Source organism: Argiope bruennichi, chromosome 10 (assembly GCF_947563725.1).
Source record: "Argiope bruennichi chromosome 10, qqArgBrue1.1, whole genome shotgun sequence".
NCBI lineage: Eukaryota > Metazoa > Arthropoda > Arachnida > Araneae > Araneidae > Argiope > Argiope bruennichi.
Genome location: NC_079160.1, coordinates 110,941,821 through 111,013,909, shown reverse-complemented (window position 1 = coordinate 111,013,909; position 72,089 = coordinate 110,941,821). Strand labels below are relative to the sequence as shown.

At 29.9% G+C, this 72,089-nt stretch overlaps 1 protein-coding gene across 1 annotated transcript; it reads right to left on the bottom strand.

The window, feature by feature from the left end:
- Nucleotides 1-19,753: 19,753 nt before the first annotated feature.
- On the bottom strand, nucleotides 19,754-62,226 carry LOC129989110 (sushi, von Willebrand factor type A, EGF and pentraxin domain-containing protein 1-like). The gene is made up of 10 exons (XM_056097435.1): nucleotides 62,066-62,226; nucleotides 46,415-46,585; nucleotides 41,935-42,114; nucleotides 34,057-34,146; nucleotides 30,950-31,078; nucleotides 27,229-27,399; nucleotides 25,426-25,623; nucleotides 22,209-22,241; nucleotides 21,964-22,042; nucleotides 19,754-20,238 (listed from the first exon to the last, which is right to left on the bottom strand). The coding sequence occupies exons 1-10, from the start codon at nucleotides 62,160-62,162 to the stop codon at nucleotides 19,920-19,922; spliced, it is 1,467 nt and encodes a 488-aa protein (XP_055953410.1). The 5' UTR covers nucleotides 62,163-62,226; the 3' UTR covers nucleotides 19,754-19,919.
- Between the last annotated feature and the right edge of the window lie 9,863 nt (nucleotides 62,227-72,089).

Sequence of the window (72,089 nt, the reverse complement as noted above, 5' to 3'; positions counted from 1 at the left end):
TCTTGTTTAAATTAATTATTGTACTGTTGACTTTAGTGATGAAATTTTATAGATCACCCCCCCCCCCCCTCAATATTCTATTAATCATATCTAGAAAAATGTTCTTAGCAGACCAAATTATAAACCAAATTATAAACAAAATCAGTGAGAGTGGTTTTCCCAAAATTTTCTCGCATGCTTTCTAATAAAGAAGCCATTCCAATGAACGACTTGCATGGCATTGGCGTACAATAGTTACAAAATAATAATCTTTGGAACTAATTTAGCATTTTTAATAAATTTATCATGTGTTACTTAGTAGGGTTTATACAAAAACCGACTTTTTGAAAAACCGGTTTTCAAATTCGATATTTCCAAAAAAACCGGTTTTAGCCGGTTTTTGAATATTTGTCAGAAAAAAAAAAATTGAATAGGGAAAAATAAAATATTTTTCCCTATAATATTTTTTTTATTTTAATTTATATAAAATAACAAAAAACGAAATCAATATCAAAGTCAAAATATAAAAAACAAAATTAAAGAATTACATATACATATTACTTACAAAAAATAACGAAAACTCAAACAAAAATTTCAAATAATAGTTATATTACTTTCACAAATTTTAATTTCTCCTAAGAAAATAGCATTTTTAAAAACATAAAATATCCACTGAACGGTGGCTCAAGTCTCGTTCTTATTTTGGGCACAATATTGCTTGAAACTGAAAATACTCGTTCACTAGTTACTGAGTTTGGCATCAAATTACAAATCTAAATTTTTTTGTTCTTTTATTCGTTTGTTCAAATAATAAAAATTCAGCTTTCATTGTCTTTGGATTTGTAAGTTTTTCTTCAGGATCTTCAAGAAATTAAACAATTATGTTATTTCAGTCGATTATTTTATGAACTGCTTTCAAATGATTATGTAGATTGCTCGTTGATGATCCTTTTCAGCTCAACATTTTATTACGATGATTTCAGATTGCCTTGTTTAACCCGAACTTTTTGAAACTATCCCAAATTTCCGATTTACTCATTTTTATCTAAAAATGAAATTAAAGTTATTGAATACATATTTTTGAAGTTTATTTTACAATTTTATTATTTTAACTATTAAAATTAATGCAATTTAAAATAATCTAATCTACACATTTTCTAAGAATTTTGGAAAAAAAAAACACTTCTTAATCTAATTCCGATGCTTGCTAAAGACATAATTTATGTTAAAACGTTGCGAAAGAAAATATGGAATATTTTAACACCCTGTGTTTTATTTAAAATTCCATTAAACAGAAGTCAAAACTTCTTATTTTACACTAATTTTTGATAGAAGAAATTTATATAATAAAATTTAAATTTTAAAATGTAAAATAGAAAATATAAACATGAAAATTAAACATACTTAATACTTACGTTATTTTTACCAAATATAACAACTTTATATTTTTGCTTCCTGTTTTCATCTTCACAATATTAAGCAAACCTGTCGTGACTCGAGACGGATCGGATTCTGAGGCTACATTTTCACAGTTCCATTTCATTAAGGGGTGAGACGCGGTACGATGAGCACATTTGACTTTGTTTTTCTCGCATTAGATACTTTTTTAGTTCTATTTTTTTCCCGTGTATGTGAGTGTTATGTCATTTCTGACAGCATTTTATTTTAACTGAATATTTCGTATTGATATGGCTAGTTCAAGTGGTGTCAAAAAGCTTTCAGGAGTGGTACGAAGAAAATTTTATATGATATCATTAAATACTGTGATCAAGAAGCAAAAAACGGGGAATTATTTATTCCTTTCACACTTTCTTCGAAACGAGTCAGTCAAATTGCTGACGTTTCTATTAGCACCGACTTCATACCGATAGACAAAACATCCGACAAGAAGCAAGAGATGAAATTTATCAAACTTTTGTTTCACCTAGAAAAAAAAGTGAAAAGGGATGCTCATGAAAAACATAAATTGACGAATTCGATGAGCAAATGTGCAGTGCACAAGCACTGACCAACGCAACTTGCAACGCTGAAAAAATGTGTTTGCTGCCCGTTGCATAGCAAATCAAATAAGTTCAAAATTAACTTTTACATGATAATATGAATTCTTAAAACCGGTTTTCTTAATTTAAGAACCGGTTTTCGAATGTGACAATTTTACTTTAAAAAAACCGGTTTTTTAAAACCGGGTTTGAGAACCGTCAAACCCTAATCCTTAGGGAGTGTCTTGGCTGTTTATCCCTGACATGCGATCAAAAGTATACAGAAGTCGAATTTGGGCTTTATAAGTGTTCTACCAATCCGTCTGAAACAAAAGTCGGACAAAACCTACATTTAAAGTCCTAAAATCAAGTTCGATATTCGATATATTTAAATCACTGCGTCTTCGAGTTATCGAGTTTGCATATTTCTGAAAGTACACACTTACAGACGGTCAACCTCTAGTTGGAATTGTACCAAACTTTGGTAGGCTATACTAAAGATGTTAAATCTGTGTACAGAATGTTATATATTTATTTCTCTCTGTTTTGTAGTTATCGCTCTAACTTATATTCGAACAACCGGACAGACAGACTTCCTCAAAATAGATTTCATAAAAATTTGATAGAAATCTACAAATATAGTTTTAAGCCTGTAACCAGATTTCATCTGTCTAGCTCAAAGCGTTTATGAGTTATCTTTGTCACGGCCATAATAGACATTTTCCAAAAATGGAAAACGGGAGGGGTCTAAAACGCGAAGCCTTGTCAAAATCTCGAGTTCGAATTCTCTGCCGATTACTGTACTTTCTCTGTACTTCATATATGAGAAAATAAAATTTTCTTTTTTTGAAATCAAAACTAACAGTTATGAAATTTAGCTTGAACTATTTGAGATCAATGAAAAATGGCCTTGAAGATTCACCGTTATTTGATTAAGTATAATTTTTCAGGCTTATATTTGCTGATACAAACGACTTGAAATATAACCTTTTACTTCATTCTTACGATTTAAAACATATTCTTATCTCTAATTGTTTAGAAATTAGCTTCTGGGCCATGATAAAATCGGAAACCTGTAAAGGTCCCATCTGCAGTGCAATCGGATATCAAATATGATTTTAAAATAATATTCTCTTACTAGACTTCATGGCTCAAAGTATAATAAACATATATAATAAAATAGTAAGGTAATTGTTACAGCATTCATTTCATAAAATAACCATGAAGACAAACATAAGATTTAAGTATTAGGATAGCAGGAGAGAGAATTTATCCTCATTAACCCGATGGATCGAAATTTATTTTAGCTTCCAGTTACATACCATATCCTATTTGGGCGTATTTATTACTTACTATTAATACATGTAGTAATGTACAAGACATTTGAAATACTTAAGAGTATTTAAGAAAATTTGTCGTCGCCAGTTTGTCTTAAAAACAAATTTGAGCATTATAAATATTATATATATTTTTATTTTTTTCTGGTTGGTAAGGCTTTGGATTCGCATCCCTTGGGTTGCGAGTTCGAACCCGCCAACCGAAGACTCCCCGTGTGTATGGTGTATGGCGCACGTATAAATCCGGCGTGGTCACAAATTTCTCTAATAAGTAAGTAAGTGGAGTAATAAGAGTGGAGTGGAGTAATAAGAGTGGGGGTTTTGGTTGAGAGGTGACAGTTCTCTGATTCAGGTCTAAATTACATTCTGTGAATGAAATGCATGGTTGAAAAAAGGGTTGTGACGTGTGAGTAGCTAAGTCGTACTCTTGGCCCTAGTTGCCGCTAAAAAACAAGAGACGCTCATTCGGCTTAAATCGCTGACAGATAACTGTTAACGGGCTTGGAAAGTGCCATAAGTCGTAACACATTTTTTTTTATTTCTCAGCATGAGTTAAAAACCTGTTTATGAAGAGTTAAAAGGAACTTTGAGAGAATTGCGTCTCAAATACAAACCTGAATCTGTAAAAAAAAATATTTATAGATGATTGATGACCTCACAGGTTAATTATTAATTGTTATTTCCGAACAAAGGACCTTTACACGAATGGAAGGAAAATGCATTCAAACCTATTCACTAAGATTCAATAAATATTTTTATATATGAAATAATGGAAGGAAAAAAACACAGCAAAGACACAGCGTCACTTATTAGTGACGTATCTTTAATCACTGTTACGATTTCGCAAATTTTTATTTTATATGAAAGCTTATGACACTCAAATAAGTCCTCAATGGTCTTCTAACCTTCAAACTCCTCTTCAAATCTTCAGAGAAATTTCAAATGGACTACTTTAATATAAATTTTTTATGGGAAAGAAACCATTGCAAAATATTCCAGCTCAAAACGTGATGCACATTCCGGAAATTTTGATTTCATTTCAAAGCTCATGATGGTACATCATGAGTGATCACTGGCTTCTGTTTGCTCTCTACTTTTGAGCGATACTACAAAATAAAAACTTTATACAGCTCTCAGTCTCAACAACTGAACCGATTTCGCCAATTGTATCTCACCTATTATTTTAATTACATTGTTTACATAGTTCGCAAACCAGAGTGCTATGCGTTTTTTGTGCAAGTGTATTTTTAAATAATACATTTTTTTTATTGTAATAAGGTGACATGATCAAACTGGTTATTAATATTGGTAGATTGAAATGACCAAATTAATGTTATTAATATCGTGTCTGAACAGCTGGTAGTCAAAGGTGGCTAGTATATATAAATATAAATCAGTAGGAGTATTTTCCAGAAACTTTCTCGCATACTCTTTAATAAACTGTCATGTCAGGAAACGCCTTACATGGCATTGGCGTACAATAGTTACGAAATATTTATTTTTGGCATGAATTTAGCCTTTTTATTAAATCTACTGTGTCATCCTCGGCGAGTTATTTGGAAACTAATTTTTGGCATACGGTTAATAGTATCCGAAAAGAGGATTTGTGCTTTAAACATCTGTTTCTGAACAACTGAAAAATTTTTTTTACACAAAACTGCACTTTAATCGCCAAATCCCATACTAAATTTGATATATATAAGTCAATGCATTTTAGAATAATCACGTTTATTTATTTCTGAAAGTACAGACCCCGTTGTTGGATTTGGCTCATAATTTGGCAAGTGTCTATACTATGGATGTTAAATTTGCGCACCGAATTCTATCTACCCAGCTCCCTTCGTTTTGTAGTTATAGTGTAAACTTGTATTCGAACAGCCGGACAGACGGACTTTCACTGAATAGATTTCACTGAAAATTTGATAGAAACGTGCAAATTTGACATAAAGACCGAATACCAAATTTTTTCCGTCTAGCTCAAAACGTGTTTAAGTTATCTTTCTCACAGAAGACAGAGATTTAAAAAAAATGTATTTACCGAACTTAAGAAGATCCAAAATGTGGAGATTCGTCAAAATATAGACGTTCAAAAATTTCGATGATTACTATATTCTCTCTATTCTAAGTATACGAGAGAGTAAAAAGGATTAATTATAAATATTTTTAATATTAAAGATCAAAGAGCGTTTCTATTTCTTTTGATAATAGAGTAATACAGAGAGAAAGTAATGCAGTTACCTAATAATTTGACTTTTATATTTTTAAAAATCTCCGCATTCAAAAACTGTTTCTGGCATACAGGTACATTCTATTGCAAAAACAGCTGAAATATTTTATATTGTCTCAACATAAAATGAAAAGATGGTTGATAAATTTTAGACTAAATACATCCAAGGAAGTCACAATTTTTCATGTGCTTGTGAAACGTTGATTCAAAAACGGGAAGAGCTTGGCAGGTTAAATTTAGCATACGATCTTATGATTGGAATCGCAGGTCTGCAGCCAATTATTTTGTATTAAATTCTCCAAAGATTTTGATGTCTCTATATTTGTATATTTGGAGATGGAATAATCAAAAACAAAACCTTTGAAAAATATTGCTCTTGTTATCTGATTATTAGCATGCAATAATTTCATGCTCGATCGGTAAGACAATCAATACCCTATCCCTATGCCGCATCTTAGCATAGGGGTAGCGTGTCTTTCCTATGATCTGGGCGTCCTGGGTTAGAGTCCCGGTTCGGGCATGGTTGTTTCTCCTCTGTTCTATCTGCGAGTTGTGTGAATATGCCCTCCTGTAAAAAGGGGTTGTGCAAGCGAATGAGTGATGCGTAAGTGGCATAGTCATACCCTTTGCCCTAGTTGGAGCTACTAAAACAAGAGGCGCATCCCCAATCTTCGTAACGGCTGGCTTGTTTAAATGCTGTAAGAATCATATAAATGTTATCCATTATGCTTTGAAGATAGAAACAAATATATTACCAGCGGGAGTAGTCTTCCCCAAACTTTCTCGTAACTTTCTCTTTTTCCATATTCTATAATAAACTTGTCATGTCAGGAACGCCTTGCACGGCAGTAGTGTACGATCGTTACGAAATATTATTTTGGAAGGAGTTTGGTATTTTTACTCCATCTATCGTGCAATTCTTGGCAAGAGTTTTAGCGATTTATACCCAGCATGCAGTTAATAGTTTAGAAAATCGAATTTGTGCTTTAGACACGTTTTTCTCAATTTATTGAAACAAAGATTTCACAAAAATTTGAACTTGTAGTCTCAAAATCCCATACCCAATATAATATACTTAAGTCACTGAGTTTTAGAATTGTGGAATTTACACGTTTCTGAAATGACAGACTGACAGACGGTTAATCCTTTGTTGCTTTTGGCACAATATTTGACAGGTGTCTAAAGTAGAGATATTAAATCTATCATACCGAATCTTATCTATCTGGTTCTCTTCGTTTTGAAGTTATCGAATTGACTTATATTCGAACAGACGGACAGACGAATTTCCCCTGAACAGATTTGACTCAAAATTCGATAGAAATCTGCAAATTTGGTGTAATGACTGTATATCAAATTTCGACGGTCGAGTTTTGAGTTATCTTTGTCAAGACAGACGGACAGGTGGACATTTCCCAAAAATATGTTTTTAAAACTCAGGAAAGTCTGAAAGATGGAATCTTTATCTTTATACATATTATCTATCTATCTTTATTCTTATCTATCTATCTTTATCTTTATATACATTACGGATACGAGAAGTCAAAAATCTTGTAAATATACAAGAAAAGCAAATTGAAGAGACCAATGCTAGTTTAATATCTGAATAACTGATAATAACAACCATCACTCAATTTAATACCTGATTTTAATGGATCGTTGGGCCTGGATAGCCTGGTTGGTAGATCGTCGGATTCGCGTCCCTTAGGTTGCGAGTTGGAACCCCACCGGCTGAAGATTCCCGGAACATTCACCGTGCATGATGGCTGACGCACGTATAAACCTGTCGTGGTCACAAAGTCCTCCGTGTCGAGAGTAATACCACTGGGGGTACTGGATCAGGGGTGATCGTTCTCTGATTCAGGTCTAAATTACGATCTGTGGATGAGTGAACGAAATGCGTAAATGAAGTGCGCCCCGTAAAAAGGGTTATGACGTGTATGTAGCCGAGTCGTTCTCTTGACCTTAGATGGCGCTGCTATAAAAAAGGAACGCCCTCCTTCCGGCTTAAGATCGTTGTCTTTGTAACCGCGGGACTGTCCATGGCAAGTGCCATAAGAAACAACAATAATATGGATCGATAGAACTTCTTAACTTATGAACAAACATAATTTTCACCTTTCTGTAAAATGATACTTAGCTTTTGTGTTTAAAATATTAAAACTATTCATCAAAAAGGAACAAGCGATGCTTTTCACCAAAAAACATATGTGACTTGATTTCTATAGTGAAAACGTAATTTCTGATTCTTGTATATATATATATATATATAAAAAATTCATATTATTATTTTTCGTATACAAAGTTTAGCGGATATATTATAATAGTCAAAAGATTCGAACTCGAGACATTGACGAATTTCCACATTGGAAATCTCGCCGAGTTCGAAAAACTTATTTTTGTTATTATACCTATCTGTCAAACAGTCAGTCCTTCTGTGAACATAAATCAAAAACGCTTTGAGTGAGATGTTTAAAATTTGATACATAGAATTAATCTGTAGGTTTTCATCAATTTTGAATGAAATCCATTCGAAGGAAATATGTCTGTCTGGTTATACGATTACAAGCGAACTTGATTACTCAAAAATTCAAAGAGCTAAGTAGATAAAATTTAGTGATCAGATGTAGCATTTAAAATATACCTTTATAAAGTTTTAAAACGAAATTTAACAAAGGGTTGACCATTTGTTGATCAATACTTTCGCATATATGCTAAAGCAATAATAAATTAATTAATTAAAAAGAAAAAAAAGAAATCTCTTATCGCAAACTCCAAGTTATCATGTGAGAACAGTATTTTTTTAAGTCACGTGGAATCAATCGGACAGAAAAATTTTATATTCCCAAAGGACTGAAATTTCATAATTTTAACTAACTAAATTTCATAATTTTAATCTAAACTAACATTTAGAAAAGCGATGGTTTTTTGACCATCTTAAAATCAATCGAGTTGTAATTTCTTTTCACTATCAGATTACGCATGCATCGATATTTAGAAAAGTAATGGTTTTTTCCTTCATCTCAAAATCGTCCGAGCTAAAAAACTTTTTTGAAAGCAAGAAAAATAATCTATCTATATATGTACGCTGTTTCGAGTTTGTTCCCATTTTCCTCTCTCTGCTTCTTCGGACATTATTTTCTTACGATCCTGGCCTCTATTGACCAAACGGGAGATTCGGGTACATGGATACATTTTCGCAGAGATGTAACTTTTTGTTGGTGATAAGTTGCCAAATGTGACAACCTTCTTTATCATTTTTAAATAGCCCTAAAGGCGAAGCACTGATGCCTCAAAAACGATAAATCGCCAATTTTTGGCTCATGAATTTTGAGACTTCAAAAACCCTAATTAAAAAAAACATCATGTTCTCACATGAAAATAAATGGAAGGCAGTAAATCAAAGAAATTCTATATTTTATCTTGTGACTACAACTGTTGCTTCGTAACAAATTTTGGTTTAATTCGGTCGACAAAAAAGGCGTCCAAAATAAATATACGTGCAATAAAACCAGTAAAAATATTTAATTCGTAATAAAAATCTAAACTTCAAAACTAAAGTTCTATAATGCCATTCAAGTCATTTGCCGACTTATCCTATATTCATAATTTTTTTTTGTGAGGAGAAAGACATAAGACATTAATTGGAGAGTATACGATAAAATTTCAGAGGGACCATTGTCACTGATTTTAACAATATCATTACGAAAAATAGGAATCAAAATTCAATTTCGAAATATATATGATTGAAAGTCAAAAAAGAAGTTTCCAGAAATGAATTTCGATGGAGAAATAGCTATGTGCCTGAACTAAGATTGTATTTCTAAAAGAAGGAAACAGTCGAGGAAAGCGTGTTAAACCGAACAACAAAGAAAAGAAAACAAGCTTAGAGTTCTGAAAACGTGTGAAATTTCTTCCTGACAAAGAATAGCCGAAATAATGCATTTCTTATAAAAGGATGGTCGAAATCGAGAAGCGTGGAATCCGTGGAAGGAATACTTCGAATAAATGGATATAAAGAGTTTTCCAGGGAAATACCTTGAAAAAAAAATCGAAAATATAGAAGTTTTCTGGAAAAGCAATTTTGAAGCGAAATGTGCGATGGGAGCATCTTAATTTGATAGTTGGAACAGAAAATGAAAGCATAAAATGAGGCTAAAGTGAGGTAATATATAAAAATTAATGATATCATAGAGATAGATGTAAAATACAGGGTGATTCAAAAAGAAGTATGCAGTTTCAGTGAGTTTTGTAAGATTTCATATGCTTTCTGTCACAGAATTATGTGGGGTTATTTTAAGGGGATAGTGAACTCTATTAGACACTTCAGGAATTATTTAGTCAGGATTAAGAAATTTTTTATAAATACGTATTAAAATATAAATGCGTCAAATTTCTTAAAACACATTTTAAAACAAAATATATTATTTTTAAAAAATTCAAGAAATATATAATTTTTAAAAAATTCAAGAAATATATAATTTTTAAAAAATTCAAGAAATATATAATTTTTAAAAATTTCAAAATATTTCAGATGACTTAATTTTTAAATTTTTTCTAATTATCCAATCTAAATTTATTTGTAACAAAACTAAATATTATTTTGTAATTTCGATTAAATGCTAATTTTTTATATATATTTTTATGCACACTTACTGAATTTTCATACGAATTTTTTGTTTTACTGAAATAGAACTGACTTTTAACTACCCCCCCCCCCCCTAAAAAAAACAACAACAACCCCACCCTCGACGTATGAAATGCATGCCCCGTTTTCTTTTAATGTTTGACCGAAATCTTTATTATCAATTTCATTTAATTTCTATAAAAATTAAGACACCTGGAACAGTTCAAAGATGTTCAAATCTAATTACAATATCCTTTAAAAAATTCATTAAGATGTACTTTTTTTCCTCTTAGCCCTTCAAACATTTATTTTATAGAATAATACATTTTATAACACTATTTAGTTGAATATAAACATATATTTTGGTGATGAAACGATAAAAATAAAATTTGCACGTTTTAGTTCATTTTTGCTTATTTGAAAGTTTATTTTAGTTCATTTGTCCACTTCTCCTTAAGTTTTGTTAGAGACAGTCGCAGATGTTCTATGTGTGACTCCTTAGCAGGCGCCGTACACGTTCTTTCAGGACACTGCACAGAACACTTTAACTTAGAAGAATCTCTCACGTGTTGCATTGTGAATTTGTGATTCTCTCTTCTTCAAAAGGGAACATTGTGCTTGTGTCCCATCCTAGTGACATGAAATGTTGCTTCATCCATGAAAACTAAGTGATCGGCAAAATCATCCTTTTCAAAACGAAGCTGCATATCGGCACAAAATTTAAAGGGCTTCTGTTTGTCAAAGTCTTTCAGATTTTGCAACACCTGCACTTCGTATGGAATAATTTTCAGCTTCTTTCTCAAAATTCTCAAGAAGGTGGGCTCAGAAATCTACGCTGCGCTTCACGACTCACCCTCTGCGTTGATTTTTCCGGTCTTCGTTGAATGATGACTTCTTGAAATACGGTCAGTTGTTAAGGACTTAGATAATGGCAAAAGCAGCCCTTAGGAATTACCTTAGAGGAATCTCGCATGTGTTGTAATGTGAATTTGTGATTCTGTCTTCCTCAAAAGGGAACACTTTTTTTTTGTATCTACCCATTGATATGAAATATTGCTTCATCCATGAAAACTGAGTAATCGGCAAAATCATCATTTTCAAAACGAAGCTGCATATCGTCACAAAATGCAAAGCGTTTTTGTTTGTTCAAGTTATTCAGATTTTGTAACACCTTCACTTCGTATGGAATCATTTTCAACTTTTTTCTTAAAATTCTCAAGACGGTGGCTGAGAAATTTGCACTTCACGACTCATCCTCTCCGTTGATATTTCCGGCTTCATTGAATGACTTCTTGCGATACAGTCAATCGTTCAGGACTTATACCTTTGTACGAACAGCCCATAGTTTTAACTTTTTTATTGCCATTGATAGATAGATTTTCTAATTGGAATTTTTTTTTTCTGAATTGTGATTGAAAATGCCAATGCACGACAATTGCGGATTCCGTTTTGGCAAATTAAAGAACGCAAAAAGTCTTCTTCACTGCAGACTCCGTCATTTCGACTGACTAGTCACTTGACATACGTTCTACCGACATGCTATGTGACTTCTGTCAAGCTTTAAGATTACATTCACTTTAAGATTCGCTAAGGTGGTTCGTGTCTTTTACTGTTTTGCAGCATTTGGAAAGTGTATACTTCTTTATAAATCACCCTGTATTTTAAAGTACAATAGAAGAATGGTTTTCATTTCTTTAAAAAGTACATTAAATGTTTATTATTATAATTGCCTTCAAAGATATGTCAACCAATTGAGATCATTGCTTAAAACTAGACATTTAATTTATTACAATAATTAATGTGACGCTTTTATTGTAAAAGCGAGTAATTAATAGAACAATATTTGCACAAAAAATTAAAATTTATAAAATAAAACCAAAGCTGTTATTTATTCATATATGAAGTGTAAATAAAAGAGATTATTTTAAAATATTTGATCTTGAATTTTTTTCACGAATTTCAAAGTTTCAGATTTCTTTTAAGCCGAAAAACTGTTTCTTAAAATGTCTGTTTATCTGTGAATTTGATGATTCGCAAAAATTCTTTAATCTATCTAGGTGAAATTTGGTATGAAATCTTTATACGCCAAATCTATAATTAATTTTTTTATCAACATTTGAACGAAATTCATTCGGTGGAATTATTCTAATTGTCTGACCAAGTGCAAAGTTACAAGATAATTACAGAACTAAATAAGCTAGCAATTAAAATACCGTCAACAGTTTATCATATAAAGTATAGATATCACAAGTTTTAATCAAATCCGTCAACAGTTTATCATATAAAGTATAGATATCACAACAAGTTTTAATCAAATCCGTCAACAGTTTATCCTATAAAGTATTGATTTCACAACAAGTTTTAATCAAAGGCTGTCTTTCTTTCTGTACATTCTTGTGGTCAGATTTTATTGGGAGTAACACGGCCTTTCGGGAGACTATATGTGCGGGGACGATCGTACGAGGAACGATTTTCTCTTAAGAGTGCTGATAACACTGTAACTTGGTGATGCCGAGTGCAGTTTGACAGTGCTGTTGCTGATTTGTAGGTTGCTCATGAGTTATTGATTTCTGTAAGTGTTTTCCTTTGTGTAAACTTCGGCTGTGCGTTTTTGTTACCTCTGCCTCGTGATTTATAGTGAAATAAATGTCATGTTCTACTAACAATCTTTTTGGATTTCTTGCATCATATACCCATACCCATACATCGTATATGGTTTTTATTATAATATTTAGGTCGCATGAATGGGATCCTAAAATTTTTAAAAAGCAAAAAAGCTTGACAGAAGAAACGGGGCATCTGGTTTTATCACAGGAATTGGAGATATGTTGTAAAATTTTGTCTAAACTGGTAAAAGAAAAGTCTTTTTTCTCAACCAGTTCATGTATGTATGAATGAAAGCAAAAATACAAAATTAAAACAAACTAATTTATGAGACTTTGTAGCATTTATTTGGGGATTTGATAATTTTCACCAAGGAACACACACACGCAAGCACGCAAACACAACCACACACACGCATGCACATGCACACATACTCACTCATCGATTTTTAATTGCTTCCGAATATGTGAATTTTAAAATATTTTTTCTGCTCTCTTTTATTTCTGCTTTTTCCTAAATTATCTACGTCGAGAGGATCGTCGATACTTGCATAAACTTTTAAACTAGCCCTAAAACAATCCATTTAATTTCATGTTTCGTACAAAAAAAGCATATCTTTCTTTTGTATCAGGAACCGAAACCTTTGTAAAATCCTTTTGCCATTTAAATTTTACTTCTTTACTTTTTAACCAGTTTCTTACAACTCAGTGAATTTCCTGAAGATTATTTTTAATGACTCCAAAATTATTTTTGTTGGGGAAACTCTCCTTTTAATAATAATAAGAAGAAAGGGTTTTGCATTTTCTTAATCATGGAAAATTCTAAACTATATTTAAATTCTTCATAACAATGATGAAGAGATGCAAGTGTGTTTCGTATCAAAAGGAATTTCTTAATTTCAGTTGTCCTAAATTTGATTGCTGTTTTTGATATGAATATTGCATAACATTGTTTTATGTGTTAGACCTAATACCACGAAAAGAAGAATTAAAATAGGATATTCTATCCAAATTGAATATGATGCTAAACGTGAAAAGCAAAGAATTGTGAAAGAACACTAGAAAGTCGAAGAAAGAACAGTTTCATGCATTTTCTTACATAGATGTTTATTATATTAGGAATAGCATAATTATTAATGTTTTGTTGTTATATTGTATAAGTAGATGAAATTCAAGATGGTTTCATTCACATAGAAACGTTAGACAAGATATTTACAAAGAAATTTAATGTTGTAATTTGGGAAAGGGAAGATGCAGGAAATTAGACACAGTAGGAGAGATACAGGAAAAGTACAGGGGATTAGATTCTTATACTTAAAATTTTTTCAAAACATTAAATTCCAAAAGTTAGAAGGGATATTGAGTCTTTTCATATATTTACACTATATATATGATTTTAGTTTAGTTTCGTGGCATAGTGAAAATCTTTTCTATAAGGTCAAAAAATGTTGTTTTCTCACTCAGGAGGAGCTTCAAACGTGCTCAATCATCTAAATTTCCTTCAGTAATTTCTTTTTAAATATTTATTATACAAGAAAGTTAAAGTGCGTGTCTTTCTTGGAAGCTCGCAAAGAGAGTCAAAGAGAAACCAACAGGAATGGTGTCTCCATATCTAAATAATGTGGCTACTGGCCCTCTCTGGAAAAAACTATAGATCTTAAGCAAGGCCATGAACGTCGAGAGTGTTCTGATTTTTATTTTCACAGTCTCTCAAATGAGTGTTTTGTGATTTCGTTATATATTGAAGAAAACCGAATATACAATTTGAACACTATTTATCCCACTGAGAAAAACCAAAATCTGACAAAAAACTACAATCGTAGTCATAAATTCAAATAAAAAATTTCATTTATCTAAGTCCCTCTCTTTTTGAGCTTCCGCGTTTAAAAGCATGCGAAAGTACCGACCGACATATGTACAACTCCTTAAAGGAGGAATTAAAAGATTATATGTAGAGTGTTCTGCATTTAATATGGATCTGCTCTTTAAATATTGAGCTTGTGTATCAAATTTTTTCTCTCTGCCTCCAGGTTGATGTATTGTAGTTATCGTTTTCACTTGTACTCGAACAGCGGGGCAGATATACTTCCTATAAATGTATATTGTTCAAAATTAGATAAAAGTATAGAAAATTTAGTGTCTAGACTACATGCCAAATTTCATATGTCTATCTCCAAGCAATTTTGAACTATCGTGTTCACAGAAAGAAGAACAAAGCTACAGACAAACAGACATAATTCCAAAAATTTGTTATACGGAATGGAGGTCCTCGGAAAAGTAAAGTTTCGTCCAAATTTAAAGATTGAATTGTTGAAGATTACAATATTTGCTGTCTACAAAACTTCGTCTATAAGAAAGTGAAGAAAAGAAGATATTACACTTCAGTGCTTCATCTTGTGGACAAGAGACACCGATTGAATCAGCACGTTACAAATTATATTTTGAAATTTATTCCATTAGATTTTTGTCTCCAACTTTATTTCTTCAAAATCATCCTTATATTAAATAAAAAAAATAAAAAAAAGAGTGAAGAATGGGATTTTCTTTCAGAAGACAGCGGAGCAAAGAAATATTTTTGTATTGCATAGAATAAAAAAATTTAAAAAGTGATATATAAAAATTTTCTGGTTTGGCCTAGTTTAAGGAAAAAAAGTCACCACGAAAGAAAAGAAAATTTTGATCTAAATTTTTAAATCTGAAAATTTTGATCTAAATTTTTAAATCTGAAAATTTTGAAATTTTGATAATAATTTAATATTTTCTGCTGGATTAAGCGTTTCCCATATTTTCTTGCAACAAAATGAGCATAAATATACAGGGTGATTCAAAAAGAAGCATATACTTTTCAGATGCTGTAAAACAGTAAAAGTCAAAGACACGAACCACCTTAGCGAATCATAAAGCAGACATACTTTTAAAGTTTGTTTCATGTCCTTGACAGAAATCACATAGGCGGTAGCATGTGTGTTATGTGACTGAACCGTCGAACTTGCGGTGTTTGCCGTAGAGAAGGCCGTTTTTGTTTCTTCAGTTTAGCAAAATGGAATCCGTAACTGTTGCGCATTGCCATTTTTGATAACAATTCGGAAAAGAAGTTCCAATCAGAAAGTATATCTATCAATGACAAACTAAAAGTTTTAAACTATTGGCTGCTTTTGCCATTATCTAAGTCCTGGACAACTGGCTGTATCTCAAGAAGTCATCATTCAACGAAGCCCGGAAAAATCAACGCAGAGGGTGAGTCATGAAGCGTAGATTTCTGAGCCCACCGTCTTGAGAATTTTGAGAAAGAAGCTGAAAATTATTCCATATGAAGTGCAGGTGTTGCCAAATCTGAAAAATTTGACAAACAGAAGCGCTTTAAATTTTATGCCGATATGTAGCTTCGTTTTGAAAAGGATGATTTTGCCGATCACTTAGTTTTTATTGATGAAGCAACATTTCTTGTCACTAGGAAGGGACAACAAGCACAATGTTCCCTTTTGAAGAAGAGAAAATCACAAATTCACCATGTAACACATGCGAGATTCTTCTAAATTAAAGTGTTCTGTGCAGCGTGTCCAGAAAGAAAGGGTACAGCATCTTCTAAGGGGTCACACATAGAACATCTCCGACTGTCTCTAACCAAACTTAAAATTACCCCATACAATTCGGTTACTGATATAATATCTTACATTGCTCTTGATTTATAGTGAATTGAAATTGTATACTTCTTTATGTATCACCTTGTATATGCATTTGACTATTCTGATGCAGGTGGTTTCAAAGTAACAAAATTCTTTGAAGGATTCCCCCCCCCTCAAATATTAGAAGACTTAGAAGTAGACTTAGAAGTAGAAAATTCCGATGATTTTTAAAGAATGTACTATTTCTTATTTTTATGGGTTTTGCAATGTATATAAAGAGAATAAGCTTTTGTGTTAAAATTATGCTCTTTTAAGATGTTACGTTTTAAGAGCTTATCTGAATCAAACGATGAAATTTTAATAATTTACATAAAGAAATTGAAGCGCAAAATTGAATATTTAATTTTCTGGATACTAAAGACATCTAAAAGCAAGCTTTTTAACATTTGGAAGTAATCATACTTCAACGTGATAATGTTTATACCTGCATATTGTTTAACAACGGATTCTAAAATCCTCCTCGCTTTTGTGGATGCGTTAAGATGGGTTTAATTCCTCAAAATAGGGGTAAAAAGAAAGATGAAAGGAGGTAATGTTTACACTTAACAATAAAATAAACTGGGATTACTCGCAGACTGAATTAAAATAATACGGTCTGAAACGACACGATACTCATATACAAGTGAAAAAAAATTGAACAAAAAAGAATTTAATAGGGCGAAAATCAAGGTCAAAGAATGACGAAAAATTCTGGAAATGCGCTTATCCTTCAGCATCTCTCCCCTTAATGAGATAGAATCGTCGAAAAGTGGTCGTCCCAGAATGCTGCAATGAACAGTATATTGTTTGTGAATTGCAAGATGTGACATTCTTGATGGAAAAAAAAATCTAACAAGTAGCTGCGATTTCTCCGCAGTTACATCCACTTAGACTATCAAATTGGGCACATAGTTATTTTTTGTATAGTAGGTGCTAATCAAGGAAATAGTTCGAAAATTTTATTTAGGTATTTAATTAAAATTAATCCATATTTTAATACTTTTTCTCAATAATTTTGGAGCATATTATTGGCCGAAAATAAATTATTATACAACACTAGGTAGTTTAAATTTCATTTTGAATTCCAATATAATTAATCTTTACACAAATTTCATTTCGTACAAAATTAATATCTTCCACTCTTATGAAATTACAAATGTATAACACATTTTAAAGGCTTTTTTGATTTTGTATTAATAACTTAACAATTAAGAAAGTGATATTTTGGGCAAAACTGTTAATCAAAACCGCTACATTTATTTTAAAATTTTATTATTAATCCTTGAGCAGGGAAAACTTGCATATATTCAATGAGAAAAAAAATAATAAAAATAACGGACAATACTGTTGTAAAGTATAATTTAGAATTTATTAAAATTGGAAGTAAAGATTGTACAGAAATAAAGTATTATTACTGGATATATTAAAAAAAAATTCAAAATGGTGTTGATAAAACTTTTGATTAATACTCAGAAAAACTTAAAATTTTGATAAATTTTTATTCAAAAATTTTGGAAAATCCTTTGTTTCGAGAACGCTCATTACCTAAAGTGGTAACTGTAGGGTTAACAATCAATCCTGCTGAACATTTTGAACGATTTCTCCATTTTGCGTGTTGCCTTATGAAATTTACAGTTTGAATGCTAGCTTATAAACATATCACCTTGATGACATTTCAAACTATTTAAGGATAAATTCATTAAAATTGGAAGCAAAGATTGTACAAAAATAAAGTATTATTGTTGGAAAGATTTAAAAAAAAAACTTTTAAATGATGTTAATAAAACTTTTGAGCAATGCTGAGAAAAACTTTACATTTTAATATATTTTTAGTTTAAAATTTTGGAAAAACCCATTCTTGGAGAACGCCCATTACCTAATGTGGTAACTATAAGGTTAACAATCAACTTTATTGAGCATTTTGAAAGATTTATCTATTTTGTATGTTGTATTACTCATAAATGTCAGCTTATAAACACATCACCCAGATGACCTTTCAAATCTATTCATGGATAAATTATTTTATTTATTCTAACTTTCGATACATTATTATATTTCTACTTTTTAAGACCAATCTAATGAGAGTGCATGAAAAATCCTATCTGTCTCAGTGCATTGATCTTTAAGCCAGAGAAAACTTAGAAGTAATGCCGGACAATAAAATCAATGTAGTTATTGACACAAAAGAATATGAAGTCTAGTTTTATTGTTAGTAATGCAATCTTTTGGGAAATCTGTGACATTTTGCAGATGCTTCCTGCCAGTTATGAATATATTCTTTAATATGAAAGGCAAGAAATAGGCTGTTACACATGGTTTCAATTCTAATCATGATCCAATAGCTAATTGCTAATCTATTAAAGATAGACATGTACTTCAAATTAGAGAATTTCTTCAGGGTATAAAGAAATAAAAATTACTTTTTTATGTTGTTTGAATGAATAAATACAGTGCTAAAAATTATGAAATCTTAATATTTATATTATTTCTTAATCATATTTAGTAAAATTTTCTTTATACCCTGACATTTAAAAAAATATTCTGTTATTCTGTAATTAAATGTAACCGAGATATAAAGCTATGCATATCACTATTTCAAATAATTTAAACTACTTTAATGGCCACTTTGAGAAAGATCAATCAGGAGCTTGATGCAAGAGATCATTAATTTAAAAGAATGAAATTCAAGACTTGATTCGTGAAAAGTGGAAAATTTTTGTTTAAAGCTTCAGAATTTCACGTAAATGTTTCACATATTTTCAGTATATGAAGCAAATACTTTAATGCATTGCATTTTTTTTTTTATAAAAGTTATTATGGAATCAATGAACTGCTAAAATTTGAAAGTTGCAATATTTAAATTTGTATATTCACTTTTTTCTTATTTAAATATTTTTTTTGGGGGGGATGAAATTGAGAAAATTGATTACCTTTCTTAAACAAGACCCAGTTGCCAATTTTTTGCTATCATTTTTTTCTTTAGCACTTTATTATTTTATATTTTTATTTCAGATTATAGTTGATAGAACTTAATAATTTCAAATTTTTGAACAATTAGTAAGTTACATATTTTCAACTGTTTGGTGTTCCATTATAAAATAAACTTTCTCTGAAAGTGTTCATTTTTTAATTGATTTGCTGTCTTATCTGTTCATTAAATAGTCACAATATCTCATTTAATACATTTCATTTAAATCAAAAATTGGCAAGAAAAAAGTTTTCTTATAAATCTACATTAAAATGTTATTTAAAAAAGTTTTTCATCGTTTGATTTGTTTGATTATTATTCCCTTCATCAAATTAATACCATGTTCTTTAAAACAGAAACAAAAATTCATCTTCAATTGATTACAAGGAAAAAAATCCTTTACTATATATCTGGAAAAAGCGCTTGTTGACATAATTTGGTAAAAATTAGAAATTGCAATAATTTTTCTTCTATTTGAAACTTGTGTTTCGCTTCTTTTTTATCCACTGTGTAAATTCTTGTAAAATGTCTGTAAATTCAATTCATAGAATTATAAAGTGAAGATGATTTGGTGAGTGTCCCAAATGCCAAATCTGTAGGATATTGATTAGGGGTATTAGTATATGGCGATCGATCGTCAACGGGTTTCGAATAACCTCTGTCTAGTTTTGGAGCCAAATTTGGCGGTTTTGGAGGAGGCGCTCTGGGATCAAATTGGTTGTTTTGTATTGCTTCATAGTATACAGTAGAATATTCTGCTTCGGATAGACCTGTGTTGCTGTGACCGCCAACGGAAGGAGGCGCAGAGTAGCTATTATTTTCGCCAGGTTTATATATGACCACTACTTCTCTAGATCTAAAAAATAAAAATAATAAATAAATATGTTGTCGTTAGATTATAATTCATATAAGAAGAAATATGCCTTTAATTTTTTAATAATTCATTTTTAATTTTTGGATTCAAAATTATGCGTTTGATAATTTTCATTATTTTATTAATCTGCATGTAACAATCATATATAAATGATAAAAAAAGGAACAATAATGGATGTTATCTTTAAAATAATTTAATGAGTTTTCTGAGGATATTTCGATGTTTTTTTGTACTCAAAACTTCTGAAAAAATCTGCGCAATCATTTCTCACTATTTCTTAAAGACAACAATCAAGCTTGGCAACGGCTGTTGTTCTTCTAGTGGGAATACTGCTGACATTTCTGTACCATAGAGTTATAGAAATCAGAATACATAAAATAAAATTCAACATTAGTTATTTACAAATATTTGATTTTATGAGGATATTTCGATATTATATTGTCAGCAAGGCCTCTGATAAAATCTGTCTAATCTTAGCGATAACCCATTTTTCTCAGAGTCAGCATTCATGCCTGGCAGCGACTGGGGTTCCTCTAATGGGTAAGTCAACCATCTAACTCTCCGACCCGCTCGAAGGCACACGGATTAAAACCATAGAGACTGAATGACCGGACCGCCGCAACAGCAACATTGGCGGGAACTGTGGTTGAGTCCTAAGGGCCGACACCGGCCACGGTACAACCCTCCCCGAAGGAAGTACTTCCCGTCATCGATGGGAGGAGCCAGATCCCCCACCTATTAGTGTACCCTCTAGGATGGCGAGATCCAACCACCATGCCGGAAGCATCTCATCCTCATTTCGAGGTGCCCCCCCCGGGGGTATCCTCTAATGGGTATAGGGCAGATATTTCTATACGATAGGGTTTCATAAATATTAATACATAAAATAAATAAAATTCATCATTTGTTTAAGATTTATAAAGAGTTTACTTAAAAACAACAACAAAGGCAGTAAGCATTATACAAATTTAGAATATCTCGTATGACATATGAAGATCAACTAATCTTAGAGAAACTAGGTTATTGGTTCTGTGAAAACATGGGAGTGTATTTGCCATGACTAGCACCCTTTGATTAAATCGTTCATTGCAAACCCTCTCCATATAGTTAGTTTATTTTAAAAGCGTCAATGATAGAAGCGCCAACCGTATTCACCAGTTACGGCCCAACACCTCCCGTAAATGTATATCTTCTGGAGTAATTTGATAACGAAATACATATATAAAAATTTCAAATGATATTGCATACTTTTTAGAAAAAGAAATAATGTGAGCAAAGTGATGGAAATAATAAGAACTGAAAGAATATTAATTCTTTTTTTCTTAATAAAGATTATGTAGTGCTCTTGTCTTTTTGGAAACTAAATGATATTATTACTGAAATTAAAAATATGAAATATTTAAAAATAATAATATGCATACAAAAATTCTTGTGTATATTCATTGATAAAAACGTTTAATTCTTCCGTAATTTTTTAAATTACCAGTATATGCAAATCAGAAATTTTTGTATAGAAATTCCTCGAGGATTTTAAACTTACATGAATACTTTAATCAGAGCAAATGTTATGCTATGTCAGGTAATAGTATGGAAAAATGTGCAAAAAATGTAATCAATTTAATTGAATTTTTAAGCTCACTTTCCTTAAGAATGCCAATAAAATAACTAATTTTTTCAATACGATTAAAGAAAATACAGGCAACGTACTTTTTCCTTTGAATCAAGAATATTGTCAAACCCAGCAGGATGAGGATTATTAAGGCTACCACAGCTCCAACAGCAATAGCTACAAAATAATTCGAATTAAATTAATTTTCAATTTATTTTAAAGATTTAAAGAAAAGAATATTTAGCATAGGATTTGGAAATGTAAAGACAATAGTTACAGATTGGAATTAGATAATATGCTTATTTAAACCAATGAAATATATAAAAACATGGGACAACATTACCTAGAATTTTATAATCCTTTTGAGGTTTGCCTTCTAAAAATAAAGAATAAGAATATTACTAAATTGTAAGTTTTTTTTTTAAAGCAAAAGAATCAAATCAACAGAGAAAATATATAAATAACAGTTTTTGGTGCTTCTTTCAAAGGAATGCTCCAAAACGAAATATTAAAAAAAATATATCTTATCTTATAATATAATATCTTTTATACGCTATATAGATATACGCTATATCGAGATTTCTTTTATCATTGGAAATTTAATGGTATTAAATTTTATAAATAAAATTTTTAAATAAATTCCTTCCCGATTGTCTTTTCGACGGAATTGAAATCTAATTAAAATAAACTCATTAACTAATAATAATTTGAAAATATTATAAAATGAATTATTTTCGGCGACCAGTTTGTTCATTGGAATATTGTACTTGATTTCATTTAAATCTTTCAAATTTTTAATCAAATTAAAATTTTTATGTAAAATATGATATTGATAGCTCCCCCAACAAAATATTTTAAATTTAAATTGAGACAAAAACTTAAGCAACTTGTTTTAGTTGCCTTGAACTTAATGCTTCCCTTACATGAGATAATCACACTTTTCACGTCATGTAATGTCTGTGACACTTGAAAGTTTGCCTAGTAGGGCTCCTCTTATCATTAACCTATACCTGAAGACTGAAGTCAAAATGATTCCCCTTTGTTCATTAGCTCTGATAATCACGTGGTATTTTGTCCTTGAATACAATAATCTCCTCTGCACCTTCAAGTTGTTCTTTCAGCAGTATGTTGGCAAAAGTCTAAGTATGAACACGTGTGTATAACTGAGTTATACTTTTTCAAAGTTTTTGTTGTTATTTATAGAGTTATTGACTCCATGTCTCTGAAACTGCTTTTAATTTGAATAATGCAAAAGTAATAAGGAAACATTCTTAAAATAATATTTCAAAATATTGTATTCGTTTTGTTTGCTAAATTCAAACAGTTATTAATATTAGTGTAATTATGTAATATCTAAACTAAGTAAATATTAAATTAGTTTTTAAGTTTTTCTTATAACATCTTTCATCATTTAATATTATAACCTTCAACATTTTTAATATTTTTGGTAACTACATGATTTCCAGAATGTATTGTGTTTACGAAATAAATTCCAACGCTGTTTACAAAAGACATAAAAGAAAGATAGCAATGGAATCATTTTGACTCCATGTTTCTGGTTGATTGAGGAAATTCATGTCTTCAGTTACTAGTGAATTACAAGTTGTCTTACACGTGTAATATTTTCACATTTCTATTCTTAATGCAATGTTGATTTCAAAACAGAAATAGTGACACTAAATTTGCGAGTATTACGTAAGCATATTATGTGGATTAAAATCTGCTTTATAAAAAATTAAAAATAGAACTTAATCAGTTAAAATATTGGATTGATTTCCTAATATATTCAATAATATAGTAGACTTTGGTAGATACTTCACAAATTTTTTTAATGAAATAAAATGTGAGAATAAAAATTTTTACGATTGCACAACAATCATTACAAAAAACTTTTGTAAAATATTTTTTAAAGAAATTTGAAAAATATGAAATCAAAGAAAATCATAAGCCAAATTAATTGGCATAGTTGAAAATAAATTTTTTTTTTTTGAATTTTAAAGATATTATAAAAATAATTTTTGTGCTCTAAAACTTTTAGAAGTTATCGCTCAAAAGCATTAAAGTTCCACTCACAATTTTAAAATTAAAATTATAATTAAAATTAAAATTCTAATTAAAATACTAATTAAAATTATAAATTCGTCCCTACTTACAAATTCTTAACCAACAAAGTATGTTTATGGCAAATTTTGCCTCTTTGTATCGAGGGTAAAAGATGCAGGCATTTATTCCTTTTTATTATTAGTTGACCCAAATTTGTAAATATAGACAGATATTGTCAGTTAGAACGCACATTGCACAAAATTTTAGAACTCTAACGTGTTAGCAAGTGAGGAAAAATATATTAAACCAGCGGGAATGGTCTCCTCGAAACTTTCGCGCATGCTCTGTATAATGATGGTGATATTTTCCCAACTCTTCACAAAATTGTGGCCCTTAATCAAAATCGTGAATGTCATGAATGCTTAGCATTTTTTATTCAAAACACACACAAGAGAATTTTGCGCCTTGTAGTATAATAAAGAAAACTGGATAACCCTTTTGGATGTTTTATTGCTGACTATGTGAAACAAAAATTTAATATAGAACTAAAATTTTATTTACAAACTAAATTTCATACTAAATTACTAAACTTTATGTTTACTAAATTTCATATATCAATGTGTTTTTGAGATATAACTTTTGCTGCAAATGAAAGTATAAACCAACTTTTCATTATCGTTTTTTTTTTGACGAATTTGATTCAAAATTATAAAAGGATCTGAAATTAGATGCCAAAATGTTGTACCATATTTCTTTTGTCAATATTTTTGTATTTTTAAGGTATTGTATTTAAATGAATGTGAGAGAATACAGGGGCCGCGGTGGCATGCTGGTAAGGTCTTGGCTTGTGAGGTGTAGGGTTTCAGGTTCATGACCCGGTTCCACCGAAGAACCGTCGTGTAAGGGGGTCTGTTGCACGTTAAATCCGTCAGGGCCAAACGTCCCCCCGCTGGTGTGGAGAAGGGGGTGCCAGCTCAGGTGCCGTCCTCGTCATCTGACCGCGGTTCAAAATTACGAGGTCCGTCCCAAAATAGCCCTAATGTTGCTTAAAACGGGACGTTAATACAACTAAACCAAACCAAGTGAGAGACCACATCGAAAGACGACTAGCCTCTAGCCTTTTATATCAAAAATTGATACGGATTTACTCTTTAAATGCTGAATTTGTGTGCCAGATGTTATCCATTTTCCTTGTGTTTCGATTTCATTCAAAATTTGATTATAAATCTGCATATTTGGTATAAAGATCACTCATCAAACTTCTTCTGATAGACTCAAATCGTTTTTCAGCCATCGTGTTGATAGAAATACAAAAAGATATAATTCTAAAATATGTTTTTCGGACTTGGGAAGCTCTAAAACGTGGGGATTCGTCTAAAATCTCAGTTCCAATTATTTGACGATTGCAATACTTTCTGTTTGCTTAGTTCAAAAATCTTCCTCCGTCTTTGCAAACATGAAAGCAGACAAGTTAGATAAAAGCACGCAAAAAAAAAAAAAAAAAAAAAAAATCTCACTTTTACATATCGCCGATGTTTTTGTCCAGTTTCCATTTTTGAGACATGTCACTGTCAGTGGCTTTCCTTCAGGTTTGTACCCTTCTTTGCATTTCAGTGACATTGTCGTTCCAACTGATATCTTGCTGGTTTTGCCATTGATATCCCACTGTCCCTCTGAATTACTTATGTTGGTAACAGCAGAATCGCAAAGAATTTCTAAAATAAAATATTTAGCGACAGTCTGTTATTAGGATTTCACTTAGGATATACTTATTATTATTAGGAAACTTATTAGGAAGTACTTTTTTATTATTAAGAATTACTTATTTTATTAGAAATTTACTAAGAAATACTTATTATTATTAGGAAACTTATTAAATTAAGAAATATTTATTATTATTAGGAAACTTATTAGGAGGTACTTTTTATTATTAGGGAATATTTATTTTATTAAATAATAATAATAATAATAAATATTTATTTATTATTATCTTAATAATAACTTATTAAGAAATACTTTTTATTATTAGGAAATATTTATTATTATCAGAAAATTTATTAGAAAATAGTTATTATTATTAAGAAACTTATTAGAAAGTACTTATTATTATCAGGAAACGTATTAAGAAATAGTTATTATTTTTTGGAAACCCTTATTATTATCATAAAACTTATTAGAAAATACTTATTATCATTGGGAAACTTATTAGGAAATACTTATTATTATTAGGAAACTTATTAAAAAATATTTTTTATTATTAGGAAATTTTTAGGAAATACTTATTATCATTAGACAACTTATTAGAAAATATGTATTATTAGGATGTTTATGAGGAAATACTTATTATTGTTAGGAAACTTATCATTATATCAATGAAAAGTTTGATAGCATTGTGTCACATGCTTAAATGTGAACATTTTAATATGGAAAAATGTCTGTAATGTATAATTAAGTTTAAAAAATTTTTTTCACCTGAAAAATACTTTCTCATTTTCTAATAATAATATATTAATTTCAAATAATTTTTCAAGATTTACCAAAACTTATGGCATAAAATTATTCATACATTTTAAGAATCATCTACAATTCAGTTAAAAATATAATTTTCTTAAAACATGAGATATTTTTTTAAGGGTGAATATTTTCAATTTCTTCCAAGAAAACGATAGCAATGGTTGTATAAATCGATAAGAAAAAAAAAAAAAAAGAATTGACGCTGTCATCTGTTGTCTTTATTAGGCACTAAAAATCGTTCATTATGCAAAAGATCCAAAGAACATTATCTGGGCAAGTAAAAAAGGTTTTAAAAATTTTGTCTTGAGAAGAATTTATTGCCTTTGAAAGGGATGGCAAAAAATCTGAAATTTGACAGAATTTTTTATGTTGACGTATATAGAGAGGAATAAAGAATAAAAGCAATCCATGTAGCATGGATTTTGTTAACGGTCTGAAATTTTGGTGCAAATGTCATATTCTATAAAATTGAATCTTTTAAGCCTGGTAAGTTATTGCATTCCCATTGACCAAAGTTTAGTACAGATTTGAATGAAGAACATTTGCAGATGCATTTAACTGATTTTTGTTTCAGTTTGATTCAAATCGACAGTTTTGTTGCAAAAGGGCATACAGACAAGTAAGAAAGTTGTGCTAAGATTCAAAGGAATTCAGATGTTGGAATTTATCAAAATTTGCATTTTAAATTTTTTAATGATTGTTCATATACAAAAATGGACCAAACAAAAGAATCTAACAATTCCTGTAATATACTCTCCCATATTATCGGATAATTCATTATAATAAAATTAAGTTATTGTTCTCACCCATGCACTGTAGTCGCAGATATGACCACTTGTTACCTTCACAAGTTGCATAAACTCGCCTGTTGTCCTTCTCTTTGAAGCCTTCGTTGCAAGTGAGCATTGCTTTGTTCCGATTTATTTCCAGCTGTCCATTGAGAACTAAGTTCTCTGGGGGATCGCGACACCATTCATCTACGGAGAGAAGAAAAAACATAACCTGCTTTAATTCATGAGATATAACCATCAAAAAAGGTGTAAGTGCTTACGTTATGTACAAATAATTGGGGTGATTTTGACTTGGCGAATTTTTCTAGTCACTTGGCGATCAAATATGGCATCAAGCCCTTATTTAGAAGGTCTGAGATCTAGAAATTTGGCAAAAAATTGGTTCTCGAGATAAGGATAAAGTTCCAGAAATCTTGCATTTTCACGTTTATGTAAAATAGAGTACTCATCTATAGTTAATTTCAAAGTTAGCAGAACAAAAGAACCGAATAAAGTCTAGTGAGTTCTGCTATATCTGCTCTGTGATATTGTATAGTTATAATGCATGCTCTATTGCGATTGATGCTTGAATTATTTAAGTACAATTTTTCACATATTTGAATTTGTGACATTTATTGAGAAAGTTACCAGTTAAATTATTTTAATCCAAGAAACTTGTACTATTATTTGGGATTAGTTACCAAGTAAAAGACAATATTCGATGTAATAACTCGTAACTAAATATTACACAGCGCATGCGCCCGTTATCTGTCATACCAGCTCTGTTTACAATTTGCGGAACCAATTTGAAAGTAAAAGAAATGCTCCATTATTCGAGTTCTGTTTGTTGAAAAGTGAAAGAGAAAGCTGAGGCAAATTTTTCAATTGTAATGCAATTAAAAAACTCCAATACAGTTATTATTATTATTATTTTAATTTTGCGTTTAGTTTTGTTTATGTTCCATTTAATTTATCTGAGGGGAAAAAAAAAGGAAAATCACTCAATACGATAAATTGTAAGATTTTCTTGAATACATATTAAAATTTTTAATTTTTGTACAGATTTCCTTGGCATCAAAATTGACTACATTACAGTTTTGGAGGATAACTTCACTTAAAGGCAGAGTTTTAATAAGAGAACATTCTCAACATAAAGGATGACAGTAAAAGCACTGATCTCCCGGAATTATAGGAAATTTTACAAGGATTACTGTAAATTAATGAAGTTAACATTACAGAATAATTTTAACGAGTTTAAATTAATAAACTTTGTTAGTTAAGGTATAAATGGAATAAACTGAATTAAAAATTATGATGCCTTGGAAAGAAAATATGAAAAATAAAAGGTTAAGGTAATTTTAACAGAAAGAAAGTAATGCAACATAACTGAAGCGATACATTGGGAGAAACTCAGCAAACATACAATAAAATAAAACAAACAAAAAAACTAGATTATAAAATCAAATTTAGGTAGAAGAAATGAAACACAAGATTAAAAAAATTCACAAACCAAATACAAAATACAATATACAAACATCAAAACACAATATAACAAATAAGATTAAGATTTGAAATAAATTTACAAATATGGAAAAATGATTACATGATGATAATTGGCAGAAACATTTCAAACATAAAGTAAAAATTTGAAGCATAAAACGAAATTTGAAAGAGTATAAAGTAAATCTATACTTATAATAAAGCTCAATGTGTGTGTGTGTGTTGGCGCTCTACAGGCCAGACCGTTTGACATGCAGCTACCAAATTTGGTACATGTATACCTTGGAGGTTGGGAATGTGCACCTGGGGTTTCTTTTTTCGAATTTTTAATTAGAATTTTAATTATTAATTAAAAACTAACTTTCCCGCCAAAAAAATCTTCCATTTTCCCCACCGCCAACTTTTCCGCCAAAAAAATCTTCCATTATCCCCAGCGCCAAACGAGAAAGGCTTCAGTTTTTTTTCTCCCAACAGTAATGAGGCTAGGGTTAAAATTTTTCGGTGGATTATTTCAATCGGTTCTGTTTATTTTCTTAATGTTTGATGCATTTAAAATTAAACATTGTTAATGAATCAATCTTTCAGATTCATTCTGAAGTACTTTTGAATTAAAATAAAACAGAATAAAGGAAATTAAAAATTTCTAATCCGCATAGCGTTACCCCAACTGGCGTAGAAAAAATCACGTATTTGCGTTACGTAACCGGCGAAGAAAATTCACGCATGCGCATTCTGTTCTGATTGTTGCCATGACAACGTTATCAACGGATGATTTAAATTATTTTTGGGTTAGTTGCATGCTTTTGTAAGTAAATTGTATTTATGTTAGTTATATATTTTTTGTATATGCTTATAGTTTTAAGTACATCGTATTTAAATAGTTTTTTTAAAACCTGTTTTCAACCGTTTATTTTAAACGATTCGTTTTATTTTCTTAGTGTTTGATGCATTTAAATTTAAACATTGTTAATTAATCGATCTGCTCATAATGAATCTAAGAAAATTTTGTTGACCAACTCTTGAGATATTACATAAATTTAAAAAGATATTCTTTAGTGCCCATAAAGTTTAAACGCTGAGTGACTCTATTTTCAGTAATCAGATTATAAAAAAATGCTTTGTTTCAGTAAAAAATATTATTAATTGAAGATAAATTCTTTCAACTTTAATTTAAAGCATAAATTCTACGGGTGCTAACAGAAAATGAGAGAGATACATATTACATTATGACTGAAGGCCTTTATAATATTATGAATGAATTATATGATAATCAAAATTTGAAGTTTTAAAATATTTTGATGAAGAAGCTATTAAAGTAGAAATTGCATAAAATATTTAATTATTAAAATTTTAACGAACATTAAGATTGGCGAACCGGCTGGTCGCCAAAGGCGGCTAGTCTAAAATAAAGCAAAGAGATCACATATATATATATATATATATATATATATATATATATATATATATATATATATATATATATATATATATATATATATATATATATATATATATATATATATATATATATATATATATATATATATATATATATATATATATATATATATATATATATATATATATATATATATATATATATATATATATATATATATCTTGCTGTAACTGATATATCAGGCTTTAATTGGCGTCAATAAATACGGCTGTAAAATCATCACCATTAATATAAAACAATACGAAATTCCATAAAATGTAATATTCCAGTAATAAGTCAAAACGTAAATAACATTGCGCATGCTGGAAAATAGGTTTTAATTTCAAAGGGGCCATGAAAATTAGATTAAAAATTTTCAATTTCCGTTATTCTTTTTAAAAAATTTAATTCAGAAGTACATCTTTATAAATTTGAAAGATCGATTAATCAGCAATGTTTGGTTTTTAATGTATAAAAAACTGAAAATATAACTATTTTTCTTTGAAACAATAGGCGAAACATTTGTTCAGCCTGGTCTTATTAGCTTGGAAAATTAAAATAACGTAGTCTAAAATTTTATAGGCGGGAAAAATAGTTTAACACACTGCGCATGCTTGAATAATTTTCCACGACTTCAGACGTGATTTTCGAGAGATCTCTCGAGGATCACACTTCAGAGGCCTTGCCTCATAGACGTGGAAAAAAAATCGCCAGAAACTCTCCATCGGCGTAGGAAAAGAAGTAGAAGCATTAACGACATAAAAGAAAACTGAGAAGCAGGAAAAATAGTTTTTAGTTAATAAAAAAATAATGACTCACCGTCTTTTGTATAAACATCAATCTCGCAGAGTGAGAGGGAGCTGGGTCTGCCGGAATTAACTTGCACAGTTACAAGCTCAGCTTTTACATTGTTGTCATTACAGAAGTAACGGACCCAGTAGCTCTCCGCTATTCGTAAAATGATAACAAGCAAAAAAAAAAAAAAAATAATGTATATGCAAAGATTTTAAAGATTTATGCTGTATATAAAATTATGATATTTATTAAGAAAAAGAACATTTGGATGTGAATGTGGGACAGGAAAAAATTATAAAAAGCATTAGAAATGAATCGTTTACGGCCTTACGTGTGGAAAATCAAGGAATTTTATCTCACAGAAATTGGAATATAAGTTAACTTTGCAAAGGATAGATGGCAGTGTAAAATGGAAAACAAAAACCGGTGAGAAAATGTTGCAAAGAATGTTGCAAAAAACTGAATAAAGATGTTTTCAATGTATCCTCTATTTACAATAACAACATAGCGACATCTGAGGCAAAAATGATCTGAAGAATTTCATACTCCTTAAGTATACACCAAATGATCTACAGCTCCACATTTTGGAAGTAATATTAAATAAATTTATAATTTTGTGGGTAAAAATTCCCTGATTTCCCAAACGTGAGACCTCAAACGATACATTTCTGTCTTATTCCATCTTTTATTAATTGATTTTCAAAATCCAGAGTCATTTTTGGGACATATAATATTTGTGCTAAAAACGTAGTATATAGCTTTTTACACTGCTTGTATATGAATTTGACATTAATAAACAGAATTATTAAACTCACAATTTAGATGAATTTAATAAATTAATAATAATATTTTTTTCAAAATATGAGCAAATTAAAATTACAGATGCATAAATCCTACTTTATCTTTTCGGAATTTAATTTCTCGTAAAAAATAAAACATTATTAAGAATAAAGGTATTGTATTGTTATCATATCTTGGATCTATATTGAGTATAGGGATTAAAATTATTTGAATTTGTGTAAGGGTTTCAATTTTTAACTTACTATTTATTATTATTATTATTTTGAAAAATGACATACGATCTGTTAGAACACGATACTGTGCAGTATCTCCATGATGTTGTTCAACATTCTTATTGCCGTAAAATGTCATGAAAACATTTTAACAATACGTAACATTATAACACCACCGTAAGTTTAAGTCGTTCTGATATGTAAAATTTTAGGTTTCATGACTTTCGGGGATTCTGATGTTCTTTGTTTCGAAAAAAAAAAATTAAATTGGTAATTTAAAAAATCGAGGTTGAGTAGATAATTTTTTTTTTAATCTCTGAATTCGACGACACTTTTTTTAAATTATACGTAATGCAACGGTATTTGTAAAGATAAGCACTAGTTTTAAAAGCCCAGATGATTTAACCCTTAACTGGGGAGGTGAAATTTTAGGACTTAACTGGGGAGGTTCGGTCTACGAGACCGCATTTCATTTACACTCAAATTAAATTTTATAATGAATGTATTAGTATGAAAAATTGCCAATATATTTTGCAGATATTTTTCTTGATATATAGATATGGCTTAGAAATGTTTCAAAATATATTATCATTGAAAAAAGTAAATCCGTTGGAACATACATTTTCTTCTCAAATTACACGTTACAATAAATAATATTCTTGAAAAAGCATATTACTTTTTACTTTTTAAATCATATTTATTTTTACAGTCTATGAAGATATATAGAAGACAATATTATGTAAAATTCAACAATTATATGAAAAAAAAAATGACAATAGGTAAAATTGGTCCTTTTTTATCGGCTTGCATGATTTTCATAGCACGGTTTTCTTGGGCATTTTAAACATATAGGTTAAGATCTACTATAAAAATCAACCTATAAATACTGTATATATATCTCTTGGTATATTAATATATTTATAATTTTTTCAAAATATATTATCACTAGAAAAATTAATTATGTTTGAACATACATATAAAAATCAGTTGAATACGAATTTTCATCGAAAAACTCTTCTGTACAATTATCCTTATTACTAAAATCACTTTCTGCTTCATTTAAAAGTGTCTGGAGCATTGCTTCATAATAGGATCAGTAAACTGGATGATATTTCACGGCCCAAGTTTTAGTGCCATCTGCTAAGCCTTGTTTATCACTGGGACACTAACAGGGAGATGCGGTCTTAGAGACCGCGCTCGAAGAATTAACTGAATTATTTTAAAAAGCATCTGCTGAAATCGGCTGAAAAAGTACACGTGTATTGAAGTTCACAAAACAGGAAGCTACAGGCTCAATACATTCAATTGAGCTAAAAATAGAATAGACTGCTAGCGATGGATTTTCTGGGGTGGAAATCCATCGCTAGCAGTCTCACAGACCACACGTCCCCAGTTAACGGTTAATTTTATGCTATTTGAGCCAATAAATGCACTGCTAAAATAGATTAAAGTAATTTATTTTATAGATTAAGGTAAATTATTCTTATTTATAAAATACCCTTGACGCTATTATTCGTGTTTGTAAGATATTCTTGGTATTATTAGTACCATTTTTCATATTTAATAAAACATTCTTGACGTAATAACATTTTAAACAATAAAAAACGCCTTTAACATTTTTGTGATTAAAGCCGATCAAGATATGAAAGCTATGATTACTCTGAATTAGGCGATTTTAAACCCTTTGAAGGTCACATCGTGGAAGATACGATAATAATTATCTGAAAGCGCCTCTTGAAAGCTCTGCTGATTGACTTAAAAAAAATCAGAATTTCGTAGTATGCTTAATTTTGGACATAGAAAGGAGAGATTTTTAATATTTGAAATGCCATGTATAAAAAGTATTTCATGGGAGACAGTCAGGGGGAAGACATTCTCGTTGGTTTGCACGTGCACAAAAACGTTCTTATTTTTTTAATTATTAAAAATTGTCACTTTTTTTATTGATTCAAGACAAAAGGTTCTTTTCAGTTTTTAGAAAAATCTTTAGAAACCATCGCAATCTTGCTACTCATCAGACTAAATAAAACTTTCAAGCAGGTTTGACAGTTTTGCACAGCAGAAAAGACACAGCGCTTCGCTCTTAGAATCTATAAAAAGAATTAAAAGTATACTTGCCAAAGTATTCTTCATTTATATGGCAGAGTGCCGCGTTTGATAGAGGTGTATTTCTATGTTCAGAAAGCAAAATCTTGAAATTATGATAACCTGTAAAAAGAACTTTTAAAATTAAATTGAAATTTCAAGATATAAACAATTGTTAAATATAATCATCATCAATATATCTCTACTAATAATAAGACAGAATGCCTGTCTCTCCCCGTGTCTGTTAGCATTCTACAGGGCAAACCATTTGAGTTAGAAGTCCTAAATTTGGTATGAATGTGCTTTGAAAGAAGTTGGGGGATTGGCACTTAACACGTATTTACTCAAATTTTAATAAGAATTTTAATAAGAATTTTAATTAAATAAAAATAACAATTTTCGTGTTAAATTCTCGAATATGTGTGGAATTTATAGTGGATTTTCACCATTTAAAAATTCGAAATGGAAAATCCTTTTAATTATATTTGAATCTTATACAAATTCCCAATAATTTTGCTAAATTAAAAAATATATTATTTCAAATTTGCAACAATACTTTTCTATCTTATAAAGAAATAAAACCACTTCTATTATTTCATAAATTATTTAATAGTGTTTCTTTCCATTGAAAAAGTAAGTAATGCAAATTCTGCTTCTGTTTTCTTATTACATGGGAGTAAAAATAGTAATGCTACGAGTAATTTTTGTTTCCTGATTTTATCTCATTTAGTTTTTTTGTGGAATTTATAAATTCAAATCACTGAGATATTAAGTACAAGGGGCAATAAACTGACTATTCTGAATTTATTCTGGTTATGATTAATTTTTATTAATAAATTTCAGTCAAAACAATATGCAGTTGGACATGATGATTATATATGAATTGGGTCGCATCAATTTAATGCTGGAATCAGCAACGTCTAAGGAACACACACACACACACACACACACACACACACACACACACACACACACACACACACACACACACACACACACACACACACACACACACACACACACACACACACACACACACACACACACAAGCGCGCGTCAGTGTGCATTACGGAATTTTTTAATACGTTGTCTAAAATATATGTATAAAAGAAAATAGTTAAATGGTTCTGCTAATACCAGTGTTTGCATTGGAATAACACATAAATGATAAATCTAAAGATTTCGTGAAAATGAGCGCAGAGAAAATAAACCAAATACTGATACTACAATAAAACATTTTAAGGCTTTTAGAATAAAAATAGAACAGTAGATTCAAAATTCAACAGTAGATTTACAATAAAAATACAACAATAGATAAGATATTGTTTTAAATATTTAAATATATAAAATTATTAAAGAGAATAATACAAATAAAATTAATACTAAACTTTAATTCTAGCATTGATAACAAACTTAAAAATATATTTTATTATCTAAATATAATTACGAGAGAGATATATTTACTATACAAATATAATTACGAGAAATGTTGAAAAGCAACACATTTCAACATTTTCACACACAAAAGAATACTCTTAGTGTAATCCTCAAGGCGCCTATTGAAAATTCCTGATTAAAAAAAGAATTAAAAAGAAACAGCTGTTTAAACTCTTAGTAGTATCTGTAAGGTCAAAGTGGATCAAAGCGCCAGTCTGACTTTAGTCTTATTGACAACCAGAAGGACAATTTAACAAGTCGGCGTATATAACATAATAATTTCCTGATATCAAACAGATGTAAATCAAATCTTGTCACATTTTGTGGCGTTCCTTTTTTTTTAACATACCATTGAAGGTATATTGAATAATTAATTGTTGAAAAAAAATCATCGAATTTAAAATAATTTTATTTATTCCATTCACATTATTTCCTCATTACTCTCATTCCATTTCATACTTCTCTCCCTCTCAAAAAATAGACTCGTTTGCTTGAGGTAGAAAATCAATCATAATTCCATCAGAAGTATGTTATAATTGCATTCTGTGTAGAATTAATTCAGGAAATCATAAGAAACTTTTAAACTATCAAAATTATTTCATAAACTTACAAAATTTTAAAACATGAATATTTATTTAAATGTTAAAAAACAGAACCGAGCAATTTGGTATATTTCATATAAATATATTTAAGAAATTTATTCATTTCATCTAAAATCTGGATATTTTAAGTTGAAAATATCTTATACCAATATCTATACTAATAATAAAGATGAATGAATAAGTGCATATGTATTGAGCTCTAGGAGAAGACCGTTTAATTTATAGCTATACAATTATTGGCGGATACGCAATTGGGAGATATTTTTTGAAATTTTAATTAATTTAATTAAACATAAAGAGAAATTTCCATTCTTTTTAATTATTATTCTTATAATTATTACAACATAAATATGATTTTCCATGCCATCGTATAATTCAAAAAATGATCTTTTCAATGACTTGTACTTGCCCTATTTTTTTCCTGAAGTATTTAAACATATTTTTTAAAACACATTTTCAACAATAGATTACAATTTTTCCTTAAAATTAAAAAAAAAAGGTTTTAAGCATTTATTTAAATATTTGATCATGATTTTGTTTCCTTTGTTCAAGGTTAAAAAAAAAGAAAATATATTATATATAATTTGCATAGTTTCTAAGACGGAATAAAAAAGTGTCAGTACGCTATTGCGAAAATTAAATGATGTAGCAGTTGCATTACTCTTATCTTCTCTTTTGGATACTAGATGGCGATGCCTGTTTAGGCCATCCCATATGTCATCCCATAGTGCATTGCGATTGTAATTAGAATGAGATGTGATGCTGTGAAGCCGCGCGCGTGAATGTCTTGTCTTTGTGTTTGTTCAGTGTGTGAATGTGATTATTAAAAGAAATGTTCCTAAAAACATTCGCCCTGTTGCTTTCTGCATGGATCATAATAATCTGCATACCACCACAATGACAGATTAGACAATTACATTTTCATTGCCGCTATGGTATTATAGTGTTGGTTTCTATTTGAAAAGTTCATGTGTACACTGAACACAATATGAGTAATACTATTAAAATAACACAGCTTTAATACTTATGATAATATTGTTTGAATATTGTTTGTGATACTTGACAATATTGTGATACTTGAATTTTTTTTGTCGATGTTATAATAGATATGAAGCTTTGTCTAAATGAAATTAAATATAACCAATAAACCAGGTGAGCTAGTTGATTGTTAAAAACGGCTAGTTAAAAATATAATTAAGATGCAAAAAGAATCACTTTAAGTTGTAATTTTGTTATGAATAAAAAAGAAATGAGATACAAAAAAAAAAAAGGCTAAACTGTTTTAGCTATCTATCTTTTTCATTCTTTAAATAATGAATAAGACTGTGGATCCAAAAACTGTAAATCAGGAAGTAAAAATAGAATCCTTTAATCTTGTATTAATTTGCATTTCCAGAAATTTCGAAAGATAATTCTAATGCAAATCAATTAAAAAGGGCGGACAATGCTGAAAACATTTAAAATCCCTTAAAAGCTTTCTTAAGCTTTTAAGTGACATACAACTATTTCATAATTTACTTTAAAATAAAGGGAATGAATATTTCATTTGGCAGTTTTTATTTTTGATTTACAGTGCTGCTTCTTTTTTTGTTTTTATTAGGTTCATATAACTTTTAAGCAATATGTTTAAGAGCTGAGATGAAGTTAAAACTGGAAAAGCATTTATCTAAAAAGGAAAATATGCACTTTTTTTCCCTTTCTGCAACAATGGAATTAAAAACTAGAAAAGAGATTTTAATAGAAAATTATTTACTTGAAATTTCAATAAACATTCAAAACACATCACAAATTAGTTGCAGATTAGATAATGTCGAAATTTGAATCATTATCTAAAATGAATTAAAAGTGAAATAAATATAATCACGTTGAATTTCGAAATGTCTGAGAATCTTTTTTCTTTTTTTCCTAGCTGTATTGTTGCTAATTTGATGTTGTTAATTATTATTTTTTTATAAATAATATTATTTATTTCTATTTGGCAATTCTACAAAAAAAAAAATGTTTTCATTGTATTTCTCGATATTTTCTTATTTGTCTGTCAAATGTTTATTTTATTGGGTTTCTTAAATTTTAGATTAATTAATTATAGTTACTCATTTAATATATATTAAAAAATATATTTAAAAAAATAAATACACTTTCCTTAGTAGCTTGTTCATTTTTAAGAACAGTAAAATAATTTTTTTTTCATTATTTTCATTTTTATCTTATAATTAAGTAAAATAAAATTATACACATACTTTACATTTCATTACAATATATATTTCAAATATTGAAATATCAAATTATTTTCTTTTTTGAAATTGATTCTTGGTATTTACCTTATCTTATAATTAAGTAAAATAAAATTATACACATACTTTACATTTCATTACAATATATATTTCAAATATGGAAATATCAAATTATTTTCTGTTTTGAAATTGATTCTTGGTATTTACTTTATCTTATAATTAAGTAAAATAAAATTATACACATACTTTACATTTCATTACAATATATATTTCAAATATTGAAATATCAAATAATTTTTTGTTTTGAAAAATGATTCTTGGTATTTACCTTATCTTATAATTAAGTAAAATAAAATTATACACATACTTTACATTTCATTACAATATATATTTCAAATATTGAAATATCAAATTATTTTTTGTTTTGAAAAATTATTCTTGGTATTGTGTCTTAGTGAAAAAGAATCAGAGTTATTATTCAATCCTGTGTTCAAGTGTGCTTTAAATGTTACACAATCAAGGATTGATTGAATGTGAATTATATCTATGTAATTAATTCAAAGAAAATAAACAGATGCTAGTGAAACATTTCCGTCAGAAGAATGATTTGACGGCGTGATAAAATAACTTTTATTTCATTCGCTCACACATAATTTTCATTTTAACGGCAATGATTGAATGCAAAAAGGAAATGGTGTCGAAAAACTCAGTTTTGTTCACTTGATTTCTATTTTAATCATCATTGCCATTGGATTTTATTTCTGTGTATATCTTGAAATTTGGAAAAAACAAAATCTAATAAATTATTTTCTCGACATAAAAATTTGTAAACTTGATTTTTAAAATTTTACATGAAACACATAAACATATTTCCAAATGCTTCAAAATGTAGAATTAAATTTGCTATTGTAATTGCTACTTGTGTACATAGTGTATAAAAATGAGGATATTAAGTAAATTGATGAGTAAGACTTTTAGACAAGATTCATCATGATGGAATTGCATAGAAGTGATTCTTGGCTATAGGGTATTGTTACAAATTTTATATTGTCTTAGACTTTCCAACCAGATCTCGTTATTATTAACCTCATGATTGAGATAGTTAATAATTACTTATTAATTGTTAATAGTTGTTAATTATTATTTAGATATTAGATGAATTGTTATTAGTAATACATCATATATGCTGCCTATGATACTTTTCTAGCCAAGTCATGTTATTATTACCCCCATGATTTAGATAATCTGAAGTAATAGCACATCATCTAATGGACAGAACAGTATTTAGTGTGCATATCAGTGTGAACCTCAGTAGTAACATTCCGTTCCAGCTAAATGGTGGCATTCGCTATTATGCGACTCTGATCTGTCACATTATTACTAACCACCCCATGATTTAGATAATTTGAAGCAGTAGCACATCATCTAGTGCGCACATCAACTGTAGACTAATATTTAGTGTGCATATCAGTGGGAACCTCAGTAGTAACATTCCGTTCCAGCTAAATGGTGGCATTCGCTATTATGCGACTCTGATCTGTCACATTATTACTAACCACCCCATGATTTAGATAATTTGAAGCAGTAGCACATCATCTAGTGCGCACATCAACTGTAGACTAATATTTAGTGTGCATATCAGTGTGAACCTCAGTACTAACATTCCGTTCCAGCTAAATGGTGGCATTCGGTATTATGCGACTCTGATCTGTCACATTATTACTAACCACCCCATGATTTAGATAATTTGAAGCAGTAGCACATCATCTAGTGCGCACATCAACTGTAGACTAATATTTAGTGTGCATATCAGTGTGAACCTCAGTAGTAACATTCCGTTCCAGCTAAATGGTGGCATTCGCTATTATGCGACTCTGATCTGTCACATCATTACTAACCACCCCATGATTTAGATAATTTGAAGCAGTAGCACATCATCTAGTGCGCACATCAACTGTAGACTAATATTTAGTGTGCATATCAGTGTGAACCTCAGTAGTAACATTCCGTTCCAGCTAAATGGTGGCATTCGTTATTATGCGACTCTGATCTGTCACATTATTACTAACCACCCCATGATTTAGATAATTTGAAGTAGTAGCACATCATCTAGTGCGCACATCAACTGTAGACTAATATTTAGTGTGCATATCAGTGGGAACCTCAGTAGTAACATTCCGTTCCAGCTAAATGGTGGCATTCGCTATTATGCGACTCTGATCTGTCACATTATTACTAACCACCCCATGATTTAGATAATTTGAAGTAGTAGCACATCAACTGTAGACTAATATTTAGTGTGCATATCAGTGGGAACCTCAGTAGTAACATTCCGTTCCAGCTAAATGGTGGCATTCGCTATTATGCGACTCTGATCTGTCACATTATTACTAACCACCCCATAATTTAGATAATTTGAAGTAGTAGCACATCATCTAGTGCGCACATCAACTGTAGACTAATATTTAGTGTGCATATCAGTGGGAACCTCAGTAGTAACATTCCGTTCCAGCTAAATGGGGGCATTCGCTATTATGCTACTCTGATCTGTCACATTATTACTAACCACCCCATGATTTAGATAATCTGAAGTAATAGCACATCATCTAATGTACAGAAAAATATTTAGTGTGCATATCAGTGTGAACCTCAGTAGTAATATTCCGTTCCAGCTAAATGGTGGCATTCGCTGTTATGCGACTCTGATCTGTCACATTATTACTAACCACCCCATGATTTAAATAATTTGAAGTAGTAGCACATCATCTAGTGCGCACATCAACTGTAGACTAATATTTAGTGTGCATATCAGTGTGAACCTCAGTAGTAACATTCCGTTCCAGCTAAATGGTGGCATTCGCTATTATGCGACTCTGATCTGTCACATTATTACTAACCACCCCATGATTTAGATAATTTGAAGTAGTAGCACATCATCTAGTGCGCACATCAACTGTAGACTAATATTTAGTGTGCATATCAGTGTGAACCTCAGTAGTAACATTCCGTTCCAGCTAAATGGTGGCATTCGCTGTTATGCGACTCTGATCTGTCACATTATTACTAACCACCCCATGATTTAGATAATTTGAAGTAGTAGCACATCATCTAGTGCGCACATCAACTGTAGACTAATATTTAGTGTGCATATCAGTGTGAACCTCAGTAGTAACATTCCGTTCCAGCTAAATGGTGGCATTCGCTATTATGCGACTCTGATCTGTAACATTATTACTAACCACCCCATGATTTAGATAATCTGAAGTAATAGCACATCATCTAATGTACAGAAAAATATTTAGTGTGCATATCAGTGTGAACCTCAGTAGTAATATTCCGTTCCAGCTAAATGGTGGCATTCGCTGTTATGCGACTCTGATCTGTCACATTATTACTAACCACCCCATGATTTAAATAATTTGAAGTAGTAGCACATCATCTAGTGCGCACATCAACTGTAGACTAATATTTAGTGTGCATATCAGTGTGAACCTCAGTAGTAACATTCCGTTCCAGCTAAATGGCGGCATTCACTACTAGGCGACGGTGATCTGGACTTACCTCATTACTTAAAGATATATCCTAGACTTATTGCAGTTTAAACAATACTTTGCCTTATCTTATAGACAGAGCCTTACCTTTTGGCAAGTACATCATGACGGCATAGACAGTGGCTGGTCGAGCCAGAAAAACTTTCAGGTTTTCTGCCGTGCCATTCAGGGTTTGAAAGCACGTGTTCGGACTCCCATCGATTACAACGGACTCTCTCTGATGTACTCTAGAAGATGCTATAGGATTTTTTATTTTGGTAGGACTGTCTGAAAATAAACGATTAGTTTGAGACAAACCTTAGTACTCAGGTAATATTTATGAAATTGAATAATCAAAAGGAAAAAGCCAAAGTTGAAATGTACAAGATGCATGGATTCGAAAGAAGAACACAAATATTTTGTAGAATTTATTTCTCCTAAAAATAACATGTGTATTATCTAAATTTTTATTTACTAGTATAGTTGATATACTAATATAGTTGGGGTTGGTTTAATTTAGATAGTTTAGTCAAATGGCGACAACTAAACCTGAACCCTATCTCCAAATTGTGTCCTACACAAGCAGATAGTGTAATATTAGTGACCTATACACGCATATCTCCAAAGCAAAAGAGCATTCATATCGTCTTCGGAGAATATTTGTGATGTTACACGCCATAGATATACAGCAAAGATACACAACATCTAATTCATATGGATTATTGTACTATGTCAAATAAACTCGCATTTCGCTGAAATAGTCAGAATCTACTGACTATTTTTAAACAATGACCTTCTAGGCCCTCCAGGGAAAAATATAAAAAAGATAAACCTGGAGATCTGAGAAACTAGTAGCAATGTAACAATGTCAACTAATCGATCTATAGATGACCCATTCTTAAAAGGCACTTAAGAAATTGTCAAATTGTATAGTGATACGGAATTTCCACGATTTTCTGAATGTACCTGCATTAGCAATGCAAATGGATCCCTTTCGAGGTAGAGTTTGATACATATCAGCGAACATTTGGTCAACTTGATGAAAAAACCTTCCGATACAACTAGGGATTGTAATATCGACTAAAAGTTCAATATCAGTATTCGGCGGGGCTGCGGTGGCCTGGAGGTAAGGTCTCGGCTTGTGAGCCGTAGGGTTTCAGGTTCGAGACCCGATTCCACCGAAGAACCGTCGTGTAAGGGGGTCTGTTGCACGTTAAATCCGTCATGCTAAACGTCCTCCGCTGGTGTGGTACGGTGTGGAGAGGGGGGTGCCAGCTCAGGTGTCGTCCTCGTCATCTGACCGCGGTTCAAAATTACTAGGTCCGTCCCAAAATAGACCTCGTGTTGCTTTACAAAGGTACGTTAATTAAACTAAACCGGTATTCGGCATTTTTTAGATCTTAATACCGGGATAGCTGTTTTAATACCGGTATTAGAAATTTCAGAAAAAGAAAGAAAACACAGGTGTTTCTTTGTTTTATTTGCCAGCTTTATTAGAGAGTGTAAATATCACAAAAAATAATTTGTAACTTATAAATTATAACAGTATATAAAGAATCACAAAAAAGTAAAAGAGCATCTTATTTATTTAAATCATAATATCACTATTTAGTCTGTGGTACTATTACAAATTTTTGAAATGTGATCTTAAAAAAATAATGCATCCATTATACTGTCATTAAGCCTGGAACGTAATTTTGTGCAAACATTACCAGTTGTCGAACTTCACTATTAGCAATGCGCGATATGCTTTTTAAAAGTATTTACCTCTAAATCCCTCATCTTCAAATAAATCTATTTTTCGAAGGATGGTTCTGGATATAACTGATTTTTGTATTGTATTTTGGTTTGTTGAAATTTTTTTTATCTATCGCTAATTCTAATTTTTGTTCAAGAGACAATTCCTTGTCACTATCGACATTAGTGTTATCAAATCTTCGATAACTGTACCGGATTCTTCTGAATGTGGATAGGTTTGTGGGTAAAAAATTTAAAGAAAATTTACTATAAACTTGATCAGATTGAAATTGGTTAGTCTCTTTTCTTCTTTTTCATTTTCATTTTTAAAATCATTATAATTATGTAAATACTGTAAGACATTGTGTATTACTAATTATCTGTAATGTTTACGTCTCATAAAACCGTGAGTTTTCATTGTTAAATGTAAACATCTCCTTTCATCTTTCCTCTCACCTTTATTTTGCCGAATTAAACCCATCCTAACGCATACTCAAAAGCACGGAGGGTTTCACAATCCGTTGTCAGACAGTATTTTATCACTTCTCTTGATTGTACGATGCAACTTTGTATTCACAGTCTAGTTAATTTTCCCCATTAGTGAGACATAAAAATAAAAACGTATACTATTTTGCTATATTAGCGATCCCTGAACATATAGTGGAGAAATAATTAAAAAAATTTCTAGTAAATACCGAAAAAACGGTATTTCAACTTGTGAATACGGTATTACAAAATTGTAAAAATGGCTCAAAATACCGGTATTTGGTATTCCGGTATACCGGTAATGCAATCCCTAGATACAACTACACAGAAATGCGTCTATGCATCTGTCAGGATGCACACGAAGTGAATACTGACAAATCGACCTTTGTGAACTAATTCGTGGTGGCCGTATTCACTCACGTATGAGGGCCGCGGTGGTAAGATCTTGGCTTGTGAACCATAGGGTTTCAGGTTCGAGACCCAATTCCACCGAAGAACCGTCGTGTAAGGGGGTCTGTAGCACGTTAAATCCGTCATGCCAAAAGTCCTCCTGCTGGTGTGGTGTAGAGAGGGGTGCCAGCTCAGGTGTCGTCCTCGTCATATGACCGCGGTTCAAAATTACGAGGTCCGTCCCAAAATAGCCCTCATGTTGCTTTACAACGGGACGTTAATATAACTAAACTAAACTTATGCATGTTTTAAAAATATTTAGGTTTCCATCAGACAAATTAAAAAACAACAACAATAAAATCTTTGAGGAAACAATCACTGTTAATTATGTTTTGAAAATAGCTGAAAATAAAGAAAAAGTTTATCTCACTTTTAATTGGTTGTTTTTTAAAGTTTCATTTCTTTTCATTGAAAGGTTTATCATGTTTTCGAAAATAACCTAAACCCCCGCATCTTTTAATAAAAATATGATAATTTTTGTTGCAATACTGAGTGTTTTGTAGCCTTTCGTGCATTTATTAAACTTGCTTTACATTCTAGCGTTGATTGTTCTAGAATAAAATTGGCCAACCAATTCAACACGGACTTTTTTAGCGTACTTCTGTTTTACATTCGGAAAGTTATAGATTAGTCATGTGGAGCAATTTAATTAGCAACCTGATCATCTTCATTTATTTCTAATGAATACATCTTAATGCCTTCAATTATCACTTAAATGACATGTGAGACAGAGATTCATGGCATTTTCGATACTATTTTCTAAACTAAAGTTTCCAAAACTTGTGAGTGGTGTGTCAAATTTTGGCAAATGAATTATCGATTTTGAAGGTTTATCTTTCCCTTCATTGATGTCTTCACAAATATAATACTAGAACTGAAACCATGTCATCTAAGTTGTAAAATTGAAGTCATTCAAAATCGACATATTTTTGATTATTTGTTCAATAAACCTGTCCGAAACTTTAATGACTGAATCTTTCTTTCATAAATTTATCTTTTAATTTAGTTGGAGTTTTGGCAATGGGTGGGATTAATATTGAAAGAAAATACATTTAAACTCCATTTATCAGGAAAAAAAAACAGTTGAATTGGCTTGGATTCCATCATTATCTTCAACAGCAATCGAATATAAGTGCATCTTTCACGTATGTCTTAAAAAAATTTTTATGAATTATACTAAATGTTTAGCGTTTTTTTTTCTGTACAAATGTTTGTTTTGGGGCCATAAAACTTTTTCCAGAAAGAATGTTTGCTGTCCGTCTCAAAAGAAAAAAAGAAGTCCAAGGACGAAATGGGCGCTGTATATTCGAAAAAATGGCTCGCAATGCTTAACAGTTCGAGAACTCCTTCGGTAAGCAGTTAATTGATGCTGAAATGTGTACAATATAAAGAATTTTGTTTAATTCTAAGCAATTGTTGATGTGAATATTCTCTGAAAATATGTGAATATATATTATGTGAATATATATTCAAAATATGTGAATATTCTCTTATGTTAATATATATTATGTGAATATATATTCAAAATATGTGAATATTCTCTTATGTTAATATATATTATGTGAATATATATTCAAAATATGTGAATATTCTCTTATGTTAATATATATTATGTGAATATATATTCAAAATATGTGAATATTCTCTTATGTTAATATATATTATGTGAATATATATTCAAAATATGTGAATATTCAAGAGAATATGTGAATATTCTCTTATGTGAATATAAATTATGTGAATATTCAAGAGAATATGGGAATATTCTCTTATGTGAATATATATTATGCGAATATATATTCAAAATATGTGAATATTCAAGAGAATATGTGAATATTCACTTGTAAACTGCCTGTAAAACTAGAAAAACATAATGAAGGTTCATAACAAAGACAGTGATATTTGGATTATTTACCACAGAAAGGTGTTTCTCCTGACCATCTTCCGGTTGTCTGACATGTCATTCTGTCTGTGCCAAACCTTGTAAATTTGTCCTTACAGGAAATAGAAATTCTCGATCCCACTTCATATTCTGATTGTATGGGCGTGTAGCTGCCCCCTTCTGGGAAATCTGGAGGAGGACAGGCTGTAAGAGAAAAAAAGAAAATTATTATTTAGAATGCATCATTCTGAAATTATAACGCTTCATTCTTTAATAAGACATTCTTTGGGAAACTTAAATATGATGGAATCATTCATGTAATAAATTGAATTAAAAGCGTTTTTAAAAAAACATTTTATACAGATTATTTTCAAATTCAGATTATTAACAGCAAAATTTTCATAAATTATTTTCTTGTTGGTTTTAAAAATTATTATTATTTTATTTCTTTAATTTAATCTTAAGATTATTAATTTTAGAATTATTTTTAATATTCTCTACATCTTAATATTGTGCCTTCCGGTGTGTTAATTTATATTATTAGTTAAATCTTAAAAATTATTAATTTTAAAATTATTTACCACATTTCCTACATCTTAAGACCACAACACCACGTTGGTATTTCGCAAATTTTTATTTTTTTTATTTATATTATTTAATTGTTATTTTTTAACGAAAATTATTATTATTTTATTATTTACTTAATTATGAAAATAAAAACCCTTAAATTGTCCAAAACATTGAAAAACTGCCAATGATGGAACTTCTATCGACGCTAAACAAAAGAAATCTAATAAAATGTGCTAGGATCCATTATTTTTCTAACTCACTTCTATCTGGGCTGCGAGTTTGGAAAGTATGGTAGGAAATTTAACTCATTTAATCATTAACCGATAATAAAGTTCTGAAAAAATTAAAATTATCTTCAAGAATAAATAAGAGTACAAAATTCCAAAACTGTAGCACATTGAACGGTGAATGAAAAACCGATAGCAAAATTCCCTCTTTAAAAATCTGAGCTCAGAAGAATGAGTTATAAGTGTTTTAAAAAGGATGTTTTCGAATTAATGTATAAGCTTTTAAGTAATCAATATTCCAAAACCGTTAAAGAGCTTATAAAGTAACAATACACTTCAGAGGATAACACCTTTTAACATTTTTTTCCTTAAGTGTATAATAATTCATTTTTTTTGCGTAAGTGACGCGTTGTAGTATAAATTTTATATAAATTTGAAAGTGGACATAATGCTCATAGATATTTCGCTGAAGAGACAACTTTTGTTGGTGACACGTGCTTCAGGCTCAAAGATTTTACATATGCAAATTGTGCTTGCAATATTAGATGCTAAACGATGAAGGTGTTGGAAATGACAAAATGTGTTGGCGTGACAGGTCCATTTTTTAGAGAACAATAACTTCTCAATAAGTAATTACGGAAGTGGTACAGCTATATGTATCAAACTTTACATTGATACTGTATCCCCGTTACTGCTTAAAGTAACTATTTTTTACTGAATTAAACATAATTGAATACTTTTTATTAGCAGATGTATTTTTAAAAAATGCTTCGCAAAAAACATAACAGAAAAAATAAGATGAAACTTCCATCATTTCTGTTTTTTGAGATTAGATGTTGCCATAATGATTTGTTGTTGGAATATATGCTGTTAAAAATATAGATAAAAGTATAAAAAATATGGATGAAATTAAAATTATATATAGTATTAGATGTATATGAATATAAACAATAAATAAGCTGATTTGTTTTAAAATTCATACGAAATATGTGAAATTAATTTAAAAAAATCCCAAGAAAGAAATTTCTAGAATTATAGACATTAACGTTTTTACTGAAAAATGTGAAAGTTTATTAATACTTTTATAAATGCCATCTCTTTATTATGATTTCGAATATGTGATTTTCCGTTGATATGACTATTTTACACAAATTCTGTGGTCAGTTCATATTATGCGTTTTGCTCAATCATTATCATAATCATTTTGATTGAAAAATGTTGGCATTTGTTTTGGCATTTTTCTTGTTTGTTTTCCTGCCTTTTCTTTGTTCTAGAACAAAAGCGAGCGAATCCATCATTTTAATATTATTCTTATTATATTCACCCAGTTAAATGCACAAATAGATGTTCCGTTTTATTTAAAAACGCAACCAAGATGCCATTTAACTGGGTAAGTATATAACTGGTAACAGTCATATCATTTTCCGTTGATATGACTGTTTTGCACAAATTCTGTGGTCCGTTCATATTATGCGTTTTGCTCAATCATTATCATAATCATTTTGATCGAAAAATGTTGGCATTTGTTTTGGCATTTTTCTTGTTTGTTTTCTTGCCATTTCTTTGTTCTAGAACAAAAGCGAGCGAATCCATAATTTTAATATTATTCTTATTATATTTACCCAGTTAAATGCACAAATAGATGTTCCATCTTATTTAAAAACGCATCCAAGATGTCATTTATTGATAGTTCCTTGAGTAAACTTTTCTACTGAAAAGAAATCCAAAAACATGTGGCCTTGAAATTCAAAATCAAGCCAAAGTACTATTGATATTCAGTCCTTTTATCTATTAAAAATGTTACTTTTATAGCCTTTTTGTCTACATTTTGATTCGCTTCCTAAATCAAGGCTTTAAAATATATATCTCCCATACCCGTATAAATTCTACTTTTTTCTCACTACTTAATATGGTTGCGAGCCATTTATCATCATAAGATAAGATTTTCTTTGTCTGGCTAGGTCCTTAAGTTATGATATGCTTTTAAATGAAACTTTCCCAACATTCTTTCAAAATTATTCTTTTAGAGCCTCATATTATTTTGTTTATTGCACTTTCGGGTACTCCAAATCTTGATACAATGGCGTTTGTGCCTTCAGGTTATAATGTTAAATATCTTTCTGTCTTCCTGGATGGATGTTTCCCCATAAAGTTTGAATTCAAATGCTTTTATTATCTCCTTATTTGATATCTTTTTAGCTAACAACATTTCGATGAGATTCAGGAAACAGCAGGTGTTAATCCTGGAACAAACTAAACCGTTATTCTAAGGCAAAAAAGTGACAAAATTGAGAAATAGTTAGAAGAATTACTAATGACTTTTATATTATGAAACGTAATGATTTAAAAGAGAATGCGATATTGTATTTGAATAAATGAAGAAACTATATGTATAGATAATTTGAATTGTTTCTACAACTACATAAATCACACTTTCGGTGATCCGTTAAAGTGCGGAAAACTGTTCCGTTTGTCAAATTAACAAGGTAATCTGCGAATTAGATAATCTGTACATTATCTACTATTCATTCGTTAAAGTTAAAATAAGGAATTTTCTGGAACAGCAGCAACGTTTCCCTACGCTTAAATTAAATATAGTTTATTTATTTTTGATATATAAAATATCAAGTTAATACAATCAAAAAATCAACGTATTCGTTGATAGAATTTATCATAAATCAAGTTAATACAATCAAAAAATCAACGTATTCGTTGATAGAATTTATTATAAATCAAGTTAATACAATCAAAAAATCAACGTATTCGTTGATAGAATTTATCATAAATCAAGTTAATACAGTAAAAAAAAATCAACGTATTCGTTGATAGAATTTATCATAAATCAAGTTAATACAATCAAAAAATCAACGTATTCGTTGATAGAATTTATCATAAATCAAGTTAATACAATCAAAAAATCAACGTATTCGTTGATAGAATTTATCATAAATCAAGTTAATACAATAAAAAAAATCAACGTATTCGTTGATAGAATTTATCATAAATCAAGTTAATACAATAAAAAAAATCAACGTATTCGTTGATAGAATTTATCATAAATCAAGTTAATACAATCAAAAAATCAACGTATTCGTTGATAGAATTTATCATAAATCAAGTTAATACAATCAAAAAATCAACGTATTCGTTAATAGAATTTATCATAAATCAAGTTAATACAATCAAAAAATCAACGTATTCGTTGATAGAATTTATCATAAATCAAGTTAATACAATAAAAAAATCAACGTATTCGTTGATAGAATTTATCAAAAATCAAGTTAATACAATAAAAAAAATCAACGTATTCGTTTATAGAATTTATCATAAATCAAGTTAATACAATAAAAAAAATCAACGTATTCGTTGATAGAATTTATCATAAATCAAGTTAATACAATCAAAAAATCAACGTATTCGTTGATAGAATTTATCATAAATCAAGTTAATACAATCAAAAAATCAACGTATTCGTTAATAGAATTTATCATAAATCAAGTTAATACAATCAAAAAATCAACGTATTCGTTAATAGAATTTATCATAAATCAAGTTAATACAATCAAAAAATCAACGTATTCGTTGATAGAATTTATCATAAATCAAGTTAATACAGTAAAAAAAAATCAACGTATTCGTTGATAGAATTTATCATAAATCAAGTTAATACAATCAAAAAATCAACGTATTCGTTGATAGAATTTATCATAAATCAAGTTAATACAATCAAAAAATCAACGTATTCGTTGATAGAATTTATCATAAATCAAGTTAATACAATAAAAAAAATCAACGTATTCGTTGATAGAATTTATCATAAATCAAGTTAATACAATCAAAAAATCAACGTATTCGTTGATAGAATTTATCATAAATCAAGTTAATACAATCAAAAAATCAACGCATTCGTTAATAGAATTTATCATAAATCAACTGAAAAACTGTAATAAAAAGAATAAAATAGGAAATTAAGGAAATGAATTTGAGAATATACCATAAAATTGTGCTTTCTTATTAGTGCAATCTAAAGATTGGTAACACTTTGAATGGCATAGAAATTGGTTTTTGCCGCAGCACAACTATTTGTGGTACATTTAGATTTGCAGTTACATTTTTTCAAACCCTACCCGTTGCCAAGGGATTGCTTTATTGTTATTTGACGTAAGGATATTTCTACAGTAGGGACATCGTTAAAAATCTCTCTGTGCAAACAATTCAGTACCAAGCTTTTAAGCTTTTTAATTATAATGATTCGGAAGTATCTAATGTGCGCATTAGTTAAAATGATGCAAACTTTTGATCTTTAATGGAGTAAATCAGTTAATCTGCAGATTAGCTAAGAAATTTGCACATTAACGGCTTTCGAGCTTTAACGGAAGAATTTATATTCTAGATTCAGGATGAAGAAAATTGATTGCAGATTGCAGCTTTCAAGCCCATTGATAAATGAAAAAGAAACCAATTATTAAAGGAAAGCGTGTTTGATAAGTCTTTTCCAAATCTTTTTAGTGAAATTTGATCAATTGCTAAGGGATTATAAAAAAAGAGTTTTTTTTTACTAATGTTGTTAACAAATTAATACACAAATGTATTGCTATTTGAGACTAAAAAGTTATAATTTTGATACCCGTTGATGCTGTTTGTACTTGGAAATAAGAAATAAAACCAAATAATATAAACGAGAGCGTATAAGTCCATGTGGATACAACAGTTAGCGTTTTTTTAAAAATTATATCTAGATTTACCGCATGTAACAAAGAATTAATTCGGGGAACGGAAATAAGCATTTATGAACTTTTTGAAATCTTTATTAGAAATTTAGTTGATTAAAAATTAAGCAATATATTGGCGTAAAACCAAAATCTGTCTATCCAAGGTCATTTTATTATGTCATTATTAAAAGTTAATAATTATTAATGGAAACCAAAGATTCTGTTTAGTTTTGATATTCTTTGGCACTACTTTCTTATTTTCACTTCCTTACTTTATTTCATCAAATTTTTTGCATAATATATTAATAAAGCCCTTTACGTAATGTAATGATATATCCGATATGCTGAATTTTAGTTTAGTTTAGTTTTAAAGCAACACTAGGAGTATTTTAGGACAGACCTCGTAATTTTGAACCGCGGTCAGATGACGAGGACGACACCTGAACTTGCACCCCCCCTCTCCACACCACGCCACACCAGCGGGAGGACGTTTTAACGTGCACCAGACTCGCTTACACGACGGTTCTTCGGTGGAATCGGGTCTCGAGAACCTGAAACCCTCCGGTTCCAAAGATGAGACCTTACCACCAGGCCACTGCGGCCCTATCCGATATGCTGAAAGTTGTGGCTATCATTCATTTCTTATTAGCAACTTTTCAATCCAACTAACGTTCTGTTTGATTTGCTCAGAAAATATATGGCAATAAAATCTTCTTTGTATGGGTGAAGAAACTATGGTTAGCACCTATTTTATTCTGGTAGTCATATGGTGATTGAAAGAAGATAATGATATTATGGATTTGGTCATGGAGAAAATCCAGTTTTACATTCTTCAAAGATTAATTCATGTATTCTTAAAAGTGATTAACATTCTCTTTGTAAGGTGGGAGCTAATATCCTTGCTTTTTGTGCCAATTCAGTAGCAAAGCCAACAATTCCACTGGATAATAATAAAAAAAATTATCTACAGAAAGAACATGGTTGTTGAAAGAAGAAATGCAATTCGTGAATCATTGATTAATCAAGATAGAATCACCTGCCTTCAATCACATATAAAACTCTTTAATTAACCAGTTCATGAAATATTTTAATCGAGATAGCCCTTTCTGTTTACTTTCTCTTGCACGTAGTAAAGAAAAAGTACTAATCGTCAAAAAACTAAATTAGAGATTTTGATGAGTCACCACGTTTAAAACCTCCCCCAATTTGAAAAAAAAAAACATTTTTGGAAAATGTCCGTCTGTCTGTCTGTGTCAAAAATAACTCAAAAACACTTTTAGCTAGACGGTTGAAATTCGGTATACGGTCCTTGCACCAAATGTGCAGATTTTTTTTCAAATATTGTGTAAAATATCTTGAGTGGAAGTCCGGTTGTCTGACTGCTCTTATATAAATTAACACGATAACTACAAAACGAAGAGAGATAGATATAGATAAAATTCAATACTCATATTTAGCATCTATAATGCAGAAACGTTTCAAAGTTTGAGCCAAATCCAACAAGGAGTTGACCATCTGTCGGTCTGTACTTTTAGTAACATGTAAATGCAATAATTCAAATACACAATGACTTAAATATATCACATTTTTACAGGATTTCGTGACTACAAGTGCAGTTTTGTGTCAAATCTTTTTGTTAATCGGTTGAAAAATTGCGTCTAAAGCACAAATTTGAATTTTGGATGCTATTAATGGCATACCAGGTATTAATCTCCAAAACTAAATAAATAAGTAAATAAAAAATTAATAATAAAAAAATACTCGTCAAGGATGACTTGATAGATTCAGTATAATTTCACGCAAAAAGTTAATATTTCGTGACTTTTACACGCCAATGTCATGCAAGACTTATTTAGCAAGATTAGTTTATTAGAGGTTATACGAGAAAGTTTTGGGAGACCCTTTCCGCTGCTTATATATAGGATATAAACTGTACGGAATAAACATAAGAACAAAACCAAATTTAAGCAGGAATTTCAGTGCTTTCTTATAATCAGATAGCTCATAAATCTTTCTCCTTTTGAGAATTCTGTTAATGAAACAGAGTGAGTGCAATGTTCGAACCTCACTTTTCTTTGCTAATTAGAGCTTTCTGAACATCCAAGGGGCTGAAAATCCTATTTATTTCGTCAACAATAATAACTTCAAAGACCAAAGTTGTATTAGGAATGTAAATATTCATTACTTGCAGAGCTATTTAGATAGTTCCCAGGAAAATTTGCCAATACTAGTGTAGTGTGGTGAAAGCTTAACCAGTTAGCAGCTACGCTACCCGAGCAATTGCTTTTGTATCGTGGTCATATTACTGGGCTGCGAACCACAAGGTTCCAAGCTCTATCCTCGCTCGTACCAATCCGCCACATTGGTGACCTCGGACGATGAACTTCAACCTTCGTAAGAGCTGTTGTGGCGCCATCTACCCGCAACCAAAGTCATCAGACTCACTTGACGTAGCAACAGCATCAGCAACCACTCACTCACACACGCTCGCCATAACGCTTGCCGCTACTCAAACGGGTACAGGCGCATAAGAATCAACAGCTAATACATCACCACTCAACAGCCATATCGTTCGACTCACTGGAGGGAGACTCTGTGGAGAAAGCTTATAAGCCAGTTAACAGCTATACTACCCGAGCAATTGCTTTTGTATCGTGGTCATGTTACTGGGCTATGAACCACAAGGTCGCAGGTTCTATCCTCGCTCCTACGAATTTGCCACACTAGAACGAAATGAACGATTTACCCCTAAACACACAGATAGTAAAAGATTGATGGGATATTCGTATGATGTCATGTTATTACTGAAATCTATGCTACCTTATGAAGATAATTGTAGTTTCGTATCAAATTTTGGTGTCGATAGGCCTACAAAAAGGTACCCAAAAGGCTTGAGAAATACGATTTTAAAGGAAGATATGCGAGATAGTTTCAGGGAAAATCATTCCCGTTTATTTGAGCTTTAAAGTTGTTTTAAATGATTTTTATACATTAATATCCTCCAAAGTTATAAAAAATATGTTTAAAAAAATTGATTAATTTTTATTTAAAAATCTTCACTTTTTTCCTTGCCACATTTTGTAACACTAAATTCAACATTTTGAACTATTTTTGTATCAAGTCATAGATAGTAGAATCTGGGATATAAACATTATCATGGTAAGACCTTTAGTTGCACAACTATTGCTTTTCCCTTCTTCATTATGTGCGCTAATAAAAGATTAACAACATCGCTTTTCTTTGCACAATATTTTTTCTAAAATTATAAATACAATGTCGTAATCAAATATAAATATGCATCAGTTTAGTTTAGTTATATTAAAGTCCCGTTTGAGGCAACACTAGGGTTATTTGGACTCGTCATTTTGAACCGCGGTCAGATGAAAAGGACGACACCTCAGCTGGCACCCCCCTCTCCACACCAAACCACACCAGCGAGAGGACGTTTGGTCAATACGGATTTAACGTGCAACAGACCTCTTTACACGACGGTTCTTCGGTGGAATCGGGTCTCGAACCTGAAACCCTCCGATTCCGAAACCGAGACCTTACCACCAGGCCACTGCGTCCCAAAAATATGCATCACAGCATAAGCGCATGCGCATTGCATTACAATCTAACGTATGGTTGATGATTAGATATTAGGCGCAAATTACTTTCTCATTTGGACATGGCGGATGGCATTATAAAACGGCAAATGCAGGCTTGTTGAACTACAACAAATAAAATCTTTTGCTTTAATTTATTATAAGAGATATTGAGAAGAGACATTCCAAATCAAGTATTGGCTGGCAAGGTCGACAGAAATCAGTTTTTTTTTTTTTTTTTTTTTTTTTTTTTTTATCTTCATAAAAATTCTTGAAAAGCCATTTGGAATAAACGATTTTATAAGATCACTTTGAAGAATCTATTTACAGGAAACCATAAAACTAGGGATTTACGAGCGATTTCATTATGTGGGTTTGAAGGATTTTAGGGGTTGGGCATCTTCCAAAAGCATGATTTCAATGAGGGTGAAATTCCAACCTTTTACGACTTGCAGCACTCAGGCAGTTGCAAGATACGGAAGAAGCAAAGCTTAGTTTGTTTTTATGTTGGTTCATTTGAAATTTAAAATCTTTAATATATCTCGAGTCAATGATCAAATTCATTTTATACAATATTTTGCAATCATACTTCAAAATAATTAATAAATTATTCATATATAATCAATGTAAAAGGGAATGATAATTTTTAAAAATTATGAATACTTTCGTAAACGTGCTTTAACTATATATATATATATATATATATATAATTGTGCATATAACATGCAATGTAATCAGCTAGCAGGTTTTATGCGTAATCTATACAAGATGTGAGTTTGGGATTTTTGACATTAGATTTTTTTTTGCGAAATTTAAGACATTTAGTCGCTTATGAACATAATCTGGTATGTAGTAATGAAATGTATAAGTTTTTATATTTAATTTTTAACATAGGGGAAACTTGAGTTTCTTAACTCCCAAAATTATTTTTTTCACATTGGGAATCATTTTATAGTTTTTACACACACACACACACACACACACACACACACACACACACACACACACACACACATGTTCGATAATACATAAAATCTATCCATATTTACAGCATATTACAGTAATGTAATCCATGTATATGTATATCAGTATATGTATATGTACAGATATTTACAGTAATGTATGTATAATGCTTAAGAAAACTTGAGATTGCTATATCACATGATTTTTTTCTCATCTCGTGAGTCATATGATTATATTCATAATCTCTCTCTCTCTATAGGTTCGAGATACAGAGACACATTATGCAATAATGTAACCGATATTTTATATGCATAATACATGACCAAAACTATAGGGACAATAAACTTCAGATTCTTGCTGATGAGTTCCTGGAAGTGTGATATATCTAGAAGATTGCGCATAATTGTGTAGGCACCTGACTATATTCAGACTACAATTTACATAATATTTTTATATTTAGTAAATTTTTTACTTAATCTATAAAATAAAAAAACTTGGGATTATTAATTCCGGAATATTTTTTTCGAAATGTGAGAAAATTGTATGCTGTTAGTGGCATCTCTTTTTAGTCTATCTGCAGGTGGTGTAACAGAAGAATTTGTCATTCCATTCCGAGGATCTATTAATTGTTGAAAGAATATTTCTGGCAGTTCTGAAACTATTCGTAGAATTTTTATTTATTTGCGAATTTAGAAAAAATTAAATTGCATGGATGCATTCGACGATTTTCAGTATACTTGAGGCTATACAATACATAATACTATACAGTATTATGAAGATTATTGTATATTGAAATTATTACTTCCTATTTTTAGTAATATGTACCATAGCTCAAAATTTACTTTAATTTTCATGTTATGTTAAATACCATAAAATAGGGATAGCTAAAGATTGCAAGTTAGAGATGAAAAAAAAATAATAATAAAGCGACACAAGTAACAATCAGGCAATGCGAAAAACAGAATTGATTCATTCAGTTTCACTGAACATTTTAATATGTGTACCATAAAATGTTGAACTAATACATTTCAGAAAAAATTTATTTAATTTCATGGTAATGAAGATATTTTTATATTATTCTTGTTATTGATCCGGAATATAAAGACAGCGTGATTTTGAACTTCATTCCTGTAAAATTATATTTTACAAATTTAAGTTTTTCAGCTATAGGAAAATAAGACACATGGGCTATTAATAATCACATAAGTTATTCATTATTAGTTTCATCTTCCAAAGTTATCTGCTGTTCATGATTTTTTTTTCATTTATTTGTAATTATCTGCTTTTTAAAAAGAAATAATTTGAATTGTTAAAATATATATTGCAGCTAAACTTATTGTAAGATGACTTTTTAAAATCTGATTAAATTTTATTTCTAACTCATTAATTATTTAATTAACGTAACTTCCTTTATTTTATTTATTAAATTTATTAAACATCAAGAAACACATTCGATTTGGAGAATATAATATTGTTTCGATCCATATAAATATTCCTATCACAGTGTCCAAATGAAATTCATCTTAAAATTAATTTAGTAGTTAAGATTTAATACAAATTAATTGAGTAATAAGTCCATTAATAGACTTAATAATCAATTTTAATTATAGTTTTAAATATCTAAATTTTTATTCTCAGTGAGTGTATTGGACACTTCATTGTGTGAGAAGGACTTAAATATACTAGTTATTAGTAATAAAGGGAGTTTATAAAAATTGTAGCCGGCATACAACTCCTGACAAGGCAATGGTATAAAATTTTAAATTCAGCCATGATACGATATCTATTCAAGAATTGTCCAAAATAATTGCTCAATTGATGATTACGATGAAGAAATTTCAACATTTTCCACTGGTAGTAATTACTTTGTATTTCTTGGATAAATGGACTTTCAACTATATTTTTTAAGTTTTTCAGCTGTAGAAAAATAAGACACATGGGCTATTAATAATCACATAAGTTATTCATTATTAGTTTCATCTTCCAAAGCGGCGTAAAAAATGGCGGCGATAGATTGAGACAAAGGGAGGGGGGGAGCGAAACAAAATACAATGAAAGACTGAGATGTAATAGAAAAGCAAACGTCTTTATATTTCATAAATTTTCCGAGAGTCTGCCCTCAAGCACTATGATATTTTGCATGAGTTCATAATACTGCAGCATGTGTACCATGCGAAGAGGAACGTATCGAGCTTTCGCTTTGGATACCAAATATCCCACATGCATCCATTAGAATGAGATCGTGTGTTCTTGAAAACTAGGGAAATAAGAAATGACTCGAAATAATTCTGCTACCAAAATATTGATAAACAATTGTTTGAAATATGAATCTACATACTGGGTAGTATACCACTTCGCATCTATACAACATCAGATAGAATATTTACTTGTTGCACATCGAGAATGACGTAATAAGTTTCATTCATAACAAGAAGTTATTACATTTTCGTAGACCTAGAGCAGTAATCTCTTTCAAATAGGAGCAGGAATGAAAGTTCTTACTATTCCCACATATCGATATCGCTGATTGTTCCGTGTAACGGAAGTGCAACCACAGGAGGATTAGAAACTGCCCAATGTTGGCAATTCTTAGAATCAACGTTACCAGTCCACCAGAAATGTGTTCCATTCGTTTATAGAATTTGTAAAGGCCATACATGATCACCATTATAATGGATTATGTATTCATTTACAGAATCCATTTGTACTTAGAGATTACCCATTACTGTTTTTGTATGTTGGCGCACTACAGACTTAGGACTAAGTGCTATAAAATTAGAAACAGATGCTCTTTGGAAGGTGAAACTGTGAATGCTTCTATGAATTTTTAATTAGAACTTCATTGATAGAAAACTAAGAAAAATTTCAAAACTGTTCCATCATAATTTCAAAAAATGTTATGACAGCAAAACCACTTTTACACTAGATTAATATTGAAAAAAAAATCTCTATATTAATTAAGCTGCCAAAAATCTTTTGCATGGTTTTAATTAATTTTTTTAAAAATGCTTTTAACTTTTCTTTTTAACTATATTTTCATTATTATAATGAAACTCAAATTCTTTTCATTGCCTATTGCAGTTCATCTTTACTCAGTTTCTGATGATACGGATATGAAGATTCAGTTTATTTTCCTATATTGTAAAAGTTTTTGTCTAAAGCATACTTTTTATAAAATTTTTGTATTTTTGTATTCTGTGGCAGTAATGTCACAGAATACAAAAAATACAAAAGTAAGGTTTATTTTCGGGAAGGAAGAAACGCGACATTTTTTTTGATTTTCCTCTATTTTTAAAATCATTGGATTTTCTTTCAGTATAATTTGATAGATAGGAATATATTATTATTATGTTAGTTTGAAATATTACTTTTAAATTGTTGGATATTTCAATTTATTGAAGCAGAGTACTTTTTATTAGATAATTCTCTGAGATCTTACATAAATTATAAAATATATTCTTCTTCTTTCTATTCTTATATTTGTTACGAACAGTGTTCGATTTGATTCGTAACAAATATAACAGAAATAATTTTAACAAATCTAATAATATCTCAGAAAAAATTCAATAACATTTCATACATTCAACATTTCGTTCTAAATGAAACCTGGGTGGGAGGGGACTTGATTCATGTAAATTGGCAATAAATGAAAGGATTGCATACCACAATAAATATAATCGAATAAATCTTCTAAAATAATACGTGTTACATATGCAACAAAATTTGAATTATAAAAATATTTTGTAGATAAAAACCATTAAGGCCATATTATGTATAAAAGATGTAACTAAAATTTTCAACAACTTATAGTTTTGGAAAAGTAGTTGTTTACTAAAACTGGCTGTTGCAAAATAAACAATACTGATTGGATAAGAAATTGTTTATTCTTTTTTAGCCTAATATCTCAGTATGTTTTAAAATCAATAGAAGTAATATATCTAAATTCGGAAACAATATAAACGTTTATATTAAATGAAGTCTTTTAAAACTTCATTTGTACATTTGAAAAATAATTTCAAAAACATATGAAAAAGAAAGTGAAATTTTCCGAATAAGAAAAATATCTAAATTTCGAATGGCATTTATCATTTTAAGCTGTAAAGTCATAAGTGCAACATGTTAATTGTAATTAAAACAGTAAGAATATTAATTAAAATAAAAGATATCTTCATAAATTTTCTTTTAGTTATGTGATGGAAATTATAGCATTTTCAAAAAAAGTTTTAAAAAGTTTACATAGGCTAAGAAAAAGGTTAAAAATGTTAAAATTAACAATAACAGTAAAAAATAAAATAAAATGAATAATCTTGTTTCAAAGAATCTAGTTTAACGTAAAATCTAGAATCTAATCTAAGAAGATCTGATGAATGTCTGCTTGTGGCTAGTTTTGCATATAATGGAAGATATCTATTTGTAATTGGAAGAAATGAAAGAAAATAATAAAAATAATTTCTTCATATTATAAAAGTTTTATTTATAATATTTGTAGAAAAAATATCATCTGTTAATCTCTCCACCTGTTAGACACCAGAATAACGCCTTAGAGCAAAATAAGTGACTACGCATCAAAAATCAACCATTGAATTCTTAAGGCAAAAAAGGAAATAAGAAACCAATAATATTTTAATAAACTCACATTCTTTCTAATTAAATACATAAATTTAACATCACACATTAACATTAACCTGGTTGAACTATTGATAAGAGTAATAAACAATCCCATGGTTAAATTGCTAATGGACAATGGAAAGCTGGAAAAGTATCATTATTAAATTTAAATCATTATATCATAGACATAAAAATAAGAACAATTGCAATAAAACTTAATGCACAAGGAATACGAACTGTATGCGAAATTTAGGTTTACAACAAATCAGAATTTTTTGAAAAATGTATCAACGGCTTCTATAACTGGGCAAGACTTTCTAAACAAGTTTTCAAGAATACTACCAATAATACATATTCTATTCCAATAAATAAGAATTTATTTCATATTTAAAATTTTTATACAATTCTATTTGTACATCCTATCTGAATAAATACAAATTCATATAACTGTTAAAAATAATATAAAATGTGAGATAATTCTATTACTGTTGAAGAAAAAATATGTAACAAATCTTGAAAATAAATATTTTTGAAATATAAATTTACTAATTTTTTTAAAATTAAATGTTATGCTATGATATGATCCACAAAATGTGCAATTAAAATAACCATTGAGCATTTAAATATTGAAGGAACGACAAAAATCTACGTTATTAGCTATTGTACAGTTATTTTTAAAAAAGTTCCTTAAAAATTAAGATTGCTTCGAAACAAAACTGATATTAATGAGAAATTGTTGTCTTTGAAATTTTTTTACAATAATGTAAAAATAGCTTTAGTGCGATATTTTGTTTTGAAATATTCAGAAAAAAATTAAATAAAATAGAAAATGTTATTAAATCTCTTTTTTTTAGCTAATCGTATTCTGAAAATTAATACCAAATTTGGTACAAATATGGACTCATCAATCTCCCCTAGCGAGCATTTTAAACACTTGCATCAGACAATTTCCAAATATAGCATATAAATCTGAGAATTTTAACATACTTATTGTGTAAAACTGATGAAAATACTCACTTGTCGTTGCGCAAAAATATTGTGGAATCAATAACACCCAAACGGCCAGGCATATTACAGATGGGGCTTGGAAACTCAGGGGGTATTTTAAAAACATGAAGGTAATCTGGGCGGCAATTCTCAGTATATAGTCCACATTACGAAAACGGTAAATAAAAAAGACCTGAAAATGCTTCTTTCCGATGTTTAGACGCACGTTTCCTGTTTAAAAGATGACGGCCGGATGTGACGAAGAATTTTTCAGGAAATTTCCACCAAATGATAGACAAAAGAGGATGCTAACTTCACTTCGACTTTCATTTAAAAGACTCATGAGAAAGTAGTCATTAATTTAACCGACATTTTTTTCTTTCGAATTCACTGCATGAATAATAATCTAATTTTATCAATGAATAACGACACCACAATTTTACGAATTACATTTCGGCATTTGTACTTACGACGGGATATTTAGAACAACAAAAGTCTATAAAGGAAGCATTTTTAATACATCATTCTCATTACAGCGTCGTATTTTTTAGCTAAGGCAAATTTTTAATATAACGGCACTCGATGTTACTTTGTTTAAAGCAATAAAAAAAGACAGCAGGAGTGGTCTCTCTTAAACTTTCTCGTGCACTCTCTAATAAATTTGTCATGCCAGAAATCGTCTTACATGGCATTGGCGTGCAATAGTTTACAAAATATTAACTTTTGGCGTGAATTTAGCGTTTTTGCTGATTCCATTGCGCCATTCTTGGCGAGTTAATTGGCGATTAATTCCTGACTCGCGTTAATAGTATCTAAAAATCGAATTTGTGTTTTGTACACGTTTTTTCCAACCGATTGAAACGAAAATTTGACACAAAACCGCACTAGTAATCACAAAATTTTATACCAAATTCGATATATTTAAGTCATTACGTTTTTGAATTATTGCGTTTTCATGTTTCTGAAAGTAAAGACTGACAGAGAGTAAACCCGTAGTTGGTTTTTACTCAAAATTTAACAGTTGTTTACACTATAGATGTTAAATCTGACTACGGAATATTATCTATGTAGATTCTTCCTTTTGTAATTAATGAATTAATTTTTAAGCGAATAGCCGGACAGACGAATTTATGGTGAGCAGAGTTTACTCAAAATTTCATAGAAATCAGCAATTTGGTGTAAACACCGAGTATCAAATTTCATTCGTCTAGCTCAATGAGAGTTTTTGAATTATCTTTGTAATGGACAAATATCAGACATTTTTAGACAGACGGACATTTCCCAAAAATGTGTTTTTCGAACTTAAGTTGGTCTAAAATGTGGGGATTTGTAAAAACCTAAAGTGCGAATTTTTGGACGATAATTATAGTATAGACGATACTTTCTCTATACTTATACGAGAAAGTAAAAATCTATTTTAGGGTTATAGATTCATTTCATATTAAATTGTTTAATATATATCCAAAATAAAAGGTCACGAGTATAAGAAATTGTAGACATTTTTACTGAGAAAGAATTGAAATGGGAGCTTTAGTTTCTAAACTTCCTTAAAAGGTGAAAATTACGAAGGACTACTGCAATAATTCCATCCGCACCACTCGAAGGTAAACGGATTTGATTAAACGATATGAATGCCTCGACAGCATTGAGTCAGGACTAATACTTGAGTCTTTACTATTACATTAAGGAAAGAGACATTTGTTTCAAAAATATTAACAGCATTAGAACCCTGAAATTCACAACGTTTTTCGTTTACGGCCAGTGCTTTGAAAATAAGAAAATAATTATTGATTGTTTTTTTAAAAAAATTTATTGGCACTAATATTTTCTTTCCTATGCATTTAAAAAAGAAAAAAAAATATGAATTTTGAATAAATTTTTTAATAAATTTTCTGACGATATAGATATTTTCTACTTGTATTTTAATTTGTACAAAATTACTCAATAATTAAACGCATAATTCATTGCATTTGGTTTAGATGATATTTTTTGTTTTGTTTTGTGAAGCATTATCTAAGAAATATTAACTTTACTTTATGCATTTTTTTTTATTTTCTTGTACATGTAGTACAGTATTCATGAAAAACTTCGAACTCCATATTTAGACGAATCTCCACCTTCTAGACTTTCCCGAGTTCGAAAAACACATTTTTAGAAAATGTCTGTCCATCTGTCTGTGACAAAGATAACTCAAAAACGTTTTAAACTAGATGGTTGAAATTTGGAATACTGTCTTTACACCAAATCTGCAGATTTCTATTAAACTATGAGTAAAATTTTCTCAGAGGAAATTCATTTCTCCTGCATTCGAATATAAGTTAATACGACATCTACAAAAAAGAAAAAAGATATATGTTCTGTACACAGATTTAACATCTATAGTGTACATATCCTGCCATTGTTGGATTTGGATCAAAAATTTATTTTGATCCAAATCCAACAATGGATTGATTGTATGTTGGCCTGCATTCTCAGAAACATGTAAACGAGATGATTTAAAAAAGCAATGACTTAAATAAATCAAATTTGGTATAGGATTTTGCGACAAGAATTGGTTTTGTGTAAAATCTTTGTTCCAATCGATTGAGAAAAACGTGTCATGGCAGGGATTAATCGCCAAATATCCCTCCAAGGGTGACACGACAAATTCGGTAAAAATGTAAAATTTGCCCCAAAGATTTATATTGTAACTATTGTAGGCCAGAGTCATGCAAGGATTTCTTTGTCATTAATATTTATTAGAGAATATGCGAGAAAGATTTGGGGAGACCATTTCCGCTGGTTTTTATTTGTGAATATCGTTTTATTTGTATTTCCTTTGTCCATTTGGCATTGTAATTGAGTTTTCTCTCTTTATATTCTCACATATGTAAATAAAGAATTAAAAATCGAACCAATGTTGCATTTTTGTTGTATTCTAGTTTTCAGAGCTTCATTTTTATTTGGCAATTAAAATTGCAAATTCACAATAACGCCAATGTCTTCACCGAATATCAATTCTATTAATTTTCTTTTAAAATAGTAAAAAAAAGTTTCAACAAAATATAAGAAGACTTAAATTCTGGCAGATAGAAGTTTTACAAGGAATAAAATACAAAAACGAATTAAGAAGTATACTTTGTTTAATCTTTAACCTTCAACATGAAATGGAAGGAACGAAAATTGAAAATTCTGGGCTCCACTGAGGCCACTCAGACAGAAAAAAAGGTCCCCAACTTGTCAAGAATACAAATTCATTAAACTTGGAGATGTTTGCTCTAACTACTGTGACTACCGTGGTTTGCTCCAAGATTATAAAGCAATTGCTAGAAGGCAGTAAATGTACCAGGGGTTGCAATATAAAACAAGCCAGTTACTTTCTTCATAAAAGCTTTTTGTTATGTAACTTAAGTTACACTAAACTTTTCAGCCAATTCTAAAATAAATAAGAACTTTTTAACATTTTTTTCCTATAAGATATAAACAACAGACAGAGCTGCAAAGTTTGAACTCGAGGTATAAACATAGTAAGACTATTTTAAGAATTTGAGGCATTTTTATTTTGAACATCATATATGGAACTTCTTGTGTGAGTAAATATAAATTTTTATTTCAATCTTTCTATATTAGAATTTTTGAATTTGTACATAGAATATTAAATTATTAGAAAACTAATCGGCTTAATTTGAAGAATATCTGTTTTTATGTGATAAAATGTAAATTTATATAGTTTTACTGTTTATTTGTTTTAAATTATTCCCTATATTGAAAAAAGTCTTTGAAAAGGTTACATTATGATTTTTTTATTTACAAGTTACATGATCACTTTATTAAATAAGAAATAATCGTAATGGATCCGTACATGCCTAAGAAAACAGATTTTAAACAATCTATCCATGTACATAACTTAAAAATTAAAAATAAATAAATAAATAAATCTTATTTTTTAATAATTATTTCATTCTTTTAATTCGAATTTTTACTATATAAAGTACCTAAGAGAAAAGATTATTTTCAAATTTCTAACAAACTGTTTTGCGATATTGAAATTATTCATTGTGAAAATTAAAAAAGTTCTTTAGATTTGCGTTGTGATCTTATGGGCTTAAAGTGTTTTCTTTTCATTGCTTATATATTTATTAAATAGAGAAAATTAATCCATTAATTTGGTGCGAATTGAGAATTTTTCGCACCAAATGAGAGATTCGACAATCTATCGAATCAAGGTGACATGATAGATTCGAGAATCTATCATGTCATCCTTGGGGAGTTCGAATGATCCTTCGAACAAATGCTGCAAAATGCTGCAAAAATGTTATTTCTTCAAATTTTCCGATAAATCGAGACAAGATCCGATTCAGATGGTTGGTTTAAAAAGATGGCAGCAAAGATTCTAATAATGCCACGAACAATTAAAGTGAAGCCTTTTTTTTAAGAAAAGAAATTAAAATTGTCTCAGGTTTATGATTTATGATTAATTGTTTATTTTTTAATAACCATCAAAACTCACCTGTAAATTCCATGCTCCAAAATTAATTTTCAATGATTCATAAAAAGGCATCACGATCAGCTATATTTTTTGCAAAATTAAACAAAGATGACGCAGTAATATTAAAAGAATCTTAACTCGATGTAAAATATAGCTATCATAATTTTGAAAAAGCGTAGATTTCTAATTATCTGTATTATTTGAAACTATTACCTGTTTGGTGAAACAAAGTTATTAACGCTTTATATCTGAGATAAAGCATTGATTTTCAAACTTTTTCTCAGCAGCCTTGTTGAATATAGAATATCTTCAAGGTCCCCATGTCCAGCTGCGGAAATACTTTTCGCAAAATTTCCGTATAGCTTTGGCGAAAATGATCCAAGAACATTTTTCTCAGCAGCCTAGTTGAATATAGAATTTTTTCTAGGTCCCTATGTCCAGCTGCAAAAATAATTTTTGCAAAATCTTCTTACAGCTTTGGTAAAAATGATTCTAGCACATTTTAGATTACATAAATATGTATTGACATTTTTAATAAGCTTAATACCCACTGTTTCATAGCTGCATACTTTCATAAATTTAGATAAGAATCAGATATCTTCCCTCTACGATAATAATAGTTGAAATAGAGGCTTAAAATAAAGTGGGAGTGGTCTCCTTAAAACTTTCTCGCATATTCTCTAACAAAGGTGTTTTCCCAGAGAACGTCTTATATGGCATTGGCGTATAGTGGTTACGATGTATTAATCTTTGATTGAATTAAGCAGTTTTTACTGAATAAAATGTGTCATTTTATTGTGATTTATTTGGTGGTTAATCCCTGGCATACAAATAAACCACAATTAATCACCTGGCACCAAATAAATCACAATTAATAGCATCCGAAAAGCGAATTAATTTTTTTATGTGACTTTCAGAACCTAAAGAAAGAAAAGTTTTAACATATAACTACACTTGGCAGTCATCAAATCTAAAGCCAAATTTGATATATTAAAGTGGTTAAGTGGTTACTTACATTCGAACAGCCGAACAGATTCCAGATTTTGCTCAAAATTTGATAGAAATCTTCAAATTTGGTGTAAAGATGATATACCAAATATCAACCATCTAGCTTATTTTAGTTATCTTTGTCACAGACAGACAGGCTGATATTTTCCAAAAATGTGTTTTACGAACTTTGGGAGGTCTCAAAAGCAGACATTTTCCAAATTTTCGAGTGGAATCTGTTCATTGGAAGTCTGTATGTCCCTCTGTTCGAATATAAGTGTATTCGATAACTACAAAACGACGAGATCTAGATGGATAAGATAGTTCAGATAGATAAGATGGATCTACATAGATCGGTACCCACATTTAACATCTATAGTGAAGATACTTGTCAAATTTTGAACCAAATTCAACTGTGGGTTGACTGTCTGTCAAAAACATGTAAACGCGATAATTCAAAAAACGCAATGACTTAAATATATCAAATTTGGTATGGGATTTTTGTAACTACAAGTGCAATTCCGTGTCAAATGTTTTCCATTTATTGGGAAAAAAGGCGTCCGAAACGCAAATTCGATTTTCAGATACTATTCACCGCATGCTAGGATTTAATCGCCAAAAACTCGCCCATGATCACAAGTAGATTCAGTAAAAATGTTATATTCTCGCCAGAAGTTAATATTTCGTAACTATTGTATGCCAATGTCATCCAAGGCATTCTCTGGAATAAAATTTTTATTAGAGCGTATGGGAGAAAGTTTTGGAAAGGCCTCTCCCGCTGTGTTTACTTGATTTTACTCAGGAATTGTATATTTACGTGTTCCTCTTTTCTTTCTGAGTAAAAGAAATCGAAATGTATATTTCCTAGTTCAGGTGGTAAACTGTTATAAAATTTCTGCAAAAATATGGAAAAGATGAATTAAAAATGTGAATGAAATTATAAATATTTTACAACGTAGAAAAAGAAAATAATATCAATTTAGCTGTCTGAAATCGTTAAATTGATTATCCAAAACAGGTATATGCGTTTTTTCCCAGATTTGCTCCTAGATAAATAAATAGTGAAAGGGAGGAAAAAGTTGTTAAATTGGTTTTCCGTGCATATAAAAGGCTGTAAGAAAGACTATTTTGCCGCATTGAAAAGAGGCGGCCAACTCTCCATGGCCGAATGGTCATGGCACTGATCTCTAATCAAGAGATCGTAAGTTCGAATCCCACTAGAGACAATTCGATTCACAGTTTGTGTAAATATTTAAATCCTTGATTTTATGTTTTTATTTATTTCATGTTTCAGCAGATTCTGGAACTTTCTTTAGTTTACCAGACAAGTGTTCTGGATTTTTCTTACTGTCACCAGAAAAGTATTCTGGAACTTTCCCTGTTAGTATAAAAGCAGAAGATGTGTCAGTCACTGTGTTCTGAGTTCAGAGTTGAGTTAATAAATTGGTTTAGCTCTACTTCTTGTGTGAATCATTGAGTTTCATACTAAAGTACCTACGTGACAATATATAAAGGCTAAGATAAATATTTAAATGTAAAAAAATTATAAGTATTAAAAAGACTTATAAAATGAGAAGTTGAATATTAAAATAGTTTTATTAAGTCAGAGTTAATTTTTTTAAAAAAAAGCCTATAATTAAAAAAAAAGAAAATTTCTGATCATTTTTAATTTGACCGAAATTCTATTCCACCTAACACCTTATACTATAAAAAACATAAGGTAGTAAATTCATATTGATATAAATATAAGGTAGTAAATTCATATTGATTTTGAAAAATTCAATTTAAGCAAAATAAATAAACAACGTCATCTAAGAATGCCGATAAATACTTTTCTGTCTTTCTGAATTGCAACTGAACAATTCTTCCATTTTAAAAGTGTTGTTCTAAGTTATAAAGCGATATTATAATGGTAAATTTTTCAGAAGAAAAGAAGGGAAAATTAAATATGAAAAGAATCGTACTCTGTGGCAATTGATTCCTAAAAACATTATATAGTATTCATAAAAGTGCCGATGTATATCTTCGGGATAAATGCATTAATCCTAATTATTCAGAAAAAAAAATTATAATTATTGAAAATTATTTATCACCATAATTTATAATAATTAGTATTAAAATTATTTATTCAATTTATTATCATCATTGTTATTGAAAAATATTTAAGCTAAACTTTAAATTAGAATTTTAATTTGAAATTTAGTTTCCCCCCCCCCATTTTTCCCAAAATGTATCCTCTAATATCACGTGAAACCGTAAATTAGCAGTTTTGGAATAACATATCATTTTCGGACTGGTAAAAAACATTTATAAACGTTTTTAGACGACCTTGTATTTTTCGATAATATTGAATTTTTCAAAACTTTATATAGATTTATTAGATGATGATTTCTCTTCTGTAGACCACAGGCATATATGAAATTCCAAGACATGGAAAAAAATATTACAGATATGTCCCTGAATGTACTTTTTTGAAAAATTTATTTTTAATCTAATAAGTTTTCTTAATATTCAACGGCTTATTTTTAAGTTTTAAAAAATTCAAATAGCTTTTTACTTAAAATTTTTTTTAGGATTTGTATCCTGTTGTTTAAATGCGAAAAATTAGTGTTTCAACTTTCAAACCCGGCTTGCACGTCTAGTTCGATATCCAACAGCAATCGCAGAAGCATGTTTTTAATACATAAACAACTACAACTTTATTACAACTAAAAGTAATAAAGTTGCTTTACAGTCAAACCCGTTTTGTGCGTTCCGTTTTAATACTATTAATTTTGAGATTTTATTTTTATGTGATTTATTTTGTTATTTTTTAATACGGTATATGAGTTTTAGCGGTGTTGCATTCTATCAGGATACATTTCTACAATAATGCATTGTGTATTTTATATGATGTATGTACATATCACATCAACTAATTCCAATATTGAGAAATAAAATAAGTGATATATTCCAAAAATAAATTAACTCTAATATTTTAAAGTGATAAAAGGGATTTTGAATCAGTTCATCAGAAGAAGAGGTGCGTTTTGGATTACGTCGAATAGCATTGAATTATGCTCATTTTGAAAACTTCTCCATGGTTAAAATGAGAAATTAAATTGTTACAAAATTTTTCCATCTGTAATTTAATTATTTATTTTTTCGAAAGCCCTTATAAATCTTATACATATTTTCTAAGTGAGATTTGCTTCTGTGGTTCCCCCTTTGCCACATAATTTTTTTTCTTTAATGTGTAGGAAAAAATTATTTATTATACTAATTTATGAAGTTTTGGATTTTTTTTTTTGCAATTTCTTATATGTTCCCTATATATCGCGCAAAATATGTTTGACAGTATTTATTTTTTTCATATTAAAGTTAAAATCGAATGGATTACAGGTTGACTTTGGAGTTAGTGTTGGAATTATTCCCCACTGTTGGATTGTCCTCACATTATTCGTTATCTATAGAACTTTAATGCGCACTTTAAACAGAAAACGTTGACTGAGTTATATCGTAGTCATTAATCTTCTTGCCGAATAGGATTCAACTGAAAATTTTTTTTCCCTTGGCTGACAGAAAATGAAGACCCTAGAGGGTCAAAATCTATTTCTATTAATTTGCAAGGGAAAAGAACTTAGTACACCAAAATCTAGGAAAGCACATCTTTTATAAGAGAAAAAGAATTCCTGAGAAACCCTTTAAGGCAAAAACTGGCCCCCTTTTACACTTGGATAAAAGAAGTAGATCCTTTCAAAGAAAATAGAGCAGTTTTCAACGCGCCTTAACGAGCTCGTTTTCGCTAGCTTTCAGGAAATTCTTGATTGATGATTCGTTTTTATCAGTTAAGAACAATAGCTCAAACAAGAGTTAAACCGCAAGGGTGCGAATTGGGAAGATTTAATGGATTTTTTTGGCACAAAAACAACTGTAATGACGAGCTTTTATGAGCAGTATCTAATTTTACACAATAACAAAAGCAATAAAAATAAAATAATAATAAAATGAAATCTACTATCGCTATGAATCTACTATGAATCGCAAATTTCAAATTATCATGTGAGATTATTATTATTTTTAAATCATTATTTGTTTTAATTAATTTAATTCATTAACCAGTTTAAATTGGTTTGAAACAATCACGAGACTTCTCTATCCTTCTCCTCCTCCCCTCCCTCCCCCCCTCTCTCTCTATATATATAAAATGACAATTTTTTAAAACTTTTATTTTTAATTTTTCTAGCTGGCAAACAAAGTTTGGGAGCTCGGCCGATTTTGAAATGAAATAACAGCTACGATGTCATAGTTCTACGTCAACCTTTTAAAAACGCATCTGCTGTCAAAGAAGCATACATAAAAATTATGCAATACTGTAAAAGCAGGTAAAAAATATATGCGATTAAAAGATGATAATGAAAATTGCCATTTATGCTTTATTCATTGCTTTCGCGATTGCCAGCTTCAAAACCCTCTAACCAAAACAACATCATTTTCTCACATGATAATAACCATCAACAATAAAAATATAGTCTAATTATCATTACATTGCTTTTGATCATACATTTTGTAATCGAATTTTCACCCACTTCATGATGTACAAAAACTTTCGTACACTCT

Bases quoted from the DNA above. Each gene is read 5' to 3' on its own strand.
- LOC129989110 (XM_056097435.1), bottom strand. From the start codon at position 62,162: ATGTTTTTAAAATACCCCCTGAGTTTCCAAGCCCCATCTGTAATATGC. The intron at 27,400-30,949 runs GTGAGTCATTAT...TTCTCTCCGTAG, and splicing joins TGATGTTTATACAAAAGACG to ATGAATGGTGTCGCGATCCC. The intron at 20,239-21,963 runs GTACGTTGCCTG...TTTATTTTTTAG, and splicing joins TTCTTGATTCAAAGGAAAAA to ATCTAGAGAAGTAGTGGTCA.